At 42.9% G+C, this 65,917-nt stretch overlaps 1 protein-coding gene and 1 non-coding gene across 2 annotated transcripts; both read right to left on the reverse strand.

The window, feature by feature from the left end:
- Positions 1-41,035: 41,035 nt before the first annotated feature.
- SNAPC1 (small nuclear RNA activating complex polypeptide 1) lies at positions 41,036-60,731 on the reverse strand. The gene is made up of 10 exons (XM_037031406.1): positions 60,548-60,731; positions 58,190-58,349; positions 57,888-58,028; positions 56,980-57,084; positions 53,658-53,816; positions 51,934-52,002; positions 51,094-51,156; positions 47,583-47,733; positions 45,921-46,019; positions 41,036-43,875 (listed from the first exon to the last, which is right to left on the reverse strand). The coding sequence occupies exons 1-10, from the start codon at positions 60,673-60,675 to the stop codon at positions 43,823-43,825; spliced, it is 1,128 nt and encodes a 375-aa protein (XP_036887301.1). The 5' UTR covers positions 60,676-60,731; the 3' UTR covers positions 41,036-43,822.
- On the reverse strand, positions 56,629-56,759 carry LOC118976992 (small nucleolar RNA SNORA24). Its single transcript, XR_005064404.1, has one exon. It is a non-coding gene; the product is annotated as a small nucleolar RNA SNORA24 (small nucleolar RNA).
- Positions 60,732-65,917: the final 5,186 nt, after the last annotated feature.

The raw sequence follows: 65,917 nt of genomic DNA on the forward strand, positions 1-65,917 counted from the left end.
CTACACCAGCCAGGCCTATATTTGTCTTTTTAGAAGGACCACCTTGGCTCTCATGTTGAGAACTGATTGGAGAGAAGCAATATCAGAGTTTAGAGCAGTTTAGAAGAAAAGCAGTTCGGAATCTATTGTAGTAACTCGATATAATGACATACCATAAGGGTGAAAATGGAAACAGAGGGAAGTGAATGGATTAGGGAAAGATATTTGGGCAGTAGTATAGTCAGACATTAGCAATGCATTGGATGTTGGCCTGAGGAAGATGGAGTTAAGGTTTCTGGTTTAAAGGATGGTAATGGTGTAAAATGAAATAGAGAACACTAGTGAAGAAAGGAGTTTGTGGGTGAAGATGATAAACACTTTTGGACCTGCTGAATTTGAGGTGCCTGCAAGACATTCAAGAGGACACGAGACCAAAGTGATTACCAAAGTAATCACTAAGGTCCAGGCAACAAATGTTTTTCAGTCTACTATCTACCAGACACTGGACTAGATGCTGGGGATGGAGAGTGGAAAAGTTAGACATCACTCCTGCCCTTGGGCAACTTGGAGTCTAGGTGAAGAGAAGGACATTAACCAAGTAATCATCTGAATGATTAATTCAGGGAGGTCATGAAAAGGACGTATTCCAAGATGAGTATGTGTCAATTACACCAAATGATGCTGAGAGATAGAGAAGGATACCACTGGATTCAGTAACATGAGGTCACTGTAATCCCGACAAGAGCTGTTTCAGTAGAATAGCAAGGACAGGAGCCAGATCCCAGTGAGTCAAAAAGAAAACCGTAAAGTGAAGAAGTAGAGATAGTGACTGCCGACATTTGTTCAAAGTTTCGCTGAGAAAGGGAGCAGCAAAAGGGGGCAGTGACTAGAAAGGGAATGTGGTTCAAAGAAGAGCTATTTAAAATGGTTGATTTTAAAGCATATTTTTATGTTCCTGGGAATATTCCTGCAGAAAGGGAGGAAGGGGTACACTGGAAAGAGGGGACACTGCATGAGCCGAGTCAGTTAAGGCCAGAAAAAAAACACATATTAAAAGCACAAGGGTTATTCTTTGGGGAGGTAGTAATGCAAGGGAGGGGGAGAGGGGCGGGGGTGAAGGTGGGTTTATAAAGTACAAATACTGTTCTGTTTCCTGGTCTGGGTACTAGTTCAATAAGTGTGTTCATTTGATGAAATGAGTCAAGAGGTAAACTTGTGTGTGTGCTCTTCCCTGTGTATACCATATGCATACATTTGGGGATTTTTTTTTAAGCAGAAGGATTGGAATGGACACAACAAAAACCATAATTTTGGGTGAATGATAGCATTGTCTACACAGAAAACCCTGACAAATTCATAAACTATTATAAACAAAAGGAAATTTCAGCAAAGTGGCTAAATATAAGAAAAATATACAAGTCCACTGCACCAGAGTAAAAAAAAAAAAATAGAAGACACAACTTTAAAAAGCACCATCTACAATCGAAACAAAAACTATAAGATACATTTTAAGAAATAAACAAAATACACATTCAACCTGGATACAGAAAATTGTGACATTTTATTGAAAGATATTAAAAGAAAACCAAATAGAGCACTGTATCCATAAGTTAATAGGAAGACTTGATCTTGTAATGAGGTCAATTCCCCCGCAGACTGATGTACAGACTTGAAACTCCAACCAAAACCCCAACAGGATCCTGTGGAACTTTACAAACTGATTCTAAAATGCACATGAAATAGTAAAGGGCCCAGGAAAGCCAATACACTTCTAACAAAGAAAAGAACACTTGCCCCACCACATGCCAGGGCTTATTGTAAAGCTTGGTGACTACCTGCAGAGTAACCAGGACAATGGGACAGTGGCATAGAGGTGATCTGAGTGGCAAGCCTAAAAACCAGTCATCCGAAGTACAGAATTTTGTTCTATCCATCATACGAACTGCGGCACTATAAGGGGAGCTGTTTATCCATGATTATGTCAGGCCAACAAACATAAACCATTATTGAACTGGGTATATGAGGATGCATTCTCAGTGTGGTTATGACAACGTTGGAAAAGAATACGTAGAAGCAACTTTTGGTGGGAACAAAGCCACTTCACCTGCAGATACAAGTGGGAAATGGAGTGTGGATGAAGATAGAAGAGGGCTGTTAGGTTTGATGAGGGGTACGTGGCCTGCCTCACTACTTTTATTTCCTCAATAAATTTTGAGGCAAGGTCTCAGCTGAAAGGAAGAGAGCATAGGGAAACGGGGGTGAGAGAAGACAGGACACGCGTTCTGGAGAGCAGCAGAATAAATAACACGAGGCAGGTACAGTAGCACTTCCAAACAGTGTCAAGCATTAATTTTGGATTCACATCATGAATTTGTAGATCAATGAGCATATTTTTCTCCCACAAAATTTAGCTGCTTAAATAACTATAATGACCAATTGAACTCTAAACTAGGTATTTTTTAAAAAAGAATATAAGGAGAAAAGGGAGGTCATGGACCATGTGGGGAGGCAATGGATTAGAGTCTGCTGGGGTGACCGTGCTAAAGGCGGGGAGCTGGAAAGATAGGGTGGGTGTTGGAGAGCAGGCTCCTCAAAACTAAGATGTTGGTGATGGTGCCATTTGGGGGTGATGTAAGGTCAAGGGACCATGGAAATGGGAGACCAGGGAATAATATTCTTTAGGTGACACAACCATGGGTCAGAGAAGGTGACTGCTGAGGTCAGAGAGGTAGAGAGACTTGCCAAAAGCGGCGAGGGAGCCTGCGTGTTGGGCTCTTACCGTGTGCCATGAACAGAAGCCCCTGGCACACAACCGAAAGCGGGTCCTTCCTTCCCGCCAGCGGCCACCTCGCTGTCACTCGTTTTATGAACGCCGGGGCAAGGAAAAACACACTGCTCTTTTCGTCCTGAAGTCATTATGGGAGCCAACTAGGAAAACGATTAATAACAAAGTCACTAAGTGCTTGCTATGTGTGAGCACTGAGGGAGCTGCTTTGGTGACATCCCGGAGGGGGATCGGCCTGACCTCTTCCTTAGAGGCGCATCGAGTCTATGCGCTGGGAGAAATGGACTCACACAGAGAAACCAAACTCATAGCAGGACACGGTGGGAGACAGGCACCCAAGTTTGCGTAGCAAAGACCGTTAGTAGTTTACAGTGGTATCCCCAGTGGATGGCCAACACTCTCATCATCCTAAATACACATTACAACAGAAGTGAGCTTGCTACGCAGACGTGTTTCTAGAGAAATCTGCTAGCAGCCCCCAGACCGCCACTTCAAGCCCTTCTCATTTTGTATCTCTACGCCTTCCACTATGAGCTGGCGGAAATCTTTCTCATATTCTCGTAGGCTCTTCGACATCACCAGAAGAGGGAGAGCTACAAGCCCATTTTGGAGTCTGGGCTCATATGCAGGGAGTGGGGGGCTGGAAAAAAGAATCAGAAGCTCAAATCGCTCCAAAACCTGGGTTTTGCTGTGAAGCTGGTTGAAATTTCTTATTTTTATTCTTTCTCAAATCAAAGTCCTCAGGAGTCAGCAAGCCAGTGTGAGAAACACGAGTTTGTTTCAAGTGTGACCATGTAGCCATGGAGATTGATCTCACGGTCAGGTACACCTGAAAATCAGACCAATTAGGCTTTCGTCACATCCCTGCGTTTGGGAATCGTGCAAACGACAGCTGCCCGCGGAGTTCCCTTCTGTGCGCGTGGTAGCTGGGCTACCACTCAGCTCTCTTTAAAATGAGATTTCCAGATCAACTCTCGTGTTCCCACAGATGGACGCTTATACAACCGAGCGAAAAACAGCCAAGAAATATCTGCCTTTGGCTTGTGGCTTTTTAGGAGAAATGGTCGACATTTCTTGTATCATTATACTGAGAATGTTTTCAAGATTATATACTCACCTTCATTTCCGATGTAATAAGCACTGACTTCGATTATGAAGACAAAAAAGAGGTAAGTAGGAACCACATCGCATTTCCTTTGAAAACTGCCGCTGTAGCTTTTGATGCCCTGCTTTCAGCTACTGAGTGTTCCCTGGACACCTGGGAAAGGGTAAGTGAAACACAGTGGTGTTTACACACTCCCGGGGCCTTGCTCAGCCCTGATATATTTATGATGTTTGCCTCTGTACCTAAAATATTCTGTTCTTATCACTCTTCCGGGTCAGAAACACCCGGGGATTAGGCCTCTTCTACTCAGTTTCCCATAACCTCGTCCCCTCCTAAATGGCTCCACTGTGTTTCTCTCCAGCTGTGAGCCTCCATTCCCCCTGAGTGCTCCTGAGAGAGTAAGTACTCCCACTCAAATCCTGACGCCCACAGAACCCTCCCTTGCGGGAACCACGTGATCACTCGTGCACAGATCTGCCCAGGACAGTGGCCGAGCACTCAGCTCTGGGCAGGAACAAGGAAGCCCGTGAACTTCATGCCCAGGCCTTTCTGTTCCCAGCCTGGTTCTGGGGGCCCACCGCTCCTTAGCAGGGGCTGAGAAGGGAGGAAATGGGAATGACTTCTGAGCTCTAATCACCTGGAAAACTTTTAAACCCACAGGGACTCAGGCTATCTCGAAAAACAGTAAATCAGAATTTTAAGGTTATGACTCAAGAATGTACATTTTGTAAAGTTCCGAAAGGGATTCATATACACAGGTCAGACTGCAATTTTTTGTCCTTCCTTCTTAGTGCCCAGAAGTGGACCCCTCAGACTTCACAAGGATCACTGTTTCTGCTTCCCTCCTTGACCTCAGACCAAAATGTGTGTGTGTATATGTGTGTGTGTGTGTCAACCTTCCCTCCTTGAGGTGCAGGTAAGAGTGTCAGCAAGGTATCTAACAGGACATGCCATTCAGATAAAAGACTGAATGGTACACTCCACTATACGGGGCTCCACTGGCTTCCTGGCAGAAACAAATACCCAAGGGCAGCTCCTGCAGAAAATTCATTGACACACACACTCACACTCACACACAGTTAATACAGACTGTTATTGGCACATTTCCAGACCATGCATTAGGAGCAACAGAGAAGTTTGCTGAGTGGAAGAAAGCTTAGGAATCTAATGAGGACCTCCAACACACACACACACACACACACACACACACCCCACAAAGCCAAGGAGAAAAGAGGGCTCGCTTCAGTTCTGAATAACCAATAGGTGAACTCCAAAAGTAAACAACTTGGCACTTCCAGCTGCAGCAGAGGCATGAGATATTTCTGTTCCTAAGCAACAGGCAGCTGCCTTTATTTCCCATCGTTGCTCAAGATGGAATCCTTCAATTCCCTACGGCTCACCCCCGCCCCTTACCTACCTGCAGAACAGAAGCTTGAAACGGTGCCCCACCCCTTACCTGGTGCTATCTCGCACACACACCATAATTTTCTGGAAGACTCGGTCCTCTCCTTTTTGGGTACAAGGAAAGGAACATAATCCAACACGCCATCTGTCATCCTGAAATACCCAGTAGGGGCACTATTTTTACCCAACAATTATCAAACAAATGGAATCATTTGAAGGAGTCGCAGCTGTTCCCTGGTGTTATCTCAGTGCAAATATGACACAGTGCCTGCTGATTTCATTGTGTGCTCTGTGTCCTGTGTCTACTGAGGCAGTGATGCTTCCTCACCCTCCCGTCGGAGCACAAGTCAAAGCGTGCACGCACTCCACAACCGAGTCGCTCAGGCGAATGAGAAAAGCTCTCTCGTTGTCTTGATTACATGGTCAGGATTTCACTGAATACAGTTCTCATTTAGAAAGGGAATGCCGTGAATTCCATATTTCCAAGTGAGTCGTAAGAAGTTTTATTTCACAGAAAACACCAAGTCTACTCCTGGCTAAATCTGACCTGAAGGGATGTCTACAACTCATGATTTTTATATATGTTAGCACATTAAACAAAAAAGAAGAATTCTGCCAAATGAGTCCTATTTTCCTTTTACTAACCCTCACTATAAAATTAGAAAAGTGTCCTACTGAAATAAAAGTCTCTAGCGTACGGCCATACCACCCTGAACACACCCGATCTCCTCTGAAATAAAAGTCTCTAGTAAACCAAACACACACATTCATCCACACATGCATGTATACACACTCACACACACAGGCAACTCTGTCAAGCATTTGTCATCCCGTTTGTCCACCTGCACTCAATCCCCTTCTCATGTTTGAGGAATTCCCAACCTAACCAGGCAGTGCTCACCTCTCACAGTGAGAGTGAAAATGCCAGGCTTGCTTTCCTAGCTTCCCTTGCCCTTGAAACAAAGGCACGAGATCTAAGCACCACCCATCTGATGAACCCACCCAAAAGCTAGAGATCACCCAGGTCTCCCTCTGGGAACAGAGATGCTTCAGGGAATAAATGCAGCATTCGAGAGCAATGGTGCCTGGCTGTGGGCTGCAACCTCCAAGCCCTGCCAGAACGAGAGTGCCCCACAGACCAGCTCTGCAGGCTGACTCGGGCCCTGTCCCCGGCTCACCAGCCTGCCCAGAGACCCTGTGAAGCACACAAAACCTTCTCAATAACCCATTTACTGCTCAGATCAGCTAGCACTGCTTGATTGCTACAACCCAAAGCTCTAAGTCAAAAGTATTTATTCAGTATTTTAACCATGTGAAGACCAACAATATGCTTGTAGTTTTTGTCATCCTCCAAAACGTTCCAACTCCTGAGTTTTTAGATTTCATTTTATATGCACCCAACCCACAGTAAATTTCAGTAATTTCAGTAAAACCCCCAAATTCCTTGATTTCTCATTTTCAACCAGGAATGTACCCAAAAGCAGGAAATAAAAATCATAGGAAGAAGAGGCAGACTCACACTCCACTTTCTTATATGCCTAGTCCCTGGGGGATCAAGGAGGATTCAATGTCTACATGCTGAAACCACAACACTGCATAGGCAGCAGACCTCATCCTTTCCAAGCAGCTCCTCTCGAACTGTAATGTGCCTCTGGAGCTCCCGGGGACTGTGTCAAAACACACACTCGGAGTCAGTGGGTCCGGGACTCTACAGCTCCCCCAAGCTCCCAGGGGCTGCCAGGCCGCTAGTCCACCACTGCACTTTGCAGAGCATGGCAGCCAAGCACTCAGGCACTGCTCCTAAGTCACTAAAATAAAACTGTCTCAGACCAAAAAAACCCCCCAAAACCCCTCAATGTGTTCTCCATTTTCTGGAGCTCATCTCCCCCACATCTCTTTTGAATTTATATTTAGAATAACTAGACTCTAAAGTAACGATACATTCCACCATTTGGCACACGACTCACACCGAATGGAAAATTTCTTACATGCAAAGTGCTAGAAAATATCAAACAAATGAGATCTTGCTTCATTGGTTCTGAAAATGTTAAATCCTCTGAAACAAAGCCTCTTTAATACAAAGGCCCCACAGGCTTTCACTTTGGATCGTACAGAGTGAATGGAATTAGAGATGTCTACTGTTTCATGGCTCCCGGGATTCTTGCTTAGCTGGACTTAAAATGTGGGTGCAGGTGGGACAGGGTAGAAGGAGGATAAATAGTAGTGAGAAAAAAATACGGGCCCGACTGGTGTGACCTAGTGGATTGGCTGTTGTCCTGCAAACTGAAAGTTACCTGGTTCGATTCCCAATCGGGGGCACACACCTAGGTGGTGGGCCAGGTCCCTGCTTGGGGGAAGGCAGGTGGCAACTGATTGATGTTTCTCTCCATTTCTTTCTCCCTCCTTTCCCCTCTCTCTAAAAATAAATAAAATCTTTTTTAAAAGGAAAAAATACAATAAAAATAAACTATTAAAAATTTTGTAAATAAAATAAACTATTAAAAATTTTGTAAATAAAATAAAATAAAGGCTTCTCTTTGACGCATAGAAATCCCTGGACATGAAGGCATGGGGCACGAAAAAGAAATATTCTCTATACCTTGTCTTCATGTAAAAGTACATTTTGTATGTATTGTCTTATCTCACTCTCCTTGCTTGCACTTGATGGAATTTTCCACAGCGATGACCTCCAAAGGGGAAGGTCGTTTCTTTTCAGTATCAACCAAATTGTCTTACAACATGGTGCCCAATTAGAGTTCATATCCACATTCTCTACAGAGTCCAGATACCACTTCAGAAACTTTTACCTCCAAAACTGGCCTTTTCTAAGCATTAATCAATGGAGTTTTGGAAGGCAGAATGGATTCTGCTTTATATGTAACACTGGTAATTCCTCACTAAACACATCCAAGATTCCACGACACGTAAGAAAATTAAGAGGGTGCCAACAATCCCCTTTTTTTTAAGATAGAGATTTTTTAAAAGATTTTATTTATTCATCTTTAGAGGGGGAAGGGAAAAAAAGGAGAGAGATAGAGAAATATCAATGTATGGTTGCTTCTCGTGCGTCCCCTACTGGGAACTGGCCTGCAACCCAGGCATGTGCCCTGACAGGGAATCAAACTGCAATCCTTTGGTTCACAGGCCCGCGCTCAATCCACTGAGCTACACCAGCCAGGACAACAATCCCTTTTTTATGCCTCTAGAAATGACTGCAGTCCATTTATCATTTCCTAGGAGGCCACAAGGTAAGAAAGAACATCACCTTACTTCTAGCCATTCTAATCTGAACGTTATCTTTTTGTATTATGATGGATACTTTAGATGAACAGCCAAAGTAAGAAACAGTTCATTAATTATGGGCATTTAGCACTTTTATTGTGAATATTAATCGCTTATGCGCTATGAGTGGATTCCCTGCCCTCATTGCCCTCTTTGTACTGTCTCTATTCAGGTGAGAAAAGGGTTTTGGCATAAAAAATACACCAAAGTTATGCTTAGAGTGAATGTTATTCAGAAAAGAGATCTGTTTCCTGGTGGATAGCCTAAAAAAGGGCCACAGCCGACGGGTCTGGACAGAAAGGACAAGGGCAGAGAAGCAACAGCTAGGGCTCTGGTGGAAAGACCTCAGATGAGGAAGGAGAGGGGCGAGTTCAGGGAAGCCCTGCAAACACAGCACTGCTGGCAAGGAGCTGGAAGTGCGCCCGCAAGAAATGCCTGACCCTCCTCTGGACCCAAAGTGCACTCGTGGCTGCTGTGCGTGCAGCAGGTTGTGTTCGGGTTGTGGGATAAGCACGTGAGCCTTTCCCTCTGTTTGGGGAGTAACTTTGGAGTTACGTTCTTCCAGCCAAGGCCTCTATGTTTGCAACGGCAACCATCCGAGTCCATCTGAAATCACACACTCAAACGTCACAGGTTTTTACAATTCACATGCTCTCTTTCCCCAGGAGAGATCTAGCGACAGTCAATATTTCAGCCCACTTTCAGTACATTAGGCCCTCCTGAACAAGTAATCACCTTTCATGAGAACATCAAACTGATAAAGCTAATTCATTTGCTAATATAGCTCTTTATCTATGAATATAATATTTTAGTATGACTCTCTTCTCCGCTGTATGTAAAATCAGATTGTTTAAACTTAATTGCATAACAGAAATGATTTGTCAAGCATTTTCACCAAGATGTAAGCGAATTGTGCGAAACTAAACTCAGTTTTTAGAGACTGAAGTACACATCCAAGCAGACAGGGTTACCCCCTCTTCCTGGGGAAGAAAACGAGGGAGACCCCGAGCTGCAAAGCCACACTTGGCTTTTCCCAAACCTCAGCACGAAGTGTAGAGAGAGCCCAGAGCGGGATGCGCCCCTGGTCTCAGCAGGCCAACTCCTTGCTGCGCAGCCCCTCTTCTCAGCTACCACGGAGAAGAGTGAGCAAGAAATGTTCTGCTCTTTTTAAAATTTTTTTATTTAGTTATTTTTAGAGTGAGGGTGAGGGAAGGAAGCGAGAAGGAGAGGAGGGAGAGAAACAGAGATTGGCTGCCTCTCGTATGCACCCCCACCAGGGACCAAACCCGCAACCCAGGCATGGTAAGAAATTTTTTGCTCTTGAAAGAAATACAAAGAGACGGGGAAGACAGTAAGGATTTGGCCTGCTGAGGTCCAGTTAATTTCAGGGGGACTTGAGCAAGGATACCTCCTGTACGTGATTTAAGGCAAGGCTGATCTTCAAATGGGCTGCATTAAAAATTTTAAATTTTCAATAAGACAGCTAGTGGTATGAAGATGCATTGTGTTCATAGGGAAAACTGTAAATACCCCAGACACAGTTTATGTCTGTAACCCAGAGAATAGTTTATGATTATGCTTTTGGTAATTCATTCCGCATCAATGAACACTGTGGAACAATGCATTAAATGTTTATAATTGGATTTAAATTGAGGATATGGAGCTGTATACATTGTGTGATTACAACTATTAATAACAACTACTGTTCAACACTTTTCATATTTCATTTCCAGTTTATGCCACAATATACCAAGGCAGGTGAAATCATCCATTTTACAGGTAAGAAAATGAGGCTTAAAGAAGTAACTCATTCAAGATAAAGAAAAGAGTAAAAAATTGAAAACTGATGATTTTGGAATTATTCCATTAACAAAGCTGCTTAAAATTTTCATAAGGAAAAAGAACTTGCAAGAAATGTGCCAAAGTAGTAACATCATTTATATAATGGCATTGTATTATTTTTTATTGTCTATCAAGTGGCGTTATTATTATAATGTTATGTAGGAAAAATGAGGTAAGAAAGCTAATTTTAACTATAATGTACTAATAGGGATCAAATTTATTCTTCTGCCTTAAGCCAAACACTAAACAAAGTATGTTATAAAGACATAGGAAAGCAGGCAAAACCCAAACAAAGCCAGAATTGAGTCTCGCTGAGTCGAATAAAAAGAATGTGGAAACTGGGGAAGCCAAAGTGGCCAGAATTGGGGGCATAAAGTACTGCAGAGGAGAGCTGGGTGGAGGCCTCTGGAAACCTGCAGGGTTTCCTTGGAGTCTTTGCCTGAGTCTGCTCGGCACACGAGGATGAAGAAACCGCCAGCCAAGGAAAGGACCACAAGAAAGGTACCGTCTAAAAAATCCCTACAGCTCACAAATGCCTGGGATCACTATGTCTTCCCACTAGCCGGCGTGGAAAATGTCAACCGAGAATGAAGGAGAAACATTAGAAGTACATTGGTTGCCCCGACAGTGGAGTCAAATTAGCAGCACATGAAAAATGGACCTCCACCTACCTGACCCAGGTTGAAAGCAAGCCTCAACAAGGTGAGACTAATTCAAACTGACTTCACTGCATTCCAAAACAAAGGTTAAAACATTTAAAGAAATAAAACAAACCACTACTCAGCTGTATAAAATTCACAATGTTTGGTATCCAGTCAAAAATTATCAGACAAGCAAAACAACATAACCAGGGAAGAGATCAATACATAGGAAGAGACTTCGTAATGAGCGAGATCATAGAATTATTAGGGAGGTTGAAGCAGCTACTTTAAATGTACTTTATGTCCTCATTTAACATCAGTAACGGGTTCTTGGAACTGTGGCAAAATGACATACAACAAAACCAATTTTACCACAGACGAATTACATAAACAAGAGTTAAATTCCTACAGCATTTCATCAAGGTTATAATGTAAGGACAATGAATAAAACAATGTTATTTGAGGACCTGCTATAACCCAGAGGAGCATGATGAGGATAGAAATGGGAGATAAAAAGAACTTAAATAAAATTTATGAAGATGAATAATATAATGCTTATCTTACTAGATAAGATTGAAGACATAGCAATACAGGAAGGAAGGAAGGGAGGAAGGAAACCTTTTCCCACCGTCCTTCGGTGCTGTTACACTTTCTCCTTTCCTTGACTTACTCTAAATCAGGCTCTTCTGCCACTCCCTTATCTGCTTTCTCAAGGTCAATGAAAACCACTTTGCAAAATTCCAGTCATTGTCAGTCTTTGACGAAGACACCGTGATGGTCTGCCTGCCTGGGGTTCCCTGGGCCCACCTGTGATTTTAGCCACAGCTGCGGCACGAAGTTCCGTGCTCACTACAGCATCTTTTTTTTTTTAACGAGTAGCAATTACTTGTTTTCCAGACTTCTATACTAGAAAACACACCACAGTAAATATCCATTTTCATACATAATGCTGGTGGGTTTACTTTTATTAGATTTCACTTCAAAACATGGTTCCATTCTAAGCACCTTTAAAGATTTCCTAAGTTTCTATTCAATGCCCTTTTTCTGTTTCAAGAGAATCACATTTTTTGACTAATTTTTTTGTTGAATTTATTGGGGCAATTGGTCAATAAAATTATAGAGGTCTCAGGTGCACAATTCTGTAATACATCATCTGTATATTTTACTGTGTGTTCACCACCCAAAACCAAGTCTCCTTCCATCGCCATTCATCTCCCCTTTACCTTCCACCTTCTCCCACCCCTCCTTTTCCTCTGGCAAGCACCGCACTGCTTCCTGTGTCCATGAGTCATTTTCTTCTCTTTCTCCTCCTCCTTTTTTTTCTTCTTAGTTTAGTTCCTTCGCCCTTCTCACCCCGCCCCCAACCTCACTACAGCACCTTCACAAGCACCTGCCTACCTTACCTCTCTCTGCTCTTCTGCCTCAAGGAGCCTGCAAAGCACAGAAATACAGGGGAGTTGACACTCCCCAGAAAACCCTCAACCAATGGGATACTAGATACACGTCCCAGCTTCCCCTCTTTTGATGTCCTGGCGGCACTTTGTCCCCTTCCCAGGCATCTTGGTGCAGCGGACTCCCTAATCTAGAGCAGCAACCTAACGGACACTTCATACCTCTCATCCTCCATGGCCGCACCTTTCCCATTCTCTCATTCCTCCTCCTCGCATTGCCTCCCAAATGTCTGTACCAGAGACCTCGTCCACAGGCCCTGCTTTTCAAGGAGCCCACACTAAGGCTGTCCTCACCTAACTTATTAAGCACATTGGGCAAGGCCGGTCATTCGCTCTTCCTCGAAACAGAGTTGCACTTGGCTTCTCAGATATCAACTCTCCTGTTTTTCCTCCTGCTTCACAGATTGCTCCTTCTCAGTCCTGCCGGCCCTCCTCCCTGACCTCTGGGTGCCCCGCCACGCCCATGCCCAGTCCTTTGGGGAAAAAAGCCAATAGCACGGCTTCGCGTGTCACCCAAACGCTGAGGACTCCCACAGTTCCGAAACTGAGACCCGGGCTTTCCCAAACTCGGATGTCCAACTGCCGACCAAATACTAGAACAGAATGTTTACCAGACACCTCAGACCCGATGCTTCTGAAACTAGACTCCCCGCCAGCCCTCGGCGGCCCCAAACTCCTTTCGCCACCGTCTTCTCTCCAAATTCACGGCAGTTCCTTCCCTCCAGTTGCTCAGGCCAAACTCCTTAGAATGATCCTTGGTATCTCTTTGTCTCATCCCCCATATGCAGTCTATTAATGAATTCTGTCCGTTCAATCCTCAAAATGATACACGTGTCCTATTGGAGATGTGTGGGTGTGGCTGTGTGCTCCCCCAGGAATCGAGTTGCCACCACCTCGGACCTGCTCCACCTAACTGGGGTCCGCCCTCATCCGCCTCCCCTCAGCCCTCAAACAAGCAGCCAGGGCCACTCTGTTGCAATGTGCGTTACATCCCACTAGTTCCGTTCTCAACATCCTCCAGGGCTTCAGTCCTCACTTGAAGGAAAATTCGAAGTCCTCACGCTGGCTCGCAGGGCTGCGCCGCCCTGCCCCATCTCCTAAGTGCACCTCCGTCCCCTCTGCTTCACCCGCCCTGCTCCCTGCACGATGGCCTCCCTTCTGCTCTTCAGCCGCACCCGGCACATTTCTGGCTCTGCCTCCCCATATGCCTTTGAGGACTGCAGGTATAGCATGTGAGTGGGAAAATAAAAAATGTGTGTGTTATTTGATATGTTAGTTGTGAGTGCTTTTTCTACCCAGCTGTGTCAGGTTTAGACTTAATCAAACCATTCAGGCTCATTGCAAAAGACTGGATCCCCTTTGGTGGAATCTGTTGGATTCTGATCCCCAAACACTGCAAAACAGAAAAACCTTGGCTGGATATTATAACTAATAAGTAAATCGAATTACTGCTCTACTTGTGGGGTAAACTATTCCGCATAATAGTTTGTAGTAATTTAATAATCATCTTACTATACACACATTTACATGTGTAGCTCCCTGCAAAATCATCGTTTATCAAGCCACCGATAGGCATAAGCTTGTCCCTTTAACTGTCCTTAGGAAATGAACTTAGATTCAGAGAGTATTGGATAGAGTCTGGCAGTGTAAACATAATGTGTCTGCCTCCTGACTTGAAGGGCTTTGTTTTTCATTTGTAGTTAATGAATTATAAAAAAGAAAAGCTTTTTAGACACCAAGCAAACAATCAATAAACTTATCTGGGTACTTTCAGAAGGAGAACATTTATTCAATACAGTGTTTGTGGTTCATATAATCTTGCCGCCTCCATTTCCTATGAAAGCAAGTGTGATGAGAGAAAAAAACCAAGAACAGTCTTCCGCTTAAACAAGTGCTAGAATTATCATTACTATGAGTCAAACAAGAGTAAGATCCTGAACTCCTTTCTGCACAAGTGAGGTTGGGCGTGGGAGGTGCTTGGAGTACATGCCAGGGCCAGCCAAGACAGAAGAAGCAACTGTTTGCAAAATTTAGGTAAACTCCTGAAGAACTGGTTGTTCTCTGTGCTTGAGTTTTCACATTCGCAAAAGTGTAGGCTTCCCATTATTGTGCATAAAAATTGACCTTGTCCTGGCTGGTGTGGCTCAGTGGATTGATCGCTGGCCTGTGAACTGAAAGGTTGCTGGTTCGATTCCCAGCCAGGACAAAAGCCTGGGTTGCAGGCCAGGTCCCCAGTTGGGGGCATGTGAGAGGCAACCAATCTAAGTCTATCTCACACATCAATGTTTCTCTCCCTCTCATTTTGCCTTCCTTCCTGCCTCTCTACAAATAAATAAATAAAATCTTTTAAAAAGGGAGGAAAAAAAACCCCTGACCCTGAACATAGCAACACAAACAAGATACGCAGTCTAGGAAGAGCCCAGTAATTCAAGGGTCCAAAACGGTTTCGATTCCTCTGCCTGTGCAGCTGCTTTTGGTTGGGACAAATAAAGAATAACAAAAGGTCAAACTCCACACTTTAAATCATCAGTAATTCAACAGGCAACAAAACTCTGCTTACAGTATCAACTTGACTCAAAAAAATTCTAATCAGCTTTCTTTCAAATAAAAAGATGGCTTGCATTTTTAAATAGTCCTTCAGAGCAACTGTCATTTTCATAACAGCCAGTTCAGCCCCTTCACCCGATCAGAGAGTCAAAAAGAAGGCATAACGTTGGCCCCAAGAAGAACATTCAGATTCACTAATTATCACCAGCCCCTGCAAGGGCAACGGGCAGGCTGGAGGCATTTCTCGTTCAAGCCAAAGCCATAGGTTTGCATCTGTCAAATGCATCTGATGTAGAGAACACCAAAGGGATAAACGTGGGGAATTTCTTTCTTCAACGTGCTTACAATATAGTTACTGGGTAGACATAATAAAATTATTTTAGAAAATTAAAATAATCGGTTAGAATTAAAGAATTTCAAATTCAGCAGACTCAGATATTCCAAAAGACTTTTAAATTTAAAAATTGCTTATTTGAAATTCCCCATTGCTTGCAATTATCTGCTATTGGATACAAAAGCAATGACAGGATAAAGTCATTTTCTTTTCCCATCGGAAAACCGGGCTAGCCGGGCAGCTGCCCAGCCTCCTCTGTGACGTGGAGCAAAAGCGAGACACAGCTGTAGGACTGCCCCAACACGACGAGAGTGGCTGAGAGTGGGTCCCTGTGGTTCTTTTTCCACTTGAACTACATATGGTCCCCTGCAAAAGGCTCCCTGATAGTTCTGGGAGACCAGATTGCTGTCTCCAGACAAGCCTGGGAAACCTTTGGTTACTTCCTACGGTGACGGTTATTCGGCGCAGGGAGATGCCGGGGACTTCTACCCCTATTTCATCAGATTCTCAAGCCAATTTGGTCCCTACCCTGGGTAACAGGTTCCAAATGACAGAGAACCACAGGGCTAACTTAGACCCACTGCCTTCCTCGCCTCTGGGTGACTGTTCCACTAGTTATCTCTCGTTTCTCCCGTCTTCAATCTCTCCCCTCCGAGGGCTTTCCCCTCCCAGCCCAGAAACGCAGTCCGACCTTCCCTCCTTCGCTCTCCTGTTGGAAAGCTGAGCTGCCCTCTCATCTCTTCACCCTCTGCAGTCGGATCGGCCGGTGTCCACTAGCTCTGCCTCCCATCTCCCTTTGCACCTTAAATACTCTGATGGGGGGGGGTGGCTTCGGCTCCCATGACATCACTCAGCTAACGCTAATTGGCACGTCACCAGCCACCCTGTTCCTGCCCCTTTGAAGACCTTTGCGCACTCCTCACCCTGTTGGGTCTCGAGGCTGTACTACTTCACATGGTTGTCTTCACCTCCCACGGCCACACTCTCCCAGGGCCTCCCTCCCGACTCTGGCCACTCTTTCCTGGTCTCATTTGTGACACACTAGTCATCCCCCCACTCATAAACATGTGCACCCCTAAAGCCTTAGCCTTACCTCTTTTCCTTGGTCTCCTCTCTCTCACCAAGAGATCTCACTCACTTGAGTGGCTTCCCTAAACCCTAGTCACTGATGTCTCTCCAAACCACCAATTCTCTCCTGACCTCCAGACTCATATTTCTAATAGGCTACCTTGTTTATCTACCCAGAATTCCCATATGCATCTTAAGGGTGTCCCAAAACAACTCAACTGTTTTTTTAATATTTATTGATTGATTTTAGAGAGTTAAAAGAAGGAAGAGAGAAAAGGAAGAAGAGGGAGGGGGAAGAGGGAGGGGGGAAGAGAGAGAGAGAAACATCAATTTGTTTTCCACTTATTTATACATTCATTGGTTGTGCCCTGACCACAGATTTGAACCTGCAACCTTGGCATACCCAGAAGACACTCAAATCAACTCAGCTAGCTGGCCAGGGCTATTCCAATCTTGACCTCCAAACGCGCTTCTTCTCTTACCTCCTACTTCAAAAAATACAATTTTCATCCAACCATCTATAAAAATCAAATAACCTCTACTTCCTCCTTAACTCACATATCTAATCTGAGATCTATAAAGCCCTGGATTCTATTTTCAAAATGTCTCTTACACCCATGTGTTCCTCACGTGTTGCCTGAGTTCAGCCCCTGAGCATGTCCTACTGGGCACGGTCCACCAATTGCTGACTCACCTCTCCCTCCCCCTTCTCTTCTCCCCTCCCCTCTTCCATGTAGGTCCCACAACACTCCCTCCCACATTAAATACAGTTCCTTGAGCAGGAGAGATATAGGTACAAATGTAGTCAGACCTGAGGGACTGGCACAATTCCCTAAGTAAGCCCCTGGGAATCTAACACAACAGCAAATGGACTGTGACTTGCTGGCCTAAAAGATAAATAAAAATTTTCCTAGTATAGTAAATGAGGTCCTCCAGGATTGGGCTCCAAAAGAGCTCACCTGCACTCACTCACTCCCCCAAGTAATTCCTACGCAGGCATCCCACTGAGCCACAAAGCATCCTGCCAGGAGCCCAGCAGTGTGGGGACCCCAGACCCCACACGGGCTCCCACTGCCTGGAGCGTGCTGTGCCTCCCTCCTTCCACACATGCTTTCTCCTGGCGCCTGGCCCTGCTCAAAAGTCATCCCCTGCGGGTAACTCCTCCTGCCCCATCGAGGGAAGTATCAGCACTCCCTTCGGCACTCTGAATGCACCCCTCTTCTAGCACCTCCTACCCCATTTACATTATGTGATGGTGACTGCAAGGTCCTCTGCATGTTGCAAGAAGCCAGTACCGTCCTTAGCCCAGTACCATCCTTAGCCTATGGTACAAACTCGATAAGCAAACCTCGATTCCACGGCTAGGGCTGGCACCAAACACAATGGAACAGGTGATTTATTGGGATGTGCATTTGTCCTTTCTTCCCGCTGCTACTACTGTTATCAGCATTTTTCCTTCTCCCTCCCAGGACAACTGCACATTTGGAGTTCTGGACTCTGTGGCCGGAGTCACAGGAGATTTCAATGGCTTTCATGTATTGCAGGTTCATAAACAGAAGTTCCCATCCAGACAGAGGAGGGCCTCTGCCATCAGGGGAAGAACATGGACCTTCCTAAGAGAGGAAAGGAATGAGTTTGAAAGACTGCACCTTGTCAGAAACCCAGGCCCCATTCCCAGCGTGCCTGGATTTGGGGTGGGGGTGCTTCAGAAAGCCTACAATGGAGGGGACGCTATGTCCCAGAGTGATCAGTGGTGTGAACAGCCTGGGGGACGGGGCCGGGGTCATCTGACTCGGCATTGACGCTGCAGCATGTCAGACTGTGTGACTGTCATGGCGGAGCAGACTGGGCCCCACCCCAAATCTGGGGCTCTGCCCTGGCCTGGGATTCTTACATGATCCCATGGAGTGGGTCAAGCTACCTCAGCAATGATTGACATTGAATTTTCTTCTGGCTGGGCAACTAAGTCAATGTAATTTAGAAAAATAAGGTCATGTGACCTAAAATAATATTGGGATCTAAAATTAGTACCAACTACACAATGCCCTTGCAAATCCCCAGGACAATTACAGGATCAGAGCACCTTGGAAATAGCTTTGGGACGTATCAGTCCCTTATTTTGAACACACATTATCTAACATGCCAAGATACCATATTACACAGGTGATAAAGTTTCTTGCACAGATATATGTTTAAAACTATTAGAAAGTCTTCTCATAGTATGTGCTGCGACATATCTCATATCACAAAGTCAAAGGCCAAAAAACCCAGGGTGACGGATTCCAACTTTGCAGGAGACCGGGTTCTAAGAAGCAAGCTGACATTTGGGGAAGTACAGTTCTCCAACGTGGCCACAAGGTGGCAGAGTGACTCCGTCTGCCAGAAGCATATCCTCAACATCTAACCGTTCTGGGACCCGGGGTTTGTACGGAATCCAGGAGACATTTGACATAGGTTTGAAAGCCTGTTTCTAGAGGACTTTTCTGCGGAGGGGTTTATTCTCATATTCCCATTTTATATAGGCAGGCTCTCTAAGAGCCTTACTGTGACGTCGGTAGTGTTCAGATATTAAGGCACGGCTCAAGGATCAGCATCCCAAGCGCAGTGGAGGATCGATACTTGTAACGAGGCCTGGCCCTGCTCACTAGCCCAGTTACTGCTGCGTAGAGGTTTAATTCGAAACCCCTTCTATCTCACAGGCCTCCAAAGAGGCAGAAAGGAAAGACAAGCTCAATGTCAAACATTTAATCCAAGGCCGCTGAGCCACTGTCCTCAAACCTCTCGCCTCACTGCTGTCAGGATGGGTTAGCGCTCCTCCGGCAACAGAGACGGCAAAATCCACAAACGGCAACCAGAAAACGGCCATGAACTCACGCGAGAAAATAAACACCTAATTCAGGATTAAGTTGAATGCAAGAAAATTTATGCAAATAAGTGTAGAAAATCCTGATGGAAGAAATAAGGACAGACATAAATAAACACAGAGCGGTGTTACCTATGACTAAGGGGCCAACAAGCTTATTTCCCTGCCCCCGCCTCACATACTTCTGTCAGCGGTAGCATACGCTATAGTTAAAACCCTTTTTCTTAAAGCAATTGAAGAAAATCTAGTGTCTGCAATAAAACCCTGATGGTTACAGAAGACAAGGAAGTGAATGGATTGCTACATCACTCTATAGAAAACCATAACCATAGAGGGCAGAGAGGAAAATGAGGAGAGGGTGGCCAATGGGTTTTAGAATGGGCTACCTAACATTCCGTTTCAAGCTGTTTCTGTTCCTAAAACATACGTTTCTTTCGATCACCGCAAACTATCGAGTGGTCTTCTACATACTCAGGTGTCCTTCAAGTGAATGAATTGTACGTGTGAGGTAAGAAAAAATGGATTCAGTTCCTCATCTGGGTCGGTGCAATTCAGACGCAAGAGCGCTCACCAGAGGAAAAGCACAGAATCTGGAACAGAGGGTTAGAAGAGACGGTGACAAATTAAGCTACAGGGATTCGATTTCTCTAATTCGTAGGAAGGAGGGTGTGAGAGTACCAAACTGGAGCCGACCTCTGAGCCACACAAGCACACACTGCTTCCGACGACGCTGTGGCCCTCAGACTTGGCTGGCACCGGGATCACAGGGCCGGCCATTCCAGCAGACTGCTGAGCTCGCTCTGGGAGTTGCTCAGTATGTCGGGTCCCAGCAATGCAACTGTGGTTAACATTAGGATATTTCTTTTTCCCAACCCCTGACTGGTGTGGGTCAGTGAGCTGGGGCATGATCCTGCAAACCGAAAGGTCGCCGGTTCAATTCCCAGACTGCGCACACGTCTGGGTTGCGGGCCAGGTCCCTGGTTGGGGGCATGTGAGAGAGGCAACCTATCAATGTTTCTCTCCCTCTCTTTCTTCCTCCCTTCCCTCCTCTTTAAAAATAAATAAATGACATCTTTTATTAAAAAGTGTTTCTTTTCCAAGCAAGGCAGTATTATTTCAGGCTATACCATCTCAATGCTGTCTAAAGTTTTAAAGAGGGATGTGATACTCTAAACAAAAATCTAGTTGGAGAAGTGGATGCTGAAAGTTTCAGGGGAGTATGGCAGACAGGCTCTAAGATCACCACCATTGTCTCCACCTCCTAGTACTAACGTTCTTACTTCATCCCTCCCTTTGGACTGGACGCCGACTCCACAGCTTGGTCCTAACCAATAAAATATGTCAAAGGTAATAGGATCTCAGTTCCATGATTCTATCACACAGCATTTTAATACCAGTCTTGCTAGGACACCCCGTCCCTTGCTAGCTTTGAAGGAGGAAATGGCCCCGTGGGGGAAGCTCACGCAGGCAGGACGTGACGGCAGCCTCCAGCCAACAGCCAGCAAAAAAGCAGTTCCTCAGTGGCCTGCAAAGCCCTGAACCCTACTTCCCCAGTCAAGCCCCAGGCCTTCAGAGGAGAACCCAGCCCTAGCTGACACCTTAATGCCGGCCTTGCAGACTCCTGACTCGGAGAGTCCCTGCCCAGACTCCTGGCTTCCAGAGCTGTGAGTGACAAATGTGTGTTGTTAAAAGTCTCTCTGGGCCCTGGCTGGTGTGGCTCAGTGGATTGAGTGCTGGCCTGTGAACCACAGGGTGGCCGCTTTGATTCCCAGTCAGGGCACGTGCCTGGGTTGCCCCAGCCAGGTCCTCAGTGCAGGGGCACATGAGAGACAACCACACATCGATGTTTCTTTCCCTCTCTTTCTCCCTTCCTTCCCCTCTCTCTAAAAATAAATACATAAAATCTTTTTTTAAAAAGCCTCTAGGTTTGTGGTAATTTGTTAGGCAGCAATAGCTAACCAATACAGGGGGGTACAAGTAATAAATAACCATTAACTAGAATTATGACCATAATTATCACCACTAAATCTAACAGTCAATTTTATGCTAATGGACTATTTAGGAGAGACATTCCAATGCACCTCCCAAAAGCCCGAGGACAGGATGGGGAGGGCTGAGGGGCTGTCTGCTCCCCCCTCCCTGTGGAGGGGGACGGGAGGGCTGGTTAAAGGCAGCCCCACTGCTGGCGACTCTACGAACCCAAGATTGACAGAGCCAGTGCAAGGGAGCCAAAACGGAAAGGAACGGTGAAACGGAAGGAAAACACAGATTGGTGGGTAAGAGAATCTAGAGCATGAGCTGGGAGGCAAGGGAACCAGGGACTGTCAAGGTGGGCAGTGGGGCCCTGGCCGGGTAGCTCAGTTGGTTGGAGCATCATCCCCATCCCCCAGGATTGAAGGTTCAATCTCTGGGCAGAAAACATACAGGAAGCAACCAGTGGAACTACATGAATAAGTAGGAAAACAGATCTTTCAGGGTACATGTGGAAGGCAACCAATCAATGTTTCTCTCTCACATTGATGTTTCTCCATGTTTCTCCCCCCCACCACCTTCTCTCTCTAAAATCAATAACTAATTTTTTTTAAACAATAGTCAGTGGGAGGGCCTCCCAGGGCAGGACTGTGAGACAGACAGAGGCTCCTCTCAGAACCCGAATGGCCAAAGTCAGGGCTATCGGACACCAGGCAGTTGGGGTCATTATATGTGGACATTACTAGAAGATTAAGCCTTGTGGAAGCTCAGTGATGGGATAACCAGCAATTTCCTCAGGTTTGTCAACACCGTTAGACAGGCTTTTATGAGACTTCAGAGCCGGGGGGCATTAAACACTGGGGAAGCACCTGAAGCAACATCTCCCCAGAGGGGCGGCCACATGGGTCATGCCCAGGAGAGGGGCGGGCGGCAAAGCCCAGAGAGCTTGCTGAGAGTAAGTCGGCAGAGGGGTCCAGAATCCTCACTGGATCTTCGGTGAAAGAGGCGGCTGTGGTAGCCCCTCTAAGAGCCCGCCACTGAACTGTCCCTGTTATTAAAAGTCATGTGTGTGCAGGTACACCACAGGCTCAGGTGCTCACTGCACCCCCTGCACACACCTGGGCACTACGCTAAGCACTGGGAAAGAGCACACCCTGCCCACACCGGGGCACAGCAATAAGCTCGGGGAAAGAGTATGTCATGATGACCGCTTCTATTTAAAATCTGAGCTCTGCACCCTTCGGGGATTTCACCTAGATCCTCATCCCTAGAATCTCACCTTGCTAAACAGGTCATTTGGTCCTAACTTTATATTTTTCACAGAGAAAACTGGAATCAATGACTGGGGACCCCATCTCTGAAAGTCACACTGTTCTTGTAGTCTTAGGCATGCACTATGGGTAGGATCTTGTGGGGATGAGGAGACAAGTGTTGACTTAATGTCTATTATGTGCACCACCTCACGTAATTCTTGCAACTCAGCATGGAATAAGCCAGAGGTATCACACTCATGTTCACCAGGGGCCACATCAGCCTCGCCACTGCCTTCAAGGGGCCTAATGTAATTTGAGGACTGTACAAATGTAACTCCTTCTTAACAGTTAAGCAAGAGCTGGGCATTTCCACCAGGTAGAAACAAGGTGCAGGGCCAGATAAAACAAGGTGGAGGGCCGGACTCGGCCTGCGGGCCTTGTTTGCCACCTGTGGAATAAGCCAAAGCCTCCAGGAAGTGAAGGAATTTACCCGAGGTCATCTAGCCCATGAGTGGCAAGGCCAGAGTCCAGAACTTGGGCACCTGTGAAACACAGCCTGTGCTTTCTCCTACCATGCCACACTGAGTTCATCAGTCTTTGGAAATTTCTACTGAGTTGGCTTGACTTAACCTAACTGTGGTTGGACATAGATTATATTTAAAGCAGTAGGTAAATCTACTAGTATATAAGCGAGGGGAATTTTTACATAGGGTGGGAAAAAGACTTTGATGTCTCTTAACCTTTGCTCCATTATAAATCAAACCACAAACTGTGATTTATTGCTGCCCTAAAATTAGAGCTTTCATGAATATTGTACATTGGCAAGAAGAATCTATTGTAGCCCTGGCTGGTGTAGCTCTGTGGATTGAGCATGGGCTGTGAACCAAAGGGTCACCAGTTCAAGTCCCGGTCAGGGCACATGCCTGGGTTGTAGGCCAGGTCCCCAGTGGGGGGTAGCGTGTGAGAGGCAACCACACATTGATGTTTTTCTCCTTCTCTTTCTTCCTCCCTACCCTCTCTAAAAATAAATAAATAAATAGGAGTTATTTAAAAAAGAAAAAGAAAGCAAATCTATTGTAAAAGGATGATACCTGTGCCTCAAGCTAAACTGCCTAAATCAGATGTATGTGATCCCTTAACGGGAGGGTGATGCTGCACGGAAGGATTTTATGCACGGTATTGTTTCTGCCGCTTCCTTAATTGATTAGAAAGAGCTGTCAGTGATTTTTACTGTCATTTTAGCATACGGATAATCATTGTTAAATGACACAATGGGCATCTTTGTATCAATTCGTACTGCTAAGGAATGATAGTTAATTACCAAATAATAGCCAAGTGGCCCAGAAGGNTGTGCCTCAAGCTAAACTGCCTAAATCAGATGTATGCGATCCCTTAACGGGAGGGTGACGCTGCACGGAAGGATTTTACGCACGGTATTGTTTCTGCCGCTTCCTTAATTGATTAGAAAGAGCTGTCAGTGATTTTTACTGTCATTTTAGCATACGGATAATCATTGTTAAATGACACAATGGGCATCTTTGTATCAATTCGTACTGCTAAGGAATGATAGTTAATTACCAAATAATAGCCAAGTGGCCCAGAAGGACAGATGTCATCCAAATCTACCACATCTGGGAGGAGGTTTATTGCTCCCAGGAGATCTGGCCCAATTCCATCACAAAACCGAAAATTAGCTCAGTCAAGAAAAGGCTTTGCTGGGCTTAGTCCATCAAAGACTCCAGCCTGAAATGAAAACGCATGGGATTCTACTCAAACAGGATGAAATCAGTCATTCTGACTTTCAAAATGTTTTATGAGGGTAACATCTAGTAAGTAAATCAGTCCAGATTACTGTCTCCAGACTCACAGGTGTGGTTTTCTTCTAGAATTTAATCCTGGGTTTAATAACAGGAGGAGGGGTTTGGAAAACAGGACCAGAACACGCAGCTTCTCAGAACCTGGCCTCTGCACCGCCTACCATCAGCCAGGCTCCGCCAGCCTGGCCAGCGAGCACCAGGGCACAGCCCGAGCGCGTCAGACCAGCGCGCGTCTCTCTCTCCGAACTCCAGCTGCTGTTCTGTGACATTAACCACAAAAAAGAAAAAAATGGAAAACAAAAAGGGGGGAAAGGAATAGTTGTAATAATACGATGCCTTACATTTGCTTTCAGAATACCTCCTCCCCCAAAAAGTGAGAGAGAGCGGCTATAAGATTGGCAAAAATGTTAATTGTCAACCCTGGGTAACCTGAGCACATGCAGGTTCGTTACACTGTTCTCTCTTCTTTTGTACATATACAGAATCTTCTGCAACCAGCAGTTTTGCTGACGTTATCACCTCAAACCAGACGTAGGAGTCTTCCAATATCATTTCTTTCAGAAAGTAAACTCAGTAGAATGAGACCACAATGCCTAGAATTACAGATCGGTATCCAAGGGCTGTCGTTTTTTTTTCAAACTTACAAATGAGTTGCACAAACAATACAAAGAACTCCTGATTCACCAAATATTAAAATTCACCACATTTTCTTTACTCTTTCTTTCTTGTATAACAGGCATATACATATAAATGTGCGCATTTATACATACATTTTCCCTAAGCATGAGATTTAGTTGCAGACATTGTGTCTTCTTACCCCTAAATTCCTCAGTTTCGCAGAAGAAGAAAGATATTCCCCCCCAAACTGCAATAAAAATGGCACATTTAGGGAGCTAACCTTGTTGCATGGCTCCAATACCCAATCCACACTCAAATTCCACCCGTGATCATTATTCCGTTCTTTGTGGCACTTGCCCCTGCCGGGCCGCTTCAGTCTGGGACTAATCCTCTGCCACCGCCTCTCAGGACACTCACTCCAATGCCACATCCCTCAGTTTGGGTTTGTCGATATTTCCTCCTAATCAGGACAAGGCTACGCATTTTTGGCAGGAGCGGCGGTGTGTCCTTCTCAGTACTTCGTATCAGGAAGCACGTGACATCAGCTGGCCCCGGTCCTGGTGACTTTGGGTGGTTCAGGGAGTGTGCCCCAGGACCCTCCAGTGTACAATTACCATTTTCCCCTTTGCAACTGATAAGTGACCTGCGGGGGAGGGATGTCTCCAAGGATGTAAATATTCTCACTGTCTTCAAGTTTTCACAAAACAGTTCAGCATCCATGGATGATTCTTGCTTGAATCAACTGTTACTAGGACGGGTGCAAAGTAGGAATTTTCAAACTTAGCGTGTGGAGTTTCTAGGTGGCATCATTCATATACTTTTTAATAACTACAATTGAAAATCATTTTACTCAAGAATATGAGTGCATTTCCAATCAAAGTCAAACAATTTCCTTTTAAATCCTGCACATCCTACATCCTGAACATCTCAACTAGCTGGGAGAACTTCATCACTTTACCTGCTTGGGGTCTAAACCTGGTTTTCCTTCCCCCACTCTCTCTTCCGTCCATCCTCCGGCAATAAACACAGAGTAGAAACTGCTGATGGAGTAGGCAGGAGAAGGAGAGAGGAAACTTCGGGTCACTGACCAGTAAATAGAGGAGAGGGAACAGAACAGCCACTGGTGGGAGTTACCTGGGGGTTAAGAACAATCGGCTCGTGGATGGACCGGGCCAAGTGACAGCAGACCAACCAGTAAGCCAGGAGCAACCAGACAGGGACCAGATGTGTCCCCTATGATGCCAATTGGTCATCAGCGACAGCCCCCAAGACCCACCCACCCAAGAATTGCATGAGATTTCTGGGGCGTGAGGTAGTTACGTATTTCCAACATCACCCAAACATGCCTGGCTGTTCCAGGGAAATTATTCTCACCAACAAACTACAATGAATTCAACAATAAAGACTCCTCAGGAGAAGTATTAATGCAACAAGTGACATAAATGGAAGAAAAATACTTCACTCTGGTCTGGAAACACAAAATTATCTGGAACACCCGTCACAGAGGAAGTCATGAAGCATAATTCAGATACTTAAGTACCACCACTTTGTATAATAAACCAGCTGCTTGTGCAAATGGGCTTTTTTCCTGTTAGTCTCTTGTCTATTTTCTATTATAATTTCTCCCCATTTGTTAACCTTTTAAAGATCTCATAAGCCTGAGTTATCCAAATAAAAATCTGAATCACTCCAGGGGAGTTTACTTTGAGGGTTTCAAACTCCCATCTCCTAACTCCCTGAGGCAAAGTGAAGGTGCTCAGATTCCTCTGGAATCCGCCCGGAAACAGCAGGCTGCTCCCACACCAGGGCATTTTCTCTCTATTGATGACATTCTTTTTTGTGAATGTTATGAGTTCCCAGGCAAACATTTTAAAAAATACCTTTGCATTTTGTATATATTTACATGCCACATTTGTAAGGAAGGTCCTTCTGGATCCCTTCCAAAAACGACTGGAGAAGAGGATTCGGACTTAGCCTGGCTTAGAACCAATTCGATTTTTCTCTCGAGAGAAATTTCTTAAAACGCAGAAGGCTGTCAGTTCCAGCCCAAGGCAATGCCGTGCCCAGGTGTGATATATCTTAATGAGGCCACGTACTCCACGAGGGGTGGCAGCACAGGACTGCCGCTCTGGGATCCTACCTGCCTCTCCCCTGTCATTGCCTCACTGCAAAGGGGAGGAGGAGGAGAGAGAGTGCGGCAGCTTCATTAGCACCTGGAACTTTGTCAGGAGTGGAATTCTCAGGCCATACCCCAGACTTACTGAATCGGAGACTCTGGGGGTAGGACCTGGCAATAGATATGCTTTTAAAGATTTCATTTATTTATTTTCAGAGTGAGGGGAATGGGGAGAGAAAGTGAGGAAGAGGAACCTCGATGTTGCAGAGAAACATTGATCAGTTGCCTCTCATACGCCCCTAATGGGGGGCGGGGGGGGGGGGGGGCCTGGCCTATAACCCAGGCGTGTGCCCTGCCCAGGGAATCTAACCGGTGACCTTTCAGTCTGCTGCTACAATGCCCATCTCATTGAGCCACATGAGTCTGGGCAGGCAATCTGTTTTTAACAAACTCTAGGTGAATATAATACACATTAAAGTCTGAGACTTACTACCTTTAAGAAAAACTAAATCCAGCATATTTTTGAAGCTCTTGGAATGACTCTAATGAGCAGCCAGGCTGAGAACCGGAGCTAACCAAAGGACTCCATGTGGGGGAGGGGCCCTGCACTCCCCGCTGGGGACTGTGGGGCTTTATGGTGAAGACATGGTCAGGATTTGTGGAGAATTTTCCAAGAAGCTGGCTGAGATTATGTCCCTTCTCCTCATTTCTATAGTAGGGACACATAGTTACTTCTGAATAACAGCAAAAATGAACTAATTACCCCTATGTTCTGGAAACCTTTCAGAGTTCCATCCCAGCTGAGAATGAACACAACTAAGATGGAGCCTAAAAATTAACTCAAGAGCTAAGCTGGTTGAATATCACCATATTTTTTTCTGTAAACAAAACCAATGGCATAAATTTTGGTTCTTCAGTACAGTTAAATACACCATGTAAGGAAGGAGACGAAACAATTGTCTAGATAAACTGGCAAAGAGCATGAACAACTTTTTTTCTAGGAATCTAATGTATCATCTTTCCCCAAAATATAAGAAAATGAATAATAGACTACTGTCCCACTGTGGCAAGCCTATAAATATGTCAAACCCCTTTGCCTTTGTTTTTCTTAAGAAATACAGGAATAGGCCAAATCTAATTATCTTCCTCTTTGCTGAGTCTTATTTAGTCAATAAAAGCTGAAATCCATTCTTTCTTTTTCTGGACCACAAAAAAAAAAAAAGTTAAGCCAGACTACACCCTTTACAGAGCAGAGAACATGGGAGATTGAGCCCAGATTGGCTGATGTTGTGATAAACAACTGACCTGCATTCATTTGATTTGAAAAGAGGGAGAACGTGTTGGGATCTCCACACCTGCAGAACGATGGCAAAGAGGGGAGGGAGAGCAACCGCCCTTAACGGGGGGCTGGCTGGGTGCCCATCACCCCGCAGGAGACACCACAGCTCTGTCCTGACGTCCAGTAAATTTCAGAGGTTTAAAATACAGGTCTGTGTAGCTATAAAAACCCATGCTTTCTGCACCATACTGAAGTCGTGTTCTTGCGGGGACGATAGATGGTTTGAGAGAAAACTAATAATAGATGATTGCAGAAATGTTGACCCCCGTCTTTGTCCCTTCTCACTCCTCAAAGACGCCTACCAAAGGGTGTCTCGAATCCGTCCACCATTCATTCGTTCCATGGGTTTCTAATGCACGTGCTATGGGCTTTGGACAGAGGACCTTCTGTGGTACATTCTGCGCAGGCGGCAGGTGTGACTAGTAGTTCAACTCTGATCTCCCTTTGTGACCCCACTAATACATAGGAGATGCGTGTAATATAATAATACTATTTAGCTTCCCATGCATCTAACTTAATCAGCCTTCATAGACGTGACTCCATTTCCAAAAGCACTGAGCCAATAAAGCGGTGGTGCCAAGATGCCAAAAACAGGCCAACCCAACGCCTCCAACACTTGCCTTCAGTAGCTTTAACCCGACATGTCTACACGCTAACCACATTCACTGCCTATAGTGACCAGCTGCGGTCTTTGGCCGGCCCTCAGCTGCCCGTTGGGAACATGCCCAAGTGGGGCCACAGGGTCGCCCTGCAGTCCGGGTACCCTTATCCCCAGGAGATGAGCCCGTAAACCCAACCCAGAACTCGAGGCGAACCTTGAACTCACAGCTCCCAGAGCCAGTGGCGCCTTGGTGGCAGGACTCCCCAAAGACTGGCTCTGGGCCTGAGGGCAATGCCCCCAAAGGGCTGTGATGGCAGGCCCCTCTGCCCCACGCATCGCCCCCTCCATCTCTGCGCGGCGCACACCCTTCTGCCACATCCCTCCGGAGCTGGCTGCCAAGAACACCTTGAACCTCTGAAGTCCTGCCTGGTAGCGAAGGGTGATGGGCAGAGGAGCAAGGGCCCATCCGTGGGCGAAGGGAGACCCCAGCCACTGGTCCCGCGAGCCCGGCATAAAGACTTGCGTCGCAAAGAGGAGAACTTCCCATCCCTGGTCCCTGCGGCCTCCCACCCGGGGCCTCCACAACACGAGCGCACTTACTGTCAGTCGCCATGGTTCGGCTAGGGGCTGCGGGGCGGCCGCCGGCGGCTGGGGGACCCTGCGCGAAGCCCAGCCAGGCGCGCGCTGCTCGCCAGGCCCCGCGCGCTCGGGGGCCGCGCTGCGCACAGCCCCTCCCGCCGCGCGCCCCCGCCGCGCCGCCCCGCGCCCGGCCGCTGCCTCCCCACCACCGCCCCGCGGGGGCCCTGAGAGCTCATCCCCGCGGACAGAGCCGGCTGAGCTTCCGGCGCCTGGCAGCTGACCCACCCCAACCCCGCCTAGCAGCATCCGCACCCCTTACGACCCCTCCCCCAATACAATGAATGCAGCCACTTGGAAACGCTCCTGGCCACACCAGGGTCACCTCTCCAGGCTACCTTTCCCACTCTATTCACGACTACATTCTAGTTTTCCTGTCACCTTTTCCAGTTTCCACCTGGAAATTCTTGCCTTGAGCTTCCTACCTGTGGCTTGGGACGCACTAGTCAGTGCTTAGCTCCAGCAGTAAGGAGCAAAACGAGACAGAATTGAGAGTGGAAGGCACCCTGAGCCAGGTGCCGGACATTAATCCTCCAGCGCACGGGAACTTTAGGGAAACCTGCCCAACACACCATCCTGGGATCCTGTGTCGCAAATATTATCATCTGTTTTGTCTCCAATGGGAAAACAGCATCTGGCACATAGTAGGCTCTCAGTACGTATCTGCTGGGTGGGTGCTATGTGACTGGAGACTTGCATGAGTAAATGAATGAATAGCCAACTGACTGACTGGATGCCAACCGGGGTGAACAACTAGCTGGCATATGACCAGGGGACAAACCACAGCCCTGCCAGCAGACCAGGAGTAGATGCTGGACTCAGTGGATCAGCCTGGGTGAGCAGACCGGGCTGTTTTGTACCTTACAAGCCATTTGTGTTTCGGGGGGACTCTGAGCTGAAGCTCTGTACCAATGTCAACTACATCTTCTTGAAGTCCAGAAGCCGATTTCTGATGGACTCTTGGTATGTCGGGGAGAGTGGTACATGAGACCTCCAGATCCCTTCTGTAAAGAAGCCAACATGTGTCCTGAAGCACATGGCAGGGTATTTACTTCTCACAGGTACAGTCTGGTGCACTGGGGGTGTGTATTCAACCCCATCAGTGGGGATCACAGCAGCCCTGGGCTAGACACTGAGAAGACACCGGAGTAGGTGCCCCCAGAAGCAGCTCCCCCTTGGCCGGACACACACAGGAAACAACCAGAGAACAGCACAGCCATCCTTTCTGATGAGGTCACGGAGCACAGGTAAGGCAGCCGTGGATATTCCGAGTGGACTCCACATCCAGAGTCAGTACATCTCAAGTGGGACCTAGGGGCATCGGTGTCTCATTTTTCTTTTTAATCTTTGTGTGTTTAGAACAGGCGATTCTGAAGCACCCCTTAGTTAGCAACCACAGGGATCTGGCCCATTTATCTTTCACAACAACCTTCTGTGGTAGGCCCCAAAGCCAAAAGATTTGAAATGAGTTAGACTAGAAAGGGGGGGGGGGGATTAAAAATGAGCCTGGAGCTTTGAGCCTATTCGAAGCTCAGAAATGAGGAGGTCAAGCTTGTCTGAGGTTAAAGATGGTAAGTTAGGATTGGACTCATTTGAAAACCAGTAGGACATCTGAGAGGCCCTTTATTCATCCATTGAACTACTTTTCCAAGTCAGAAAAAGGAAAAACGGTAATCCGAAGTATAAGTTCAATAAATGTATTCTGGACAACTGACCTGTTAGCGAGTTTATTAGCCTGGAGCCAGATGTTAGATGAGAAAGGATGGAGGAGTAAGTAGATTTTAAAGAGGCGAAGGGCACACGTAAAGATAATTCTCTCAAAAAGTTTGGCAGGGAAGGGAATCAAAGGAGATGGAGAGCTTCAGGGAAAAGCAGGATTGAGGTAAGACTGAGTTTTGGGTCTGGTTTGGGCTTTTTGTTTGTTTGTTTGTTTTTAAGATAGAGGATTGTTCAGCAGGAAAGATATTTCTATCTGCACATTCAAGTCTCTAAAAGGAAATAATTTCACTTTTCTATAGAGTCCGACGGAAGTAAGGCTTGCTTGAGTGTGGTTGGTAGGGTAATGATAGGGGTAGAATAATTTAGAGCTTTAATTTGAATATTTCACCTAAGATGTCATATGGTGTGCCTGAGCTGTAGTTCTGTTACGTTTGATTTTAGTCAGTTCAGGGTCACCTCCATGCATTCAAGTTTTCCTCATGCAATTCTGAGTTGCCCTTCCCCACTTTGTGCTGGAGGTTGCACCCCACTTTGGAGGAAAGGGTTGGAGAGCAGCAGGGATGTGAGGCGGTGTCTGGCCCGCAGAGGTCCACACTGTGTTGGACTTCCTCTGTGTGGACTTCTGAGCTCATCACACCCCCTCACTTGCAGATGGCCTTCAGTCTGAGTGTGACATCCACAGCTCTGTCCTCTCGCCCGCACCCCAAGCCTCCCCATGTCTGACTTTTTCCCCTTGACTTTCCTATAGGGAAATAGGGCTATCTGCCCATGTCCGTCTCAGGAAGTCTGTGCATTCTCAGGCCTTTTCTACCAGGCCACGCAGCCGTTCCTTGCTCACCATTCCTTTAGCATGGCGCCTAAGGGGGCTGCATACTTCACCAGCAAATAAGATGTTGAATATAACTGTGAGACAAAGGCTCCCTTAGTTCTCAGCTCCTCTAATCGATCTGGAAGTTCTATCACCCCTGTGCCTGCCACCCAGTCCTTGGCAATGGGACTTTTCTCTAAGAAAGCAAGTGGAGGGAGTGGGTATGGATGTTTTCAACTACACGTAACTGCATAAGGGTAGACTGCACAGTAAGAACTTACTATCTCATATAACACGGCACACAAAGGGGGAGGGTCCCATGGTTGGTTTAGCATCTCAACAACGTCCATGAAGACTCAGACTCTTTCTGTCTTCCTACACTGCCAGCTGCAGTCTGTCAGCAGGCCCCGCTCATGATCACAGTGAGAGATTGCCGCAGCACAAAATCTCATATCCTCACACAAAAATATTCCAAAAGCCAGAAGAGGGGGTGTACCTTCTTATCACTCTCTTTTTATTAATGAAGACAGTCTTCGTAAAAGCCCTCAGAAGTTTTCTCCATCAATTCTAGCTGCAATGGAGGCTGGGAAAGGAAGTGTCTGTTCTTTTTAAGTGTTTGAGCTTCTATGGCATGAGGTAGGTTCTGCCAGCAAGGAAGAAGGGGGGAGGGAAGGGCACCCATTGTCAATGCCTGCCTTTATCTTCTCATACCCCGGTAGTGCCTCACCTCACTGCTCTGCTTGATGACCCTTCCTCTCCCCATGGCCCAAGAAATCTGCCTCCTAAAGGGCTGGAAAACTGACTCCCAAAAGACCCTATATTCTTACAAATCTTTGTATCTTTTGCCTAGACCATAGCTTTTAAAATTCAAAAGCCAAGCTTTTGGCTTCCATGTTTCTACACACAACCCAAGGCTATAGATGCCCAGGAGACCCACGGGTCAATGAGATTACGCAACAGGAATGAAAAGCACATGTCAGTACCAAGCTAGGGTACCGGTAGTTCCAGAGGGAGGAGGAGGAGCCACTGGAGGGGGCGGGTCTGAAGTAGAGAGAGGCAGGAAAGGGCATCCAATGAAAGAGTGGCTGGCATCGCCAGTGCAGGCAGGGTTTCTTTCACCTTAAAGAGAAAACCCCATCTTCAGACTCAGGAACTCAAGTCGAGACGAAGAAAGCAATGGCACAAAAGGGTTTTGTGGTTGGAAGAGGGAGGTTGAGGGAGCTCAGGCACGCTGTGTTGTCCCCAAGTTCTCTATAATGTGTGCTTAATTGCCAAGAAGGAAGGAAGCAGAGGGCTTAAGACAGTGAGAAGGATTTTAAGCTGCCTCTCTTAGGAAAGTGAGAAGGAATTCAGGGGTTCCGGCCCCAGTGAGGGCCCACCTGGAATTAAACCTCAGGAGATTAGACTTCAGGAACACGGGCCACAAGGTGGCCATGTGGAAGCTTTCTCCATCATTGCTGGGAAAGCAGGTAATGGGAGGAGATGGGACTTGAAGGAAGGCCAAATGAGGAGAGATTCTTTTTTTTAAAAGGTTTTATTTCTTTATTTTTAGAGAGAGGGGAAATGAGGAGAAGGAGAGGGAGAGAAACGTTAGTATGTAATTGCCTCTCACACACACCCCGCCCCCACACTGGGAACCTGGCTCAGAACCCAGCATGTGCCCTGACTGGGAATCAAATTGGCAACCCTTTGGTTCACAGGCCAGCACTCAGTTCACTGAACCACACCAGCCAGGGCTGTGAAGAGATTCTAAATTACTGTGTCCTCCCCACTGGCAGAAGCGGGTTGTGGGTAGGGGTGGTTGGAGGGATAAGCAGAGCCACAGTGGGAGTGAGGATGAACTGGAAGGGTACGGAGGGGCCCAGGGCCTGGAGACCCTGAGTATGGCAAGTAGGAAGACAGGCTCGGATGGTCTAGGGGAACATTAGCTTTGAGGGCTCTGTACACAGGACAGAGAAAGGACAGGACTGAGCAGTTGCTTCTAAAACGTTTTAGCTAAGATAAAAACTGATGGTTTGCCAGATGGGAATCATCCCTTAATTCCCTTTCCAAATTGCTGGTTTATAGTCACAAGGATATAAAGTACAGCATAGAAAATATAGTCAATAATATCATAATAACTATGTAGGGTGCCAGGTGGGTATTAGGGTTAGCAGGTGATCACTTCCTAAGGTAAATAGGTGTCTAGTCACTATGTTGTTCACCTGGAACTAATATAACATTGTATGTCAACTGTAATTGAAAATTAAATTTCTTAAAAAACAAAAAATAATTTTTAAAGAAAACAAAATGTTTTCGCTAAGTAATTTATGATTATTGCAGGGATCCTATTGTGATTCACCATCCACATCACTTGAGTTCATTTCCAGTGTAAGACAGGACAAACATCTCTCATACACACCCTGAGGAAATTACCATATAGGCTCTCTGACCCTTGGCCTGTGACCACTTCCTGTTGACTTTGTCAACACTCAGGCTATAACGAGAAATGAGGTCAGGAAAGGGTGCAGGGCTTAAGCCACACACTGAGTGGGTCTGCGTCACCGCGGAGACTATTTTTGGTTGAAACGGCTATTGCTTTGTCTTTTTGCTGGAGTAGGTAAAAATAGAAAACTTATTTTAACTATGATTTGTGCATATAGCTGGCGAGCTACTGTTTTATCTGACAAGAGAGAAGTTTTTGATTGATTTGTGTAAGACTTGCCTTTGACTTCCACTCAGTCTCTGTATCTGTCCTAAGCTTCTGGACTACTTTAGAACGTTTAAATATGGCACAGATTATGATAATAAACAAAGCTTTTCCAAATTCTTTCAAGCCATTAGGTATTATGATACTAAATTATGATCACAGCGCACTTGGGTGACTTAAACTAGTCCATAAACTCCCAAAGAACACTTAAGGGGAATCGTGGTAACCTGGGAGACCCTCAGAGCACAGAGGCAGTGAAGAAGGTTCAGCAACTTCTGGATGGATGGGAGGCTACGGTCTCCTTCTTTTCTGCAGTAAAACCTGTAGGGCATGCAGCCCTTGACAGGAGAGAGCCATGTTTATGCAGCTGGGCCTAGAGCATACACCATGTCCATGAAACAGAACAGGCAGAACTCAGGGTGGTTGGAAATCAAGACAGGAAATCGCTGAAAGCAACAATTAGAGACAGGTCACCCCAAAATGTGAGTGTAAAATCCCCTCAGGTCTTAGGCTGCAAGCAAGACGAGAACTCCATTGATTCCAGGCCAAATAAACTACTGCAGAATGAACAGTGCTGAGCAGATATTTCAGGAGCTGCGTACTCAGGGCGGTCCAGGGTTCAGACTTCAAGTCCTGCCAGGATAGAGCAATGCGGCAAACACTGTAGGCTTTCCATGAAAACTTAAGAAGGGCCACATCCTTAGAAATAAAGGCCACATTTGCCATGAAACTAAAGACCAAACCAAAATGGATCCAGCTAACAAAGCCTACAATCAACCTCAGCTGGTTCAAGATGCTGCATCAGGAATTTAACCGTCTCCTAGAACAAAGCTCCATGTCCTTCAGAGAGAGACAAGGGAGTGCAGTGCCTCTAAGATGTATCACGTACAGTAAAAACTTACCAAACACACAACGCAGTGCACAGATGATGGGTCGTAGAACTGTGCACCTGAAACCCATATAATTTTGTTAACCAATGTCACCCCAATAAATCCAATAAAAAGGAGAAAAAAGAAAAGAACAAGAGCAATAAATTTTTTTAAGTTACACATTTTTAAAAAATTACTACATGAGGGGAAAAACAAGAAAATGTGATCCAATAGTCTATAGAAAAAAGACTCAACAAAAACGCATGTACTGATGTCCCCAATGTTGTAACTAGCAAAGACTTCAAAATAACTATGTAAATATATTAAACCATCTGTACTAAAAGATGGATATAATGGGTAAAGAAAAGGAGAATTTCTGCAGAGATATGAAAAGCATAAAAAAGAACCATGGGGAACATCCAAAAATTGAAAAATCTTACATCTAAATTTTAAGTTATTAGATGAGATGAACAGCAGAATGAATACATGAGAAGAAAGGATTTGTGAGCTTGAAAACAAGTTGCAAAGAATCATCAAGCCTGAAATACAGAAAAAAATTAAAGGCTGGGGGGAGTTACAGAGACCTGTGGGACAGTATCAAGCAGTCAACACACATGTAATTGAAATCCTAAAAAGAGAAGCATGAGACCAGTGCAGAAAAACAGATGATAGACTGAGAAAATATACCTTAACATACAACTGAGAAAATACACCTTAATATAACAACAGACACATATCAAAGTGCTGAAAATCAAAAATAAAGAAAAATATTTTTAAAATATATTTTATTGATTATGCTATTCAGTTGTCCCACTTTTTTCTCCCCTTTATCCCCCTCTGCCCTGCACCCCACCCCCATCCTCCAGCACCCCCCCCCCCCGCTTAGTTCATGTGCATGGGTTACACATGTAAGTTCTTTGGCTTCTCCATTCCCTATACTGTTCTTAACCTCTCCATCTATTTTGTACCTACCATTTATGCTTCTTATTCCCTGTGCCCTTTCCCCATTCTCCCCACCCTCCTTGCTGATAACCCTCCATGTGGTCTCCATTTCTGTGATTCTGTTCTAGTTGTCTGCTTAGTTTGTTTTGGGGGTGGTAGGTGCAGTTGTTGATAGTTGTGTTTGTTGTCATTTTACTGTTCATAGTTTTTGATCTTCTTTTTCTCAGATAAGTCCTTTATAAGGGCTTGGTGATGATGAACTCCTTGAACTTGACCTTATCTGGGAAGCACTTTATCTGCCCTTCTATTCTGAATGATAGCTTTGCTGGTTAGAGCAATCTTGAATGTAGGTCCTTGCCTTTCATGATTTGGAATACTTCTTTCAAGCCCATTCTTGCCTGCAAGGTCTCTTTTGAGAAATCACCTGACAATCTGATGGGAACTCCTTTGTAGGTGACTGTGCCCTTTTCTCTTGCTGCTTTTAGGATTCTTTCCTTATCTTTCATCTTGGGTAATGCAATGATGATGTGTTTTGCTATGTGCTTCCTCAGGTCCAACTTCTTCGGGACTCTCTGGGCTTCTTGGATTTCCTGGACGTCTATTTGCTTTGCCAGACTGGGGAAGTTCTCCTTCATTATTTGTTCAAATAGGTTTTCAAGTTCTTGCTCTTCCTCTTCTCCTTCTGGCACCCCCTGATTCAGATGTTGGAATGTTTAAAGTTGTCCTGGAGGTTCCTAAGCCTCTCTCTTTTTTTTTTTTGAATTCTTGTTTTTTCATTCTGTTCCTGTTGAATGTTTATTTCTTCTTTCTGGTCTAAACCATTGATTTGAGTTCTGGTTTCCTTCCCGTTACTGTTGGTTCTCTGTGAATTTTTCTTTATTTCACTTTTCATAGCCTTCACTTTTTCCTCTATTTTGTGACCATACTCAACCAATTCTGTGAGCATGCTGATTACCAGTGTTTTGAACTGTGCACCTGATAGGTTGGCTATCTCTTCATCACATAGTTGTATTTTTTCTGGAGCTTTGAAGTCCAAAAAGAAAAAATACTTTAAAAGCAGCGAAAAAAAAAAAAGAGGAGGCATACCATGTACAAAGGATTAATGGTGAGAATAAAAACTTTCATCTGAAGCAATAAAGGCTGAAGACAATAGAACCACTTTGAAAGTGCTGAAAGAAACAGCTGTCAACCTGAAATTCTAAATCCAGCAAAAACATCTTTCAAACATACAGGTGAAATAAAGACATTCTCAGACAAACAAAAGCTCATCGAATCTGTCTCCAACAGAGCTGAACTACAAGAAATTAATATTAAAAGAAATTCTACTGACTGAAGAAAAACTATTCCAAAATGCAAGCACAGGTTTGCATGGAGTAAAAAGAACACTAGAAAAGCCTCATATGTGGGTAAATATTTATTTATTTTTTGTTTAAAGCCACAAAAATGTATGATGAGGTTTATACCATAAAGAAGTAAAACATATAACACTATCACAAGAGATAGAAGGGGTCTTAAGTGGAATTATATTAAGTGAAGGATATATGTCCCTAACTAACTACATGGTGATCCCAAAGCAAACCCAGGCAGTCTGGTTCCCGAGCAATTTCTCTGAGCCCCTTTGCAATGCTGCTGTTCGTCAAATGAACCCTTGTGCCACTACCTGATTCCTTTACAAAGTTGCAATATTGACAATAATGTGTAAGTATCCTTAGACAAAAATGATAAGTATCCTTATCATTTTAATCAAATCGTGATTGGACCAAGAAATCCATGAGATTCCAAAGACCTATCCTGCTCACAACCTCTTCTAAGGTGCCAGAGTTGGGTCCTTCCACAGAATTTGTTGTGCCCAGTGGCTTGTAGCCCTGCTGTACTGGCCACAAGTGACTATACCAGGGATCTATGGCTTAGTTAAAAATGGCCATCCTCTGGGTGGACATAAAAGAGACCAGAATGACCCAGTAATCTGTGCCCCATCAGGGAACTCTCTTTTGGATTATGACTAGTAGAGTCAGTCAGACCTCTTTCAGAGAGAGAAGTAGAAGAAGAAATGTGCAGAGAGAAGCTGGAAAACACATGCGTATATTGGGACTACACAGCACTGGGCGTCCATTTCAAGATGAGGACACGACCCAGACATTGGAGCTGCTGGGTCTTGTATATGACAAAGATCCATTTTCTCAGCTTTCCAAGGAACTGTGCCTCTTAAGAGACGATGGCCTTACTGGCCTCTGTATTCTTAAAATAAGCCTCCAGCATTTAAGATAACATGCCTCTGTTCCTTGCAACTTCAAGGAGCCTGTCCAAACTTACATTAAAAAAAAAATCAGACCTCAATACACAGAACATTAAACCAAATACTTGAGGCATAAAAAATACAATGTAAAAAAGGGGTTATACAGCCTGAGGCAATGGCACGTACTTGACTACAGGGAATTCTTTTTAATGTGCTATGACAATTATTACATACTTGGTCAAAGATAAATGAAAATGCGAACAGTTAAGCACCCACAGAGTCCTCTCAATACCATTCAAAAAGAGAATTCTTCAAACATTCAATACAAGAAACAATTTTTTTCAGAAGGCACTAATTCTGAAGGCAGAATTATATTCAGCAGGCACTAATAACTCCACATATCTTCCTTAATGTCAAAGCAAAAGTACTTTTCAACTCATAAAATTAGTTTTTAAAGAGACCTCAGTTAAAAAATATTGTATCTCTCTATATATGTATTGTATCTCCAATATGTCATAACCAAAATAGGCTGTTAGGAAGAGGATATACAAGGTCTGTCCAGAAGGTATCCAGCCATGTAATATGAAAAATAGACAGTTTTTGAAGAAACTGCAAGAAACACTGTACATAGGACAGAGACAGTTCAGTCCCAAAGTGGGCACCTTGGGACCTCACACAGTTCTCCCAGTCACCATCAGCTGCCCCTTCATATTTTCCTGAATTTCATCGATGGCCTGAAATCTCTTCCCTTTCTAAGGTGATTTTAGTTTTGGGAAAAGCCAGAAGTTAATAGGCCCCAAATCTGGCCCGTACAGGGCCCGAGTCACCTGGGTGATTTGACGTTTCACTAAAAAACTCTGCTCTAGACATGGTGCATGAGTGGGCTCACTATCATGATGAAGCTGCAGCCTTCAAATCATCCGAATAATTCCGTGGAGTGTTGACGCTTGACACAAAATGTCATGCAGATTCGTTGCTCTACTCGCTCAGTCATTTGGAATGTGACGGCCACACAGTACACATGCTACTCAACAGTATCTACTGCCCCACTGACTAGTACAGCGAAGTCATCATTGTTCACAGATTCCCATTCCAGTCCACTGTCCCTGGCTACCAGGTTACATTGATGTCATGTAAACCACCATTATATTAACAATGGCTGGACTTTTTCTGGGCAGACCTCATATATTGTACTTAATCCAACTGGAAAAAAAGAAAACCAGGTGCTCCTTAAATTGTCTGTTCAGTCAAAAGATTTGTCTCATGCCAATCTGAGGATCTTTGTAAACACATATTTTCAATTATTATGACAAGAAAATCACTGGAAAAATCACATGAGATTCCACATAAGAGACTTTGCTTGGGGCGACAGGTGCACGGTGCAGTATGCAGATGACGTTTTATCGAGTTGTAGACTTGAAAACCTGTATGGTTTTGTGAGTGGATGTCACCCCAATAAATTAAATTTTATAAGAAACCACATGAAGCACTAATTATCATTCTGGTTTCCTTGGCTTCCAAGTATATTTTAAAAGCTTACACTTTCCAGTGGTAATTATTTTGAAGCTAAGCATTCATATCTTTGCATTTTTAAAGCATTATGCAGTTCTTAATATTTTTGACATCAGTAATATAGTTGTTTTATCTTGAATTTACAGCTGAAGAAGGGATTGATTTAAAAAAATTAATGTCTTAAGGATACGCAGTCAGTGGCCAAACTAGGATACAAGATTGTGATTTTCCAGTACCTATATAAGTATTCAACCCATTTAGATAAATGAATTTTTAATGTATTTCCCCATTACATTACTGCTCTAGAAGTCCCTGTATAACAGCAGCCCCCAACTCTTTTGGCACCAGGGACTGGTTTCATGGAAGACAATTTCTCCACACACTGGGGATAGGGGGATGGTTTGGGGATAAGTCAAGCACGTTACATTCAAGCTCACCTCCTGCTGTGCAGCCCCGTTCCTAACAGGCCCCACGGGTACACTGTCCACAGCCCCATCCACACCCGGAGGTTGGGGACCCCTGCTGTGTAAGACCGAGTCTTTGTTTAAAAGTTGGTTTATTATCCCTTCTTTGGCAGTAGAAAATACCTTGCAGGCGGTACAACTGTGTTTGTTTCAGGGAAGGAGCGCTTTAATCGGTTGTTAAAGAGATTGGGAGTGTTTCCTCCCACTGAATATACCCACGCACAGTTAGGAAGCCTCTGAAGCATCAAGAGAAAGAGGTTTTAAACCCCAATGGGAGTTTGCTCACACCACATAAACCCATAACAGTACCAGAAAACAAAGAAAACCCGTAACAGCACCAGAAAACAAGGACAACACACAAGGATTTCTCAACAGAACTGCACGTTTTCAGGGTAGCTTCCTTCTGAAGAAATCAATTACGATACCTTATTTTCAAAATGAAAACTATTCCTCCATCAGCATCCACAGAAGCTCCATTTTCTTTATGGTCCCACTTCTTTCAATCCTGCTTTGCGTTTCAGATCCAAGTAAAACTGGCACATAACATTATAAACTATTGTAATTCCAATTCTCTACTTTGAACAATACTTCCGTGTATTCAGGTTTCTGAAAGTGGTATGCTTTTAAAATGCAGCTTGTTTATGAACATTGCCACCCTGCCTCTTCCCTCACAAAAAAATGAATTTAGTAGTTATTTAATATTAAAATCATGTATTTATGAGTTGGTACAGCCATTTATTACAATTAGGTTGAAAATGGAAACAGTTTAATTTAACAGGTAATTAATATTTGAACACATTTTAATTCTGAAAACCTACTGTTGAACACAAATATTTTCTATTTCAACTCTGTTCAATTAAGTTCCAATTTCACATTTAAAGCAAAGCTATCGAGTGATTCACACCATGTTTTCATAATATATCCATGAAAAACTTGCCATCAGCTAAACACTACAGATGCTTTAACTCACGTCTCCTTAATATAATTTTGTTACCTTTATCTATCTTTCTACATTTGCTGTTGTTAAGATTTAGGCTATATTCAACTGACAATTACAAAGATAAACAGTATACAGTCCCTTGTAAAAACAGTTAGTAGGAATGTAAATTGGCAGTATTTTTGGAGAACAATTTGGCAATACTTATCAAAATTATGTGTGTGTATACACACACACACACACAATTTGATGAGCAAATTCACACGTAAATCCATCCAACAGAAACACCAACCTAAGTGAGCCAAGACATACACACGAAGGTCAACCCAGCATTGTTGCAAACAGTGAAAAAATGACATGACCCACCTGTGCAGAAGAAGTAACAAAGCAGGGCTTAGGACTGCTGTCCTCAGGAAGGCCTGCCTGCACGGCTGGCTTTTGGCTGGTGTCTGGGAACTTGGCTGCTGAACAGCCCCCTGCACTGCCATAAAGCCCTCCCCAAGGACCCAAACCTGCGTATACGAAGCCATCATGGAACTAATGCACTACAGCATATAACTAGACTCATCTGGTTTTAAAATAAACTTTATTGTTTAAGCCATATGGGAACAGCTTCATGCTTACAAAGGTATTCCTCTGAATTTCTGTTTCTGTTGGCTTATACAAAATGGCAATAAAATGATAGGCCAGAGTCTGCTGTTGTACCCACAGATACACCATTTACTAACTTTGTAAAGTGTGGCAAGGCATCCTGAGGTATAGTTTCTTCACTGTACATGTGAAATGATACCCAGTATTTTACAAGTCCTGTTATGAAAAAATAGAGGGCTACTCACTGTGTTAGCTGTACAATGCTATAAACTTTAATGATCAGACAAGTTCTAACAAATAACCTGGTCTACAAGTGGCCAATAATGGATCCATACTTCCAAGTGTCCCAACCCTAAAATATTTAAATCCCAGAAGCTCTGCCCAATGTCCACATGTCATGCATGGGAGACAATTTTGTTCAGTAGCTAGTGTGATGACATATGATTCTAATGAATTAAAGTTTCACTTGGGCAAGTTAGCAGTTTGATTTGAAAAGATTATAGGTTTCACACACTGTCCCTCACAGGGCATTTGCAGAATTCCTGAAGACACAATGCTGGAAAATGGCATGGAGCAGAATGAAGTGTCAGACAGGTGAGCCCACGTGGTAGGGAGACGGTCTGCTCCTGGCAGCAATTTAAACAACACAGCTCAGGCAATCTCTGTTTAAGATTTTATCAGAAATAGTCAGTATTTAAAGGTTGTACTTAATATATTTACTAATCATGTTATGTGTATTTATTTGGACAGATGCCTACATGTATCTACATATACAAACGGAATACATACATACACACGTAAATGTCAGGCCAACGGAGCCTTAAAACAAGCACCCAAAAATACATCATTGACTACAAAAGCGGAAACTAAGCTTCTTAAGCTATCAGTCACGTAAGTTACCAACCACATAAATTTCATATATTAAAAAATAAAGCAAATAAGGCAAAAACTTTAGTGCACTTAACCATACAATATATAGTTAATAAAAATCATAAATCCATTAACAAATTGTAGATACAAAACAATTAGCCATTTACATGCAATAAACATTAATATTTCAAGAAAAATGTTTTAAAATATATTACCAAAACTGTACTTAATAAATATCACAAAAGTTATAAGAAATGTTAAAATTTTTTAAATAACAGGATTACTTCTATTACATTCTAAATCAAAATTTTCTCTCCATTTATACAAATTTCATAAAAAGTGTTAAACATAAATTTGAACAAATTCTTACTCTAAGTTTTTGTATTTTTATTCTAGAATTATGTTAAAGTTTTGCCATTTCAAAGAAATAACCTATAGTTTCTCAGAACAGGTATTTTTAATAACGGAAGTCTTCTGTTCAACATACAAAATATAATTCTTTTCTTCTGTCAGAAGGTTCAAAATTATGAACTCTACACCAGGCTCTTTTTTCTGAGTTTTCTTTTCCTCTTAGGTGCAGTGACCTCTAAAAACATAAAATTAAGAAGTCTGTCAGCTCTACAAAAATAATACTTAATGGATAATAAGCATTTAAACTACACATATGATAGACTGGTATTAAATAAGAACACCACACAGCAAAGCTCAAACAAGAAGTCTTAAACCTGACATACACATGAGTTTTCCTCAAAATGATATTACAGTTGAAAGCTTACTAACGTAGACTCTAGCTTAAATCCTACTTAATAAATTAGCTACTTTGAAGTTGTTTCATATGGGTGTGCCCTCCCTATAATTAGCACAGACACAGTGTGCAAGACCTGAAAGGTCTCTACGCCAGTAGAGAGATCAAGTGCCTAAGATTTCAATTTCATTTCCATTAAACCTGAAAATGTAACCCAAAACACTACTACCATACATCTTTTTGGCTATCACAGCAGACACCAGAACCAACACGCAAACAGGCGTCCATGTAGAAACAGTTGTAAATCTAGTAGTTACTGGTCATTAAAAACAAAGAAAATAACGGACGATACAAAAACATGAAAATTATGAAAAATGTAAAGAAAAGAAATATTCCCCACCAATGGAACACAAAAGGGGAGTAACAGGAAAAGGTATAAGAAAAGAAAAAGAAAACAGACTCCCAGAAGAACTCGGCCGCCAGGACAGAGCAAGGAGGCCCCATGAACCAGCCGCCCAGAGGAAAGTGCCTCCTGGGCCCAGAGGAGACCTCTTCCCACTGGTGGGACTGGCGAATGCCTGGTGCGCCTGGGCGCACCAAGAGGGGACTTACAACTGAGGAAGAGGAGTCTGGGGGTCAATAACAGTGACAAGGACACAGAAAAAATAAATTAGTAAGGCAAAAAGAATTTATTAACTCTCTAGAGAAAATAATAAAATGTAGAAATTAAGGAAGAATCATAGCATATCGCATGGCCCTACTGCCAATGTTTTGTAAATGCTGAATACCAACACAAGTAAAATAATAATTATATTGGGAGGGTGGGCCTGGAAAGCATTCAGGTGTTAGGGTGGGAAGCAAAGGATACAAAAGAATTAAATCCTCAGTGGGTAGTCAATACATGATTCACGGAATTGAAATATGAACAAATGGCAATATGAACAGGTTATTTAGAGACACAGAAGTAAACCACAATAATTAGCAAAGGGTTAAAGGTGGCTCTCCCTGGGGAGGAATACGTGGGAGTCAGAGTTAGAAGACTGGCTTCTTGTAATGAGTATTATAAAATCGCTGGAATTATTAAATTATGTGCATATATAATTATGATGAATGAAAACCAACTTTTAAAAAGTAACAAGCTAATGATTTTGGAATAGGACTTGCCAGCTAGCCATAGAGGTGTGTATGACTAACAGTTTACACACACACACAGTAAAAGCCAGCACGCGAGACAGGAGAGAAACTAGTCTGAAACTCACAAGACGGTAAAGGGCTATTTTGTGCTGAAGTAAGCAAACCACAGAAGCACTCAGATTTCTGAAGGAAAGACACTCTCTTTTGCTTGTCTGTTCTCTGTCTTCATGTGCTTTCACAGCACCCCGACTCTCTTCACCACAATGTGCTGGCTTATCTTCCTTCCACACTGAACTGTAAGGTCGCTGGGGGCACAGACTGATAGGATTCATTCAACAAATACTTAGGTCCACTGTGGGCCAGTCGCTGTGCTCAGATCTACAATTACTATGATTAAAAGAAAATGGTTCTTCTTTTTTTTTTTAAGAAAATGGTTCTTAAATTCTTATAGTATGTATCTTTATATACCTGTACCTTGCTAGGTGCTTGACACTAAGATGCACCAAATAAATGCTTGCTGAATGAATATAGAACCCAAATGAAAAAAAAGTCAACAGGCATTGTTCTTAATACATATTATATTCATGATCACTGATGGATTACCAATTACTACTTTGAGTGCCTTCATTAACAGTATGTATGATTAATGCTAAAGTTCTCCAACGTGCCTTAGGTGAAAGCACAAGAACACGCAGCCAACCCTCATGCTCTCCGAGCTTTCGCTCAGTAGTCAGACAAAATTTCGTCTCTACCTGCTTCACTCTGACTTCCGTTCTCCTCGTCCTCTTCCGTAATTACAGGCATACTCAGACTCAAACATCTGTCTTCCTTCTGTAGGTTCTGTACGTCTCCTGAAAACAGATGGGAAAATGATTTTATATGAAAATAATATTAATCATTTTCATATAAAATATGACAATAATTTTTATCTTTGATAAAAATGTTATACAAATGTCATTATTACAACAATATAAAAATTAGATGTTTAAACTAAAAGCTAAAATTGTAATGGTAAACAGAAATATGCATTTCAAAATGTCTTTTTTTAAGTATTGGGTTGGTCAAAAAGTTCACATTTTTGTTTTTTTCCATAAGATGGCTCTAGTAGTACTTAGTTGTCTTTAACTCCATTCAAAACAACTTTGTTAGATTGTATTGTGACAGCTGTCATAACGGCGTGCTTTTAAAAAAAATTAATGTGCCAAGGCTGGCTCAGTGGATTGAGCACAGGCCTGAGAAGCAAAGGGTCATTGGTTCGATCCCCAGTCAGGGCAGATGTCGGAATTGTGGGCCAGGTCCCCTCTAGGGGGCACACAAGAGGCAACCATACATTGATGTTTCTCTCCCTTTCTCTCTCCCTAACCCTCTCTCTAAAAATAAATTAATTTAAAAAAAATTCATCAAAATAGGTGAAGTTTGGGGTAGCCATTTTAATAGTGAAGATGGAAAAAACACATATTTTTGGTATATTATACTTTACTACTTCAAGAAAGGTAAAAACACAACTGAAATGCAAAAGAAGAGATTTGTTCGTGTAGTGTACAGCGAAGGCTCTGTGACTGATCAAAGGTGTCGAAAGTGGTCTGTGAAGTTTCATGCTGGAGACTTCTCACTCGACAATAATGGACAGTCGAAGCTGATGGCAATCAAATCCAGACACTAGCTGAGAACAATCAATGTTATACCAAGTGGGAGATGGCCAATACTCAAATATCCAAATAAATAAAGTTATTGGTGAAAATGAAAAATGTGTCTTTTATTTTATAGAACCCCACGAGCTTTTTGGTCACCCCGGTATTTTTGGTTTGTTCCCACCTACCTACCATGCTATTCCTGGTAATAGCTAGAAGTGTTCTATACAGGGCTTTAAGTATTTACTAATGTTTCTAATCTCCTTTTATATAATTTTTTAAACTTTAACTTTTAAATAAGTCATTTCTTAAAGAACCAAATACCAAAGGCACTATATAGGTACACTATTTCAAACAAATGCAGGTACAGCTTAACTATTATAGCTAGCGGAAAATATGGTTTATAGAATGTTACTGCTCAACATACCTTATTCTATACATAAGTTTGTTTCACACACAAAAACTACTAATAAAGTATGATCTGGAAAATTCTAGACTGATTCTGTAACTATCTAGCTACAGCACTTTGAACAGGTTATACTAATCAATATGTCTGCGTGTAAATTTCATAATCTATGAAACGATGAATTTGATGACTCCTTAAACTCCCTTTCTGCCATAAAATTCTAAGAGTGTAAGATAATTCACTTATTTTTATATTAAATCTCACGAGGTTCTCAAACACATTATCTAATCCCTTTTTATAACAAAAAATCAGTGAAGGAAGATTGTAAATAAGACCCATTCTCCCTTGCTGAGTCTTAAAAAGACTTTAACAGCCACCTCTTTTTCTGGAAGACAACTTCCTTCCTACTGATTTCAACGTTTCTTTGTTTCTTCTCTTCCTGGTTGCTTTGATCTGTCCTTGACCAGATGCAGAATCAGAGTCGGAAGAGTCAAGTTTGACTTGACGATGCCTTCTTGACTTGGAAGCCTTAAGAGTTAGAAATTCAATTACCCACGATGAATTACAAAATGAATCCAACAGATACAGACAAAATACAAAATCAAAGATGTGAAAAAAGTTACAAAAACACAGGGTCTGGCAGAAATAATGCCACTGAGTGTGGCTGGACAACCACCACAATTGTTGTCCATGAGATGGACAACAATTTGAATATTTCACCTAAAATGTCATATGGTGTGCTTGAGTGTGATATTGTTACATTACAAAATTACATGCTTATGATTTTGTAATAAATGATTTTTATGTAATAACAAAAGGAGCCCTGGCTGGTGTAGCTCAGTGGATTGAGCACAGGCTGCAAACCAAAGGGTTTGTGGTTCAATTCCCAGACAGGGCACATGCCTGGGTTGCAGGCCAGGTCCCTAGTAGAGGCCACGTGACAGGCAACCACACACTGATGTTTCTCTCCCTCTCTTTCTCCCTCCCTTTCCCTATCTCTAAAAATAAATAAATAATTGTAAAAAAGAAAATATTTAAATAAATAAATAAAGGTTTTTTTGAAAAGAGCATTATTTGTGCCAGACTTCGTGCCCCATATTTGTCTTAAGTGCTGTACCATTATTTTGGCCAACACCTGTCACATGTGCATACTCCTTCATCGTTACAGTGAGCAAGTTCCTGCAGCGGCCATCACCACCTACTGAGACTGGACCAACGTGCTGTTGCAGCTGCACGGTTGGGAAGTGGAGGCACACAGGACGCGTACTGTGCTTTACTGCCCAGTAACCTAGTCTCCCTTGCTTCTGAAATTTTTTCCTTGGTTACCACCATGTGTCCGCGTGGAACTACTTTATGCCTGGCTCCAGCTCTGGCCGTATGGCCCTGATCTAGTCAAAGTGAATGTCACGACCTCCAGTTCGTCCAGGGGTGGGCAAATGATCTGCATAACTGATAAAATTCAATTTCAGAATTCTGTTAAACTATTAAGCAATAAAATTGTCCGTTTCCATTGCACCTGAACCTGGCAACATGCAAGGTTGGAGCTGTCATGAAGAGCAGTTGATGACAGTGAAGGCAACATAAAAGGCGAGATGTGGCCGGACAGTCCAGGGAGTTTTCAGTCCAGCAGTCAGTGCCTAAGCAGAGCCCTGGTTAACACAGCAGATTTGAGTGAATGGCACATACACAGTGCAGGGAGGTATTAACAACTGGCTAACAGCTACCATGCGCTGTATGTTAACTGTACCTCAATAGAGGGAAAACAAACAAACTATGCAATAACTCACTTATAACAATTTATAGGGATTATATTCTAATTAAATGATTTTTAAAAATTATTTAGTAATTTCTTAAGTATCAGTGACCACCATATAACAAGGAAACAGTTCTGGTTTCAAAGAATGTGGAATTAATTTATTGCTCTTAGTGCTTTTATTCAACAATACCTTGTATTCAATTGACTGTAGCATGCACATATATGACAAATAATCTACAGTCACTTCTCATTTTTTAATTTATTCTTTTTTATTTCTACAACTAAAAATGGTAGTAATTTCCCACAGAATACATTCTTACATTCATGGAAAAAATCCAGGAAAAAATGATATTAATCACCTAAATTTATCAGTGCCCCCTCCTGAAATGCCACTAAAATGAGAGTAAAGGAACAAAAATGAAAAAACTCACAAAACAAAGATAATAAGAAACACGGCGTCTGCGAAAAAAATCTGGAAGTGGGGAAGTGAAGGACGGCTCACAGCAGAATGAATAAAGCGGAGCCTAATTGCCCACACGGAGGAGTCACTACACAGCAAGCTGCTCCTAGTGGATCAGGAACTGACGCCATCAGAAATGGGACTAAAAAATGGGTAGACATGTTGAAAACCTACTTAGAGATCACAGGCCCAATTCTCAGCCTCAAAATTAAACAACCGACTTCTTCTTGTAGAAAACAGGAGGTTGGCCCTCTGGGGGGTCTAAACCAAAAAGGCTGTAGGCCGGAGGAAGCTGGCAAAGCCGAGGAAGGAGACAGAACCTCTCACTGTAAAAAGGGAGGTTAAGTGAAACCTGCATAAGGAATGGTAAGCCTCTTGGCTGATTCTCACGGTAGGCTTTCCAAACTCCAGCAGCCGGCCTTATTTGAGATTAAAAAGCTGTATCTCCACTCTTAAATATGATCTGAGGATCTTCACACATTTGAAAAAGCCACCAAAATATGAACTCCAGAGGAAAAGGAGGAAACTTCAAAAAACTGTAACATCTACAAAGAGGTAAGGTAATGCATCTAGATAAAGGATATTTTTAAGCCCTGGCTGGTATGGCTCAGGGCACTGAGTGCCGGCCTCAGATTAAAAGGTCACTGGTTCAACTCTCAGGAGACATGCCTGGGTTGCAGGCCAGGTCCCCCGTCGGGGGCCTGCAAAGGGCAACCGATCAATGAATCTATCGCACATCGATGTTTCTCTCCCTCTCTTCCTTCCTCCCTTTCTCTAAAATAAATAAATAAAATCCTTTTTAAGAAAAGAAAAGAATATATTTAACTGGAAAAAGATTCATAAAACAAGAAAAAACATTAGTAATGAAAAAACATCAGTGGAAACTTAAAAATCCAATATAATGTTCAGAAAACAAAGTTTAAGAAATCTCCCTGAAAATAGAGATTAAAAACAGAAAGGAAAATAATAAAAGTTCAAGAAAAGATAAAGAGCAAAAATGCAGCAAAGAATCTTATCAAAGAAAAAATACAAAAAATTCCTCTGAGCTCTGGCTGCTGTGGCTCAGTTGATTGAGTGCCAGCCTGCAAACCAAAAGGTCGCCGGTTAGATTCCTAGTCACAGCACATGCCTGGGTTGCAGGCCAGGTCCCTGGTGGGAGATGTGCAAGAGGCAGCCACACACTGATGTTTCTATCCCTCTCTGTCTCCCTCCCGTCCCTTCTCTAAAAATAAATAAATAAATAAAACCTTTAAAAAAAATTTCCTCCCAACTGAAGGCCATCAAATCAAACAATGCCCACAACAATGGGAAAAAGACCTATACCAAGTTATTACTATCATGAATTTTCAGAACTTAAAGGATAAACAGAAACTCCTAGAACCTTCCATGAACAGGAAAAGAAAAGCTGGAAGACAATAAAAAACAATGGCATCAAAAGTCCAGGTAAATACCAGAAGTAATTAAGTGAGAAAAAGTTAAAGATGGTTGCCTCTTGAGGTTAGGAATACAGGGGTAGGAGGTGATGGGGCAGGAGATTGTTGGGTTATACAAGCCATACAGTATTATTAGACATTTTAAATTATGTACATGTATTACTTAGAGGAAAAATAAAAACGTAATTTAGAAAACGCCAAGTCAATTTCTAAATTACCTTACTAAAGAAGTAACTTACCTGAACAACCACTGAAAAGGCCTTTGATTTAATTTTTGCTAATGTTTCCGCCCTTTCACAACTCTAAAAGTAAAAATATGCAAGAAAAGAAAAAGTTAGAACACGTAAACATTAAGTGAAATTCTGACTACCCACAGAAACAAGATTTTAGACAGAGGAAGAGTATAAGAAAGTAACATCTGCTGGACACATATTGAGTGAAGACACATAAACACACACCACATCCTAACAGCAGATGCCGTGATGCCATCCCCACAGCTACTGGGTATTACGGGGGATAATATGAAAAGATCACTGGTGATGAAACCATTCCCTCCTCATCAGTCTGTGGCCGAAGGTGGCCAGCCCCTTGTCTCACCCACTGCGTTAGATGAAAACTCCGGAGGCAGGACACTCCACACCAGCCGAAAGACTGACAGGAAGTGAGAAAAGGCATACAAAAGAGGGGGGGAGTGGTGTGGGAGGGGGTGTTCAGGGTGGAGGGGAATGAAGGGGGGGATAGAACAACTGTAATGGTATATTTTATTGATTATAATCAATAAAATATATTTTTAAAAAAATCCTCACTCTGCCTCTGCAGGGACTCGGGGCACCTCCAGCATCATCTGCCCGCCCCCGTTGAAACAGCCAACACCCTACTCCCGATCTACACCTGATGTGGTCTCACGCCAGGCTTCCAGTGAGAAACAGACTAGCTTTTCACAGAACCCCATGTTTCAGAATTTTCTAAGATACTGACCAAGGATCATAATGTTTAGTACACAGAATCACAGCTACACATAAAATAAAAAGAAGTTAATCAAACTACTGCACCATAAGTAATCAGTGAATTTTTCTGACCTCTGATTCCTGTGAATTTCCTTCCCTCTTTTCTTCTCCGTCTTTAACTTTTGATTTTAAGGATGAATTCTGAAAGAGCAACAATTTCACATATACAGATTAACAATTCAAATTAACTAAAAATTGCAAATCAATTTCATAACAGTGAGAATCATGTACTTAATTACTGAAAAACTGAAAGATCATTTCACGTCACTGCAGTATGGCTCACCACCTGACATTAAGATCATGGTTAGGTGTCAAAACAGTTCTAAAACTGATCAATAAAATGTCTAAATCCTCCAAATGAAGGATAATATACACTTCATGTAGTCAAGAAAATTGGTTTATTCTCCTTTCCCTAATGAAAGTTTATTAAAAAAGAGTACTGCCCTGGCTGAGTGACTTGGTCGGTTAGAGCGTCATCCCGTGCGCCAAAGGGTTGTGGGTTTGATCCTCAAGGCACATACCTAGGCTGTGCCCTGGTCAGGGCGTATACGGGGGGGCAACTGATCTGTTTCTTCCCCACATCAATATTTCTCTCTCCCTCTCTCTCCCTCTCTCTCTCCCTCCCTCTCTCTCTCTCCCTCTCCCTCCCTCCCTCCCTCTAGAATCAGTAAACATATACTAAAGTAAGGATTTAAAATATTTAATTAAAAAACATAAAAGAGAGTCCTATTCAAACATTCTAAAATGTGCTACATCATTAAAATAAATGTGGGCACAGGAAGCAAAGTATCTCCTTCTCCTCAAGACCATCATCTTCTCATCACTTTCCTTGTGTATGTTTTTCTAAAATTAATTTGCACCAGCTCCCTTTATATAACAGGAAGCCAAAAAAAGGTGGCATCATATTACTTCTGAAAAAACACTGTGAAAGATATCTATCTAGCATTTGAGAAAGCACTAACACATTATCGCACACATCGTAAATAATTAGAAGCTGCTTATTTTTACCTTATTTTTCAGAAGTATTTACTAAAATAAGACGAAGTAGTGGTTTCAAAGGTAAATTTAGCAAGGCTAACCTTCAGGTTTCCAGAGTCAATAAGTTTCTCCAGCTAGAAAGGTTACTTGGACGTATAGACAGCTCTCTGGCCTCAGTATTTGGATCAGAAAACCAAACTGCAGGTCTGTGTCAATGGGATTTGTAAAGGGTAATAAACCAAGGCTGGCGGAACCCACGGGAGAAGCGGCCGCGCAGGGCTGCTGTCTGCAGCCGCGCAGCAGGGTGGGCCCAGTGCTGCCAAAGCTCGGACTTTCAGGAGAAGCTGCATGTCTGGAATATCACATGCAGTCTGCACATACTTAAATGTCGGCAATCGATTCAAAATCGTTAATGTAAGGAGTGATGCTGTGCCAAACAAAACACCTCCGTGTGCAGGATTTGGCCCAAAGACAGCTGTGTATACTCTTGGAAATGCTAAATTATAAACATTGCAACAAATCGGTGGTATACCAAGATGACACATTCCTCTCTAATTATATATATTATTCAAATACACATTATAAAGTTGTCATTAATTAGAATTATTTGATTATATATACAATATGTATAAAATCTACTTATAAGGTTAAGTAACATCACATAGCTAATCAGTGTCAAAGAAAAGTGAGGCCCTCGAAACCTCAGCTCTGCAGGAAGGCAGCCACTCAGCCAGGCTGCCTCTCAACGTCATCGCCCCTGTCCAGCCACATGTGTAGCAGAAATGCCACGGTGAGGTATCAGACGAGCAGTCACGTACCTTCCTGTCTTTGTGCCACTGCTGATGCTCCAAAACTATGTTCTTAATATTATCAAAAAAATCATCCTTTACCAAGCTGAGGGCTTTGTCTGGATTGGACTTATCCGCTGAAATTACATGTTTCATGTTCTGATAATGGTCATGAACATTCAGCATTTCCTAAAGGTGAAAAGAGGAGTCTTTTATTTCTACTTTATAGAAGAAAATTATAGGCAAAACCAACACAAAATAAAGTGACATTCCAAAATGACTGCTGATAAGGAGTAACATGCTATCATATATTGAAAATGATATAACCGTGTAAACAAAACAGTACAGCCTTATTAATGAAGCATGGGCTGCTTTCAGAGGTATGTATCGTTCAATTCAATTTAACAAACACGAAGTAACATACACTGTTCGGCAAAAGACTAACTAGTTAATAAAGGATTACACTCCTGGGTATAATTAAAATTACTTATAAAATACCACTGAATATCACTACTGATAATACCTAAGGTCACATTTTTATTTTATATTGTCATTTTGAGCATAGTTACATAGTTCTTTACACTTGGCTGGAAGTTCCTGTATGACGACTCCACTTAATCCTCCAGAGATGTGCCAATGACTTTCACAAATTTCAAAGCCTACGTGCCTGCACCTCATCATTACTTCGGTGTTAAAATGTAGGATTAAAAGAAATAGAGGGGATTTATGACCCCATTTTATTTATTCATTAGACCTTCCTCCCCCAGAAACTTCCATGCACATGGGCAGACCTAAGGGGCAAGGAGAAGGGCAGCACACTGCAGGCAGACTTACAAAATCAAACAAAACCAGTCTTGGGATGTGGCTCAAAGATCAGCAGGGGACCACTGACACTTCTTTCACGGATGGCCACGACAACATCTGAGTCACCCCTAAATCAGGCTACTCAACTCGCTTCTAGGAGATTTGGGTGGAATTAGCAGGATTTGTCCAAGGAATCAGAAACTGCTCAGTAGTGGCGAGTGCTCATACACGGAGCATCCTCAGAGGGAAAGTGCCCAGGCAGGCGGAGCCCACGTTTCAGTTTACGACACGGTGTACACCCGTTATTTTACTACCTGCAGTGCCATCCCAGGGAAAGACCACCAGCTGGACCTGGTTTGGGCCCGAGTTCTGCCACTTGCTAGGTTGTGATCTTGAGCAAAGCCCTCAACCTGAGAAGCACGTTCCACATGTGTACAAAATGGAGTAACGCCACCTAACCCACCATGAAAATATTACGTGGGCATATACAAGCGAGAGTGTTCTGCCTGATGTAAAGCATTAACACAGTTAAGTGTTCGGAAATGAGAGAAAGTGCCCAGACTTCGGAGTCTTACTTGGACATTTACTCAACTTCCCTGGGCCTCAGTTTCCTTGTTTTTAAAATTAGGAAAACACCACCTCCTCTGCAAGGTTACTGTGATGATTAGTGAGATAACACACACAAAACATGTAATGCAGTTCCTGACACGTGCTGAAAACTCACCACGTAATGGTCATTAGTATAACTGTGTAAGTGGAAAATCCGACTTAGAAATGAAATAATTAGCTGAAGGTCTTACTTAAGTAGCAGAGTTAGAATTAAAAATCAGACATTTTGAGTCAGTATCTTATTCTCTTCATTTTATTATGCCTCCTTAACCACAAAACTACAACTAATGAGTGGCAGGATGACCAGAATTCAAGGGTGCTAATACGGAGACAACAACACTTGCAAGCAGTAGACGGAAAGCAGAAAAGTACTGAATTTAAGGGTCATCGATGAGTGTGGCCCAAAGGCTCTACAAGGACAAATAGAATCTAGAGAGGCACTGACAGAAAAGGCTCTCGAAGCAGGTCTGTGGCAAGCCCAAGATGGAGATAAAGTCGGGATGGCTTCACACAGACCACTCCATTCCACGGAGCTGCTAGGAATAGGCATTTCCAAGCCTGGCCCTTCCGACCCTCCCCTCCAATGACCCTAAAGGCATAGGCGTTCGTGCCCTGGCCAGGGCTCAGGTGGTTAGGGCACAGCCCCAAACACCAAAAGGCTGCAGGTTTGATCTTCAGTCAGGGCATGTACGGAGGCAGCCAGTCAATGTTTCTCTCTCACATCAGTGTCTCTCTCTCTCCCCCCCCTTCCTCTCTCCCTAATAATCAATAAACATTTAAAAAAGGCCTTTGTGCATCACCTCAGCTCTGTTCTCTTAGATCTTCCTAGTTTGCAGTGAGTTTTTAAATAAGCATTGTAAAAAGGAACTTAATAAATATGTATTGTTAAAAAACTAAAATTAAATCACTTACATTCTTGTTTTATGACCTATCCAAAAAATCAAACACAGATGGTGGTTTTAGTGTCTGAATGTAAATATCCCGAGTCCAAGTCCAAGTCCTTCTACATTTTTTCCCCCAGATGAATCAAGCATTTTACTTAACTACAACAAGGAAGCACCTGCTTATTCTTTACTTAAAAAAACAACATTTAGCCCTAACCAGTATGGCTCAGTTGGTTGGGCATCATTCCACACAGCAAAAGGTCACTGGTTCAATTCCCAGTCAGGGCACATGCCTGGGTTGCAGGTTCGGTCCTGGTCTGGGAGCTTATGAAAGGCAAACTATCAACGTTTCTCTGTCACATCGATGTTTCTCTCCCTCTCTCTAAAGAGAAATAAAGTCTAATTTAAAACTAAATTACACTCAGGCCTATACTGAAACTACTACCTAGGTAGTTTCCAGAACATTATTTTGTTTCCATGACATTATTTGCCACTCAATCCTGAACTGTTGAGATGTGAAATCACATCTGTCCTGTGCACTGCAGGAAACTAAATGAGACTTCGCCCGCATCACTGAATTCCTCAGTCTCTTGTAATGTTTTCTATCACCCATCAGAACAATTAGATCAACTTCACAGAAACACTTGAAAAATAGTTAGATCTTTGCACAATCACCCAGCACCCTCCAGGTTTTCAAAAGCGAAGAATGTTATTTGTGCAAGTCAGAATCTGACCCCAGGTGAATGGTGCCGGCTTTGCCCACAAACAAGGACACACTCCTCCACGGCTGCGAGGGGAGGCTGCCAGGGCTGACAGGTCCCGAAGACACATGCCACTCTTCTACGCCTTTGTTTCCAGCTCTGTTTCAAGATTTTACCAATTTTCATGTATTTAGGGTGTGTTATTGCTAATACTTAAAAATAATAATATGCTTTCGATGGTTGTTTAAAGCTACTAAAAACTTTTCAGTAACCAGTAGAAAGGGGTATAACCTCATTATATAGTTAACAGGAAAACACTTTTTTTACAGTTCAAGAGAATAAAAACAATTTTACCTCTAATACATCAGACGTGATAAGTTTCATTACACGATCATTTGGGTCCTTAAATTCTTCTGTAACTTCAGCTCGCTGGATTTTTTTCTTCATTCTACATGACAGCTGTATGATAATGAATGTCTTTTAAAGTATATTTTTTTAAGTATGGAATTAAGTATGATAGCAACAAAAACTATCAGTAATCATTAGTGAAACAAAAACAGCACTAAGTATATTCATTAAATAATCCATTTTTCAAAGACTATTAGACTTTTAAAATAACCCTTACAATAACCCATGTGCTCAGAAACTCAAATGAGACTCAGAAGTCCCACATATTTGTCAGCGGATGGCAGAGCCAAAACTAGAACCTAGTGTTCTTCTAATCCAGTGTCTCCACTGGCATAAAACCAAAGAAATAATATCATATCTTATTAGTGAAAGTTTCAACTTTCCACCAATGGACATTCAAATTCTTTGTTCTTCTTTCAATAGTACGCCCTCTGAGGTCTGAATAAGAAACAATGAACACTCCCTGGCTGGTGTAGCTCAGTGGATTGAGCGCGGGCCTGTGAACCAGGCGATCGCGGTTCGATTCCCAGTCAGGGCACATGCCTGGGTTGCCGGCCGGTTCCCAGTAAGGAACTCACCAGAGGCAACCATACATTGATATTTCTCTCCCTCTCTCCTTCCCTTCCCCTCTAAAGATAAATAAATAAAATTTAAAAAAAAATAAAAGCAGAGACTGAATTTTGTTCGCAACAAAGAGTAATCGGAGAGCGTTTTCTCCTTTTTTAAGAAGCCTTTCTGCAAGTATTAGAAACCATATAATAATGTTCTTTCCAAATTATGGAGACTGAGACACTTTAAGGACAATGAACTACAATTTCTCACTTTGAAGAAACAATCTATTTGAGGTACCATACCAACTTGGGCATTGCTGTAAAGTGAAATGCTTTGTCTAGTCGTAGCTTCCTAAAAATGTACGCTGCGTCATAATGCTGCGCATTTATCAAATCCTGCTGAAATTTTAAAACTTCATCCCAATCCTTCAGGGCAACTCTAATCTGTGAACAAGAGAAGTAAAAAAGTTGTTACTAAATGTAAATCTTATTCACAAAATGTTTCAGAATTTTGAAACAGTGGCATTTCTACACAAATCAGTTTGCTGTGAAAATAAGTACCCGTTTTGTGTGTCTGCTGGTGGCAAACAACTCATCGATATTACCTTTTGTTTTGGTTGACACAGTTGGGTGTTATATAGTCCATACAGCAAATACAAAGCACCAACTCTGATCTGGAAGGTATATGGAGGTAGAAAATATCGCCAAGCCAGAGCTAAAGCTTCTTTTGTAAATGTGTTCTTCTCTAAATTTCTCATTTTACCACTAGAAAACAAAGAGAAAGTATGTTATGACTTTAAATAAGTAATGAACAAAAATTAGAAGAGGTATATTCTAGCGGCTACTAGGAACTGGATGGGCATGCTACATCTGATCTCTTCCTGATTCAAGCACAAAGACCTAACCTTGGTTGTGTTTCTTCCATGGAGGCATAGGCATATACTAGGTAAACAGGATACATCTACATAAAGCATCAACTTGACATGCTGAACTGGGGAGCAAAAGGGAAGGAGTTACAAATTATTCCCAGTTAAGAATTTAAAACATTTAATTCATTAAAGTAACCATGGTTATGTTACAGAATAATATACACAAGCTACACACATTTTAATATATAACAGATATTTTTCCTCTCAGGGATTCACACGAAACCTCTTTTGCCCTTGGGACATCTAAGTAAAAAAGTTAGAGACTACAATACAATGTAACCCATCCCTCCTTCCAACTCTTCAGGGCAAAGCTCACCAAGGGAAGTAAACCTCTCTGTACTCCCAAAGCCTGGTCTCGCCAAATAACAATATAGTAAAAGAATGCAAAATACCTCCTGTAAGTGTAGATGACCGAGGCAACTTCTAAAGAAAATTCCCCATTCCTCAGGTGGCTCTACCTTTTTCCTCCTTTTAGTTTTTCATTAGCTAAAAATTGAGGTAACCCCAGCAAAATGTTCCTGAACTACCACTTTTCCCAAGAGGATTGCAATGAAAGATCATGGGTTTTGGAAACAGACAAACATACAGATTTCAATACCTGCTCTACTACCTACTGGCTTTGTGATCAGGGAGAAATTACTCAAATTCCTTAAACCTCAATTTTCTCATCTATACCACATCCATTCTACCTGCTTTTCAGATTTGTTCTATGGATTAAATACATTAAGCTATAAATGCATTACATTTAATATACATTTAAAAAATTAGTCTCTCTCCTATCATTGTTTGTACAACAAACAGCTCTCCATCCTCCATCACTATAAAGTACAAACTACATTGGTAATTTGCATCAACAAAGAGAAAAAAGAGAAATTCTATACTGTATTCAGCAAAACAAAGTTTCAATCACAAGAACTCATTCATCAATTATTTAGCCTTTCTAATATTGTACGTATTATGCCAATGGAGATTCATCCAGTCACTGTCCTTTCAGAGCTCTGTCTAATGGAGGGAAATTTTAAAAATAATAGCAAAACTGAACATTTACTAGCCACTTAGAGTGCACTTAACATATATTAATTAGCTCATTTTATCATCAGAACTGAGGTATTACCATTGTCCCTCTTTTACAGATAAGGAAGCCCAGGCAAGTAACTTAACAAAAGTCAGTCAGTGGACTCAGGTTCAAATTCAGTCAATTGGGCTCCATAATCTGTACTCTTAAACACTAATACTTTTTTTTAACTACACACAATCATAATGTATAAGAAAAAAGAGCAGAATCCCTCACTTAGTCTAGAAGGGCAAAGGAAGGCTTACCTGAGGAATGGGCATTTGAACTTAAATGGAAGTGACAGGCAAGGGGAGTTGGGATAAAGTTCCAGGCTAAACAAGCACCTGTAGGGGCCTAGAGACCTTGGAAACGCCTGTAGAGGGCCGGAGCAAGAGAGTGGGTGCACGGACATTGGTACCAAAGCTGCAGAGAAGGGCAGAAGCCAGTCATAACCTGTCTAGCCAGCCCTGTTGGGAAATTTGAGCTGTATCCCAAAGGCAATGGAAACCACTGAGGGGGTAACCAAGGGACTGCCCTGGTCAAATTTGCACTTTTGAAAGAGAACTCTGGTTGTTACAGGTAAAACGAATTCAAGCGTGCGTTGTCTTTGCTTAGGTGTTTCTTTCGTTTTGAAATATGGGGTTCTAGGAGAACAGGACAGGAGGAGGGCAAACGGTGGTGACTTAGGTCAGGCTTAGCAGTGGATGGAAAAGAGTTTAGAAGGGGAGCCAGGCACAACCACATATGCGGGAAGAGGCCGCAAAAGGATGCAACCGAAGCCAATGAAATCACCCAGGGAAAGCATGTAACCTGAGCAAGGAAGGCGCCCCGGGAGAGATGGGGGTTGCCTTCAGAGAATGCCATTTTCCTAAGCCCTTAACAGGTGCGGCGACCGGGAGAGTGGAGGTGATTAGCAACTACCTACGCCGCGTCTGAGCGGACGCGGGCAGACAGGCTAGTAACGGACAAGAAACACCCACCAGAAGATAGTCCCGAACTTCATACTCCTCCAGAGCTCCGTGAAGTCCTCGAAGCGAACACTGTCCGTCTCTTGGAAGCGGCTGAGCAGCGCCTCACAGTCGGCCTGCAGGCCTGGAGGGGTCCCCATACCTGCAAAGTCTGTGCAAACCCTAGAGCGGTCGCCCAGGAAACGTAGCAGGACGCCCCGCCTCTGACGACGTGACGCACACGCGCTCCGTGACGGTTATCCGGCTCCGTTAGCTCCACCTCCAACCCGGCTCTCCCGAAGCGGTCGCTTTTCGCGCTGGGCTTGTACTGCAACTCTGTTAGTCCAAGGACTGAGATCGGCTCTTGTGATTTCTTTGAAAATGTTTGTATCTCAAGTGTCATGTGAGCCCAAGAAGGAATTTAGGTGTACATTAGGCTAGCTTATGGAACTTGGCTTTACCCTTACTATCACTCTCCTTCAAGGTGGAAGAGTGACAGTATTCAGCTTTTAGTAGGTGGGGAAGAACAGTTCAGACCCTCAACGCTCCCCCTGGTGGAAAGAGGTCTAAAGAGGGTTTACTAGGAAGTGGACTGGACTCATTCTCTCCACAGTCTGTACCTACATAGTAGGGAGTTTATTCGGAGGCTCTCGTTGTCGACCAAGCTGTCTTCTGCAACCACTCTTTTTTTCGGGGGGGAGGCAGGTTGAGAATTTTTATAAAAATGTATTTGAGGCGAACAGCTTACACCTGGAAGCAAGATCTCACCAGACTGAGATAAATGCTTACTGCAGCCACTCTGGAGTTGTTCTGTGAACACCTCCCCACCACCACCCACCCACGCCTACTCTACGATCTGCATAGTGCTTAGCAGAAAGTATTTACCTTATGTATACTTAGTATTTGGCTAAATTGGCTCTCTCTATACACTCCACCTCTTAGCTTATCCCTGGAACTAGATACGGAGTAGTATTTTGTACTTTTCACCGTTTCTCTGATTGCAGGGCATGCTGGTTTTATTCTTTAGGAGCAGTATCCTAATATAATAGGAACGCATGAGTTTTCTGTCTGTAAATGGAGATTCAATTCACCTTGCTGATTATTGATCTATTTTTTAGTTTTATGTATACAGAATAACATGTACTGTGTGCGGTAAAAAGCATAGCAGATCCATGTGTGTTCTACCTGTGTAGAAACCAGAATGTTACTAACACTTCCACGTTAGTGTGTGAATTCCTCCTTTAAACTCTTGCCCCGCCTCTGCCACCACCTTCCTAACAACTATCTTATTTTGTTCCTCATTGTCTTTTATATGCTTTATCACGTGTGTATGGCTACCTAAACCAGATATTGTTTAGTTCTGGATGGTTTTGAGTTTTATCAAAATGGTAGTGCAATGTAAGCCCTGGCTGGCGTAGCTCAGTGAATTGAGCGCGGGCCTGCGAACCTGACGATCCTGGTTCGATTCCCATTCAGGGCACATACCTGGGTTGCAGGCCGGTTCCTTGCAGGCTAGCTACCAGCAGGGTGACGCCCGAAAGGCAACCATACATTGATGTTTCTCTCCCTCTCTCCTTCCCCTCTAAAAATAAATAAATAAATAAAATCTTAAAAAAAAGAGAGAGAGAGAAAGAATAAAGATTTTCCATTTAATCAGCTTTAAAAACATCAACTACAGGACAGTTTACAGACATCTCAGCAAATTCTTAAAAAAAAAAGGTAGTGCAATGTATAAAACATATTCTTTGAATTGCTTATTAAATTTAGCAATGTTTCTAAGATGCATTCATGTTATTACTCATAGCTGTAGTTCATTCATTTTTACTCCTGCCTAATATTCCATTGTGTGAGCATACAGTTTATCCATTATTTCCTCAGTACAAGCGTTGGTGGGTTCCAGATGTTGCTATTATAAACAATGCCGTGAACACTTGTACATGCTTCCTCTTATTTGTAGGATCCCAATCAGATAAAGTATATGAGGCCCAATAAAATTTGAATTTCAAGTCAGATTTTCTAATTACTTATTATTTATCCTAAATACCATTTAACTGGCCATCAATTATTTTTGTTTACTAAACATGGCAATTCTACTTATATGTAACAGCAGTCTAAAGTATACATACGTACGAGTGGAATTGTTGGATGATAATTGGTGCAAATTTGAAATTTTAAAAGATAATGTTAAATTGTTTTTTCTAGAGTGGTTGAGCTGATTGACATTTCACTATCAGTGAGTGACAGTTCCCAATTCAGTCATATCAGTTCAGAACCTTGGTATCTAATTGTGGCCTTAATGTGCATTTCTCTGACTATTGATATAGTTGTACATTTTCTCAAGGTCTGATTTTTATTTATACTTCCTCTTCTGTGAATGTTGTATATATATTTTGTTCACATTCAATTGGGTTGTTTGCCGTTCTCATACTGATTTGAAAGTTCACCTTATATATTCTAAAAACTAAACTGAGGTTTCTTTTATGTATTACAAATATCTTTCCCCAGTTTGTAACTTGCTTTTATTTACTATGTTCATGGTGATTTTTGATGTACAGAAAATCTTATTTTTCCCTGGCTGGTGTAGCTCAGTGGATTGAGCGCGGGCCTGTGAACCAGAGGATCTCAGTTCGATTCCCAGTCAGGGCACATGCCTGGGTTGCAGGCCGGTTCCCGGCAGGCCAACTCCCAGCAGGGGACGCACGAAAGGCAACCATACATTGATGTTTCTCTCCCTCTCTCCTTCCCCTCTAAAGATAAATAAATAAATAAAATCTTTAAAAAATAAAAATAAAAAAAAAGAAAATCTTATTTTTAGTCTAGTCAATTTTTAAATCTTTTCTGATAAGGACTTGTGTATATTAGGGCCACAAATATTTTCCCTCTATTACGTTATCAGTTAAGCTAATACCAATAGTATAACTAATAAATCTTGACTTCTCAGTGGCTTAACGTAAATGAATTTTACTTTTCTTTCACATTAATTTTACTTAATGGCAAGATGTTGTGGGAAGGGTTCTGCTCTGAAAAGTCACCTGGGGACCCAGGCAAATGGAGACTTAAAATCTGCAGCTATTTGCTTTCCAGGCCACCCTGATTATAGACAGCTAGCCTGCAGACTTGGGAAGAAAGAGAATGTGAAAGACTGCGTGAGAGGTTTCTATGGGCCATGTCTGGAAGTGGTGTACACTCAAGAGGACAGTCTGCTGACCTCTGCTGGTGAGGAAACTTACTACCCCTCCCTCACCCAGTAGTACAGAAATAGAAAATAAGTGTTCAGTAAACTTCTAATAGCGGTTTGACTAAGTAAATTTGTTTGTTGAATCTAATAATAAAAAATGGGCTTGTATTTGGTGTGAATTTTCATTTATTTTTTAAATTCTTATTTATTGATTTTAGAGAGAGAGGAAGGAGAAGAGAGAGAAACATCAACTTATTGCTCCACTTATTTATGCATCCATTGCTTGCTTCTTGTATGTGCCCTGACTGGGGATCGAACCTGCAAACTTGACGTATCGGGGAAAATGCTCTAACCAATTGAGCTACATGGCCAGGGTGTTGGTGTGAACTTTTAAATTTCCATTTTTCTGGTTATGTATTTTTATTTTAGCTTACAAAAGTATTGACCCATGATAAATTGGGAAGACGTGGTGCATTACCACAGATAGTGTGAGAAGCACTGGTGTACACTACTGTATTTCAGTCCACATTCCATTGTCCAGAACTCATTTATGTGGCACCAATTAGAAGCAAAGAGACCTGAGAAGTGTAGTCCCCATCTGGGCAACCTCTTCCCAGCAACAACTTCAGTCTGTGAAAAAGGTACAGAATCCCTGTTGAACTGCCAACATCACTGCCACAATTTTTAATCCTCTGTATCCACCTAAAAATGATTTCTATGAGTGGTGTGAGTCAAGGACCCAATTTCATATTTTTGCATATATACATCATGTATATGTACATGTGTTTTCGATATGTGTAATTTCCCTGCATCTGTGGTTGCACGGTCCATCCTCTCCCCAGTGTTCGCTTCTGTCCTGTATCAATCGTGCAGGGCTAACTGAAGCCAGTACACAACTCCACGGTTCTGTACCTGTCGTTAAAATACCAAAACATCTCTATTATTGTTAGTAAATACTTACTGTCCTGAGCCTCCTTATTGCTCTCAACAACAACACTTGGGCCACCCAGGCCCCTCCCCTGAAGCTCCCAAACCTCCCCATGATCTAAAAATGAAAGGGGTAAGCCTGGCACAGGAAGAGGCCTCCGGACCCACTCCAGCTTCGGTCTGTGTCTGGGGTCACAGATACCTGTCTGCTTTCAAAGGCTGATTTAGATTTTGCTACACTAATACCATATTCTGATTACCATGATTTTAAAAAGTTCTTTCATCTTCTTTTTCTTCAGAAGTGACTTGATTATTCTTAAGCTTTTGCTTCTTCATAGAAATTTTTATTTTTATTTTTTATTTTATTGTTTATGCTATTACAGTTGTCTCACTTTCCCCCCCTGTGTTCCCCTCCACCCAGCCCACCTCCCACTTCCATAACCAGTCCCCTCACCATTGTCCATGTTCATGGGTCCTTCATATGTTCTTTGACGGATCCCTTCACCTCTTTTCAATCACAACAATTTTAAAATTAAGTTGTCAAATGTCTCTAATCATGCCATTTGGATTTTAATTGATTGCATTAAGTTTATGAGTCACTTTGGGGCAGAATAACATCTTTATTATATTGAGACTTCTTACCCATACGTTTGTCATCTTTAGCATCTTCACTAAAGTTTTATAATTTTTCCATAAACTTTTTAGATTAATTTTTATTCTATTTTTCCCATTACCATTTATCCCCCTTATACCTTCTTCCACCTCTACCCACCCCACCCCCCTCATAAACTTTTATGTATCCTTTGTTAGACATCCCCGTATCCCTTGTTTCTCTGTAGCTATTGTATTTTGTATCTTTCACTTCCTTACATTTTCTGTTTGATTACAATATATAAAAATGCCATTGACTTTTATATATTGATCTAATACCCAGTGCCCTTCCTAAACGTCTATTAATTGTAATTGTTTTTCTATAGATTCCTATAGATCTATGTGTAGATGATATTAGCAGCTATGAACAATGATAGATTACTTTTTCCTGTATAATCCTTGTTTATTTCCTTTTCCCCTGTTACTATGTTTCCCTGGCTAAGACCGCTCACACTGTGTGAAACACAAACACAGGAGCATGGGCACGTCTATTCACTGCTCTGCCACCAGTACCTAAAAGTGCTTCGTACGTAGCAGATGCTCAGTGAACAGTCTAGTGACTTTTTCATTTCAGTTTACTTTTCAATTCTACGATTCCTCTCTGGTTCTATATTAGTTTTTATGTTTATATTCTGTACGTGGTCAGT

The sequence above is a fragment of the Sturnira hondurensis genome, unplaced genomic scaffold (assembly GCF_014824575.4).
Source record: "Sturnira hondurensis isolate 20B ecotype Veracruz unplaced genomic scaffold, ASM1482457v3 Scaffold0021143, whole genome shotgun sequence".
NCBI lineage: Eukaryota > Metazoa > Chordata > Mammalia > Chiroptera > Phyllostomidae > Sturnira > Sturnira hondurensis.

Coding starts and splice junctions, on each gene's coding strand:
- SNAPC1 (XM_037031406.1), bottom strand. CDS start 60,675: ATGGGGACCCCTCCAGGCCTGCAGGCCGACTGTGAGGCGCTGCTCAGC. Junction 58,350..60,547: donor AAGTTCGGGACTATCTTCTG/GTGGGTGTTTCT, acceptor TTTGTTTTCTAG/TGGTAAAATGAGAAATTTAG. Junction 47,734..51,093: donor CCTTTTCAGTGGTTGTTCAG/GTAAGTTACTTC, acceptor CTAACTCTTAAG/GCTTCCAAGTCAAGAAGGCA.